Source organism: Cotesia glomerata, linkage group LG7 (assembly GCF_020080835.1).
Source record: "Cotesia glomerata isolate CgM1 linkage group LG7, MPM_Cglom_v2.3, whole genome shotgun sequence".
Taxonomy (NCBI): Eukaryota; Metazoa; Arthropoda; class Insecta; order Hymenoptera; family Braconidae; genus Cotesia; species Cotesia glomerata.
This window is the reverse complement of record NC_058164.1, coordinates 16,535,734-16,607,243: the sequence shown is the minus strand read 5'-3', so window position 1 is coordinate 16,607,243 and position 71,510 is coordinate 16,535,734. Positions and strand designations below refer to the sequence as shown.

At 33.8% G+C, this 71,510-nt stretch overlaps 9 protein-coding genes and 1 long non-coding RNA gene across 10 annotated transcripts; 4 read left to right on the top strand and 6 right to left on the bottom strand.

The window, feature by feature from the left end:
* Positions 1–1,885: 1,885 nt before the first annotated feature.
* On the bottom strand, positions 1,886–4,013 carry LOC123269586. The gene is made up of 6 exons (XR_006510457.1): positions 3,880–4,013; positions 3,032–3,249; positions 2,668–2,945; positions 2,424–2,517; positions 2,264–2,358; positions 1,886–2,129 (listed from the first exon to the last, which is right to left on the bottom strand). It is a non-coding gene; the product is annotated as an uncharacterized LOC123269586 (long non-coding RNA).
* Positions 4,014–4,446: 433 nt separating this feature from the next.
* LOC123269584 lies at positions 4,447–6,826 on the top strand. Its single transcript, XM_044735421.1, has 4 exons — positions 4,447–4,604; positions 4,689–4,749; positions 5,469–5,603; positions 5,678–6,826. The coding sequence occupies exons 1-4, from the start codon at positions 4,477–4,479 to the stop codon at positions 6,779–6,781; spliced, it is 1,428 nt and encodes a 475-aa protein (XP_044591356.1). The 5' UTR covers positions 4,447–4,476; the 3' UTR covers positions 6,782–6,826.
* Positions 6,827–16,503: 9,677 nt separating this feature from the next.
* Positions 16,504–20,125, bottom strand: LOC123269691. The gene is made up of 5 exons (XM_044735526.1): positions 19,885–20,125; positions 18,720–18,864; positions 18,575–18,635; positions 17,722–17,856; positions 16,504–17,652 (listed from the first exon to the last, which is right to left on the bottom strand). The coding sequence occupies exons 1-5, from the start codon at positions 20,123–20,125 to the stop codon at positions 16,549–16,551; spliced, it is 1,686 nt and encodes a 561-aa protein (XP_044591461.1). The 3' UTR covers positions 16,504–16,548.
* A 2,016-nt stretch (positions 20,126–22,141) lies between these two features.
* Positions 22,142–23,065, bottom strand: LOC123269690 (putative GPI-anchored protein pfl2). Its single transcript, XM_044735525.1, has one exon. The coding sequence runs from the start codon at positions 23,063–23,065 to the stop codon at positions 22,142–22,144; it is 924 nt and encodes a 307-aa protein (XP_044591460.1).
* Positions 23,066–26,583: 3,518 nt separating this feature from the next.
* Positions 26,584–28,846, bottom strand: LOC123269689 (circumsporozoite protein-like). Its single transcript, XM_044735524.1, has 4 exons — positions 28,814–28,846; positions 27,698–27,890; positions 27,422–27,625; positions 26,584–26,786 (listed from the first exon to the last, which is right to left on the bottom strand). The coding sequence occupies exons 1-4, from the start codon at positions 28,844–28,846 to the stop codon at positions 26,584–26,586; spliced, it is 633 nt and encodes a 210-aa protein (XP_044591459.1).
* A 7,646-nt stretch (positions 28,847–36,492) lies between these two features.
* Positions 36,493–38,067, bottom strand: LOC123269687. The gene has a single exon (XM_044735523.1). It carries the CDS (start codon positions 38,065–38,067, stop codon positions 36,493–36,495), a length of 1,575 nt encoding a protein of 524 aa, XP_044591458.1.
* A 15-nt stretch (positions 38,068–38,082) lies between these two features.
* On the bottom strand, positions 38,083–39,114 carry LOC123269686. The gene is made up of 2 exons (XM_044735522.1): positions 38,973–39,114; positions 38,083–38,924 (listed from the first exon to the last, which is right to left on the bottom strand). The coding sequence occupies exons 1-2, from the start codon at positions 39,112–39,114 to the stop codon at positions 38,083–38,085; spliced, it is 984 nt and encodes a 327-aa protein (XP_044591457.1).
* Positions 39,115–60,115: 21,001 nt separating this feature from the next.
* LOC123269685 lies at positions 60,116–63,245 on the top strand. Its single transcript, XM_044735521.1, has 2 exons — positions 60,116–60,210; positions 60,267–63,245. The coding sequence occupies exon 2, from the start codon at positions 60,420–60,422 to the stop codon at positions 63,243–63,245; it is 2,826 nt and encodes a 941-aa protein (XP_044591456.1). The 5' UTR covers positions 60,116–60,210; positions 60,267–60,419.
* An 824-nt stretch (positions 63,246–64,069) lies between these two features.
* On the top strand, positions 64,070–65,351 carry LOC123269322. The gene is made up of 2 exons (XM_044734931.1): positions 64,070–65,027; positions 65,103–65,351. Exons 1-2 carry the CDS (start codon positions 64,815–64,817, stop codon positions 65,298–65,300), a joined length of 411 nt encoding a protein of 136 aa, XP_044590866.1. The 5' UTR covers positions 64,070–64,814; the 3' UTR covers positions 65,301–65,351.
* A 140-nt stretch (positions 65,352–65,491) lies between these two features.
* LOC123269684 lies at positions 65,492–68,243 on the top strand. The gene is made up of 3 exons (XM_044735520.1): positions 65,492–66,209; positions 66,692–67,252; positions 67,576–68,243. Exons 1-3 carry the CDS (start codon positions 65,492–65,494, stop codon positions 68,241–68,243), a joined length of 1,947 nt encoding a protein of 648 aa, XP_044591455.1.
* The last annotated feature ends 3,267 nt before the right edge of the window (positions 68,244–71,510 follow it).

Here is a 71,510-nt window from a genome sequence, read left to right as displayed (position 1 = left end):
ACGATGACTCTTCGGAGTGCCCATCCTACCCAGGAGCTGCTGAAGACGCGGAGCACGTCTTCTTTGTATGTCCTCGTTTCGATCCACAGCGTGAAGAACTGGAGAGGATCCTGAACCAGAGAATGCAACCGGATTCACTAGTGGAAGCAATGTTGTCATCAGAAGCTGCCTGGAGCGCTACCAACACGTTTGCAACAGAAGTCCTTAAAGACTTGCGTTCCACCGAAAGAAGAAGAGCAAATAGCAGAAGATAGAAGGAAGGTAGTTAACACCTTAGCCACCAGAAGGAAGAGCAGTAGCTAGATCCTCCCTCCACGAAGTAATGCCTGACGGCGGTTTCCATGAGGGATTAAAGGAAAGAAGGAAAAGGGGTTCAGGGTTTAGTGTGTAGGGGCGTTAGTGTCGAGTTTTAGTATGACGCTGCGTCGAGTCGCCACATATCCAGGCCAAACAACTATGCCTAGAATCCGTTAAAAGGATTCCCCCCCCTAAAAAAAAAAAAAAAAAAACACACACACACACACACACGCACACACACGCCCCCCACGGAAAAAATATATATCCTAGCATATATTCTGGAAATATATGCGATTATATATGCTAGAATATATGCCGGATATACTCAAATTTGCCCAAAGATATATCCGAAGATATATGCACAACTCATATATCCTTACATATATTCTAGAATACATACTTCAGTATATATCTTAGGATATATCCTAGGATATATCCGCGAATTTCTCAGTGATATGCTCAGGATATATTTAGGAATATATTCGAGATATATCCGGTAATGTTTTTTCGGGATTTATTTATGATATATCTAGGAATATATGTGACATATATCCGATGGTATATATTTCTTTATATATCCGGGAATATGATCAGGATTAATACAGGGATATATTCAGAGATATATCCGGGGATGTATATTCATGATATATTCAGAATATCATGAAAACATACACAGGTATATGTTTGAAATACACCTCTAAGTACGTTTAAAATATATTTAGGATATATGTTAGAATATGTGTATTGAAAGTTACTTTAAATGTATTTTTTTGCATGTATTACTATATTTTTGATATTTTTTAAGGTCTATTTTTTAAGATAATTTTTTAAGATGATAATCCAAAAAAATGTAAAATAGAAAGATTGTACATAATGATGCATCAGAATATTTCTAAATAATGCTTTAGAAGTAGTTTTAAAATTAAATAATAATTATAAAATTATATATGTTTAACTGTAATTTTGAACTTTTTAAAATTAGTTGAAGTTATATAAGTAAGAATAATAAAATTTTTTTAATGTTAAAAAAAATAATATTACGAATAAAGTTAATCTTCTTTTTTATTATTATCGTTCGGATTGTTATTTTTCTGAAACAAACAAATATATGATTATTATTTTTAAATAAAAATGACATATATTACAATCAATATGTATTTTTTTATCGTTAGCTTTTTTTTCACCCCTTAACTTTCCGCATTTATTATTAATTGCGCTGCCAAAAGCGCCTTATTTGAAGTCAGCATGGTGTTGCTTGACAGTTTCTATAATGTTTATATTATTATCACATTAATAGATTAAAAAAATAATTAATACATTTAATCGTATATAACAGGTAATTAATTCAAAAGATTTTAATAATTAAAGTCAAAGTAAATGTTTTCGTGCAAAATAATTTGAAAAATTTTACTCTGTACAGATATAAACAACTAACAAATATGTAGCCTCAATTAGAAGAATTTTTTATTTTTGACTGAATAAAAATTATTAATAGATTATTAATATAAATTATTAATTATTTTTATTACAGAAATTATTAATAATTTTTTATCAGATTATTGTTAGTAATATACAAATGTCGGTTTAGATTTAAAAATTATATCATACCTTTAATTGCATTCACAATTTTTGGATGGAGTGCTTGATATTTTTGAGCCTTTTCATCCGTATTTTTTGATTTTCCTCCTTTGTAGTTACTAATTAATAATACTTTAGGAGAAAACGTTGAAACAAGTAATGAGGTTGCCATTGATGTAAATGAATTTTTTTTTTTTTGCATCTCTCCACTGATCATCAGTAATGAAAACATTCGATCCTTCGTACCCGAGTTCCTGTCATTTTAATATTAATATAAAAATAATTTTATTGATTTAAATAATTATAGTAGTACAACTTGTTATTTGATAAGATTAAAATTCATTTTTAATTATGTTCTTATTATTAAGACTAAATTATACATACATACCACTTTTTTTTCTTTTGTTTTAAATTTTTTAGTTTTGGATGAAGAAACACCTGCTTCTTGAGGAACTCGATAACATTGTTTCATTTTTGCCAGTGCTACAAATAAAGTAAAATTGTATTTATGATTTTTTCTTAATATTTTTTAATTTTCATAGTTATACCTTTCTCTAAATCTTCTTTGGTTATAAATTGCGGAATCTCACTGGATGTTGATGGATTTTGAAAACCTCTAAGTTGCTGACTTACGGAACTCTTCTAGGTGACAATATAAAATTCATCATTTAATCATTTTTTTTTTTTTATAACGTAAAGTAAATTATTAAAGTAAAAAAATATTTCCCTTAGTAACTTTATAACTACTCACAGCTTACACATGCAATATTTATTTTATCCTAAAATACTTACAGCACTTGTCAAATTTAATGTACTTGTTGTATCATCTTCTTTTTTATCTGCGTCAGAGTCTAATGAAAATCTTAATTTTTTCCTAGCATTTTCATCATTTTCACGGTTTTCAGGCTCAAGAGTATCATTATTAACGATCTCAACTTCTTCTTCATGTAAGACCTGAATGTTTTCTTCATCAGAAATTTAAATTAATAATGATTCAGGTTTAGGAGAAGGCCCGGGTGACTTGATGCCCTCAAGAGCTTTAAGTTTTTTCTCTAAAGCTGGTATTGAATCTAAAATAATTAAATATTATTGAATGATTATGTCCTTATACTGAAATACATAGTTTTATTTTTTAAATAATACAAAAAATTCTTACGAGAACTGTCAACAATTATGGCATTGTAACACTTCCAACCACCTAAAGGCTCTTTTACCGTATCTCTCCACTCAATTACATATACAGTTTTTGGATCGTGGTTTTCATCCAAAAAATTATTAACATCGAAATCTTTTATATGACGTATATCTATGCCAGATGTCATTTTCTTATCATCTTCTCCTCCTATCCACTTCACCAAGGCCCACCATCTATCACTAAGAAATCAAATTTTTTAAATGATTAATTTTATCCATAAATTTACGGATTGAAAAACAATCAAATTAAATTTCTATAAGAGAAAAATATAATTCTCTATAATTTAAGATATAATTTCAATAGTAAAATTAACAAACATCTGACAGTGAGTATAATTTTTCTTAGAAAACAAATTATTTATAAAAAAGTTTTTAAAAATTTTTAAAAACTTTTTATTTTTTTACACACATTTTTTTAAATATTTTGTAACCATATTTATTTATTAGATAAAATTAAAAAATTATCAGAATTTTAATAGCCCAGCGGTATATATAGTTATTTAATAGAATATAAAATAAATAATAATAATTGTTATAATTATAAAAAATATTTCAAGCAACGTTTTAAGGTTATCATATGAAATTTTAACTGATATTTATTGTTTTTAGCTAATTTATCATTACTAAAAGACATTTATACTGTCATTACATAGTAAATATTTTTATTTATTCATATTTGTCCTATAAAATCTTATAAATTTATTAAAAATAGCTGGCGTAGTCTTGTATAGTTATGAATCATAACTTATGATATACGATCATCACTGTTAAATATCACGATACATAAAAATTCAAAATAATTAATTTTACCTTCTCTTAGTAGTCATTGTTTGCAAAATTAATATTTTCGAGAGAAATCAGAACTTATCAATTTTTTTATGCAGCTTAATCTTAGAATCATGTAGCAATGTAGACTGAAGACGCTAAATGAAACGTCTGTTAGATGCCGGAACCCGCCATGCTGACTTTCAATTTGGCAGTAAGTTAACGCAATGTACATATAAAATTGTAATTTAATAATTTTATAAAATTTTTTTTTTTTCTACAAATAGAAAAATAAATCTGCCGTTTTTTTTCAATCTATTTTTGTTAATTAATAATTATCAAAAGTTACTTTTAATAACTAAGTGTAATATTTTACTGTAGTGAGGTTGCAGTTGGTACTCAATCACTCTCTGTTTAACTTACCGAACTTCATTTCTACCAATCTACAATGTTGATTTCTCATTCATTTTAATTGTGAGGTTCGACCATCGAGAAAATTCATGTTTCATTTATTTATCTTAAGAGGTTATATACCCGCTTGTTAGTAGAACACTGTTGATATTTTCTGTCTATTATTATTATCTTTAGTCCACGTTTATTAATAAATTTATTTATAAATTAAGTCAACGTTTTATTTTCATTATGGAACGAAAAAAACGTGGCCCCTATAAGCGGTATCTTTTACCTGGCGCTTCATGTTCAGTTCCAAAACGGACTAAAAATTATTGGAGTGCAAAAGAAAGAGAATCATCTACAACTGTGTGTCATTCGTAAGAGTTTTTTGAAATATTTTCGATACGATTAATGAGTTATATTTATTATAATAATTAATTTCATTCCTTTATGATAAACAGAGAACAAATTGAACAAGTTAGTGATGATTCTGAGGAAGAATTTTCAAACGCAGACTGTGAAGTATGTCAAATCATTTACGTCACAATTCTTTGAATTCTCTGTTGATTAGTTTTAACAATTAATTTTTACAAAGCCAGTCCCATGGCTAAGCGGTATAATGCTTGTCATGCTTGCTTGGGACTGGTGAGGCGTGGGTTCGAATCCCGGTGTGAGCTGAAATTTAATTTTCAGTGAACATCGGTGCTCGTAACTCATGCCGGGCTGTACAGGTTTGGGTTTTTCGATGGTTTCCCCAAGCCCTGTGCTACCGGTGGGGCACAGGCAAATGCGTGCAGTTTCCCCAAAGTCGGCCCATCGCCGCATTACTCTCCAGGCTGAAAAAGTATGTAATACCGCCAAACTTATTCTGCCAAACTTAATGTACCGATCAGCCTGGAGTCCCCTTCCGGTCTCGGCCGGACCCCCATCGAGACAGAAGTCTGAAAAGCGGGGTTAAAATTAAAAAAAAAAAAAAAATTAATTTTTACAATGGAAGTTATTACTTTTTTTTTCTTTTATTTGTTTAAAATTATTTGTTTAATTAACTAGTTATTACTTGTTTAATATATTTTTTGAAAGGTTAATTTTTTAATCCGAGATAAAATTTGATCTAGAATTAAATGATTATTGCCAATATGTTTATATATAAAAATTATGTTGATATTTTTTAATATTTGTAAAGAATTTTATTCCGAATTAGAAAACTGGCCAGTAATTTTATTCATCTGGAATTTTTCTAGTCTTATCCTAGTGGTTCACATAAAGCATCAAGTTTCATTGAGAATCCAAGATTAACATCTCCTTCAGCCATCCTTGATTCTGATCCAGAAAGCGTTTGCGATACTAGCAATTTTTCCGTGCCTCAAGGAATTTTCGTAATAATTTTTTTTTTTTCAAATACTTATCAAGCTTATTAAGGTATGATTAAGATTTACTTTTTCTTTCATAGGTATACGATTCAAGTGAAGAGTACTGTGAATCTGACACCCTCGAGGACAGTGATACAGAACTATCAGATGACTTCGCGGATAGTGATAATGACTCGAATAATTATGTTGAAGGAGAAATGAACGTAAATTTAGAAACAACTCTCAATGATAATCAGAATACATGCATTGATGAAGCTCGGCAACTTTTCAATACCATCAGGTATCCGAAAGCTGTTTTGATAAGGACATTACTTATCCTTTCCATAAAGGTTAAAAAAAGTTTAGATAATGAGACAGTCCAACTTATAGCCGGATTGGTAGATTCTTTATCTGATGAACTCTCTAATTGTACAACGTCGTATCACTTTAAAAAAATTATTGACAGTTACTCATTTCCTTTCGAAATCCATCATTTATGCCCGACTTGTGGGTTATATATTGGAGTACAATGTAAAACTGAGGATGAATGTACATTGAGGTGTGAGAAATGTAATATTGACATTCCGATAAAAAAAAATAAACGTTCAGAAAACTGTTTCTTATACTCTCCTATAACTCAGCAGCTAAAAGAATTTTGCTCTCATAATCATGAAAGTTTGTTGTACCCAATACAGCGTAAAAAACAATGTTATTTTGCGATTGAAGACATAATGGACGGGAAATTATACAATCTGGATTCCTCGAGCGAAGACTCATTATCTTTAAATTTTAGTGTCGACGGGACTCCTTTATTCAAAAGTTCACAAACTTCCATTACTCCAGTGCTATGTACAATTAATGAGCTCCATCCTCAAGAACGCAAAAAACATGTAATGCTTGTTAGTATTTTCCTGGGAAAACATAAAACTGATATGAATCAATATTTAACACCTTTTGTCGAAGAAAGTAAAAAATTAGCTACTGAAGGGATATCATACACATTTAATGGTAGAGTCTACAAAAAAACAGTTAAAATTTTAATCGGAGTATGTGATTCAGTCGAGCGGCCTAATTTAAGATGTTCCAAATCATTTCGAGGAGAGTACGGCTGTGGTCTTTGTAAACATCCAGGAGAAGAAATGCAAAAAGGTGCTGGACATGTTCGTGTCTATCCGATAGATGCAGAAAGAAATCATTGTCACTGAAAATAATGAAGTTATTATTTTCAGATATTACATATTACGCAACTATGTTTGGATATAATTAGTATATAAGTTTTAAAGATCTATGTACTTGGTTTTTAATATTTTTAGTATAAAAATTTGATTTTATATTATTATTTTATTTTTTTTTTTTTTATTACTATGACTTGTATTTATGTAACCCCCATGAAAAAAAAAATCTAAAAAATATGTGTTTCGAAATATATAAAAAATATATTTTAAATATATTAAAAATCTATTAAAAATATATAAATATATAAAAAATATGTATAATAAATATATTTTTAATAACTAATTTTTGGCCGATTTTCATATATATTTTATATATTTCAAATACATAAAATATATATTCAAAATATATTTTTTTTATATTTTTAGCTATGTATTTTTTATGTATTTTAAAATATATCTTGAATATATCTAAAATATATAAAATATATATGAAAATCGGCCAAAAGTTAGTTATTAAAAATATATCTGTTTGACGGAGGTATGGATCAAAAGTAAAAAAAACACAGATAGTTAGAGTATAAGGTTGTAGTTTATTCAAGACACTCGTATATCGTAGTACACACTAAGTGATCTCGCAAGAGAGTGAGTACGTACCCAAAAACACTTAGGGGTACAGTACTAGTTCTAGAAGGGAGGGGGATGCGGCCCAAAGGCGCATGTAAGACGATAAGTGTAGGCGCAATGTATTTCCAACACTCCCTCCCGTCTACATCTTATAAGTCTTAAGTTCTATTACAAAATAAGCTTTAAAATTATTAATACAGTATGTTTTAATCAAATCAATTGCACTTGTATTTTAATGCCGCCGTTGATTCTCTGGTTTTAGATCGCCGTTCAATCCTCTGATTTGGCTTCTGTAATAATAGTATGTCCAATTAATTAGATATCATTTCGTTCCATTCATAATTCTTTCAGTCAGTCGTTGGTGCAAATTAAATGGAAGTGGTTTAGTAAATATGTCAGCGATTTGATCTTTGGAGGCTACCCAACTAATTTTTACAAAATTAAGATTAACCTACTCTTTAACATAATGTTCTCTGACTTCTGTCATGTGTCGTAATTTATTTCCTCCATTCGTTTGTACACTTGCTTGAACTGCCTTATTATCGCACCAGAGCACTACTGGATAAAACACTTGGTTCAGAATCAATTTCAGCGAATTGTTCATTCCGGTCAATTCCTGACACGCTTCACTCATAGCTACATACTCTGCCTGACAAGTTGACAGAGCTACATAACTCTGCTTGTGTGTTTTCCAAATTATTGTGTCACCATATAACTGAATAACATAACTACACGTCGTTATTGAGCCTTTACAATCAGCCATGCTGGCATCTGAGTTACCTGATGCCTACTCAAAACATTCACCGCATACGAAATATCAGGGCGAGTAGCACCTGCCAAATACAACAAGCTACCTACAGCTTCACGATATGGTATATTAGCGCTCGTTTCAGTCATGTGTAGCGTCTCGTCGTCATAGTTGTCTGCTCTCAGCTTACGATTTCTGTTTGCAACCTGATTTGTAATCATTGGGGTTCTTTGAGGATAAATTTTGCTTAACCCAAATTTTTCTAACATTTTATCTACATATCGTTCTTGACTCAGTACAATTGTTTGCGATTCGCGGTCTCTCTGAATAGATATACCCAAAAATTCTTTCGGTTCACCTAAATCAGTCATTTCAAATTCGTTTTTCAATTTAAACTTCACTTCGTTTAGTTTGGCTTCGTCATTACTTGCGATCAGTATGTCGTCTACATACAGTAATAAGATTAAGAATTTATCTTTATGCCGCCACGTAAACAGACAAGGTTCATTACTACTGTTGCTCAGACCTACGCTCCGAGCTACCTCAGTGAATCGTTCGTTCCATCGTTTAGGACTAATTTTCAATCTAATTTGCAATCTATTTGCAATCTAATTTGCAATCTAATTTGCAATCAATTTTCAATATACTTATTGATTATAGAAATTACGCTTTGTACAAGGGATAATCTAGAGACCGGTGCATATGTTTCCTTTAATTCATAAATATTTCTATCTTTAAACCCTCTAATTACTAGTCTAGCTTTGAATTTGGTTTTACCGTCTTTTTCAATCTTTTTGTCTATTTGTCTATCGACAATTTCCCACACTTCGTTTTTAATCATTGAGTTTAACTCACTATCTATCGCTTCTTTCCAGCGAGCCGCATCGTTTGTTTTCATAGCTTGCTTATATGAAGTTGGGTCTTTGTTAATACCGGCCAGTAATGCATAGTATGTTTCGTCTTCAACATTTTCTATTTTATTGTCATGGTCATCGTTTAGTCTAGTCGCAAATAAAAGTTTACTCTCGTTCTCATCGTTATTTGACATTTCAATTCCCTTTAATATGTCTAACTCCTTGTCTATAATACAGTCACTCGTTTCATTAGTATTTTCGTTTGTTACATTTTTCCGCGGTCGACCCCGTCGTCTCTTAGACTCTCCCTCCGTTTTTAATGATTCCTGACTACTATTTTCATCCGTAAATTCAATAAGCCAGTTATCTTTATTTATTTTTATATTTTCAGATGGCCAATCTTTTATACTGTCTCGATCATATTTATCCCCATAAACCAACTTTTCATTAAATTTCACGTCTCTACTCTCATAGAATTTACCTTCCTCGGGTTTTAGGAGTTGATATCCAGTAGGTGTATAACCAACTAGAATTACGCGTCGTCCCTCGAATCGGAATTTAGGTCCCGTTTTCCGTTGAACTTTAATGTATGCTAAACAGCCAAATCGTTTTAGTTGACTAAGATCATAATGGTGATGAGGCGCAAACTTACTCATAGGTGTTATCATATCGTTAGATTTGTGGGGACTTCTATTATAAGCATAGACGGCTGCGTTTACAGCCAAATCCCACATGTTTTCAGGAAATTTCGCGTCGTACATATATGCTCTTACCTTTTTCTGAATTGTTTGATTAAATCGTTCAGCCACACCATTATGTTCCGGAGTGTCAGGGCTAGAGAACTGTTGTTCTGCACCAAGTTTGTTTAGAACCGTAATCGTGTAACCCCCCGTGTATTCTGTACCTTGGTCTGAACGCAGATAACAGATCTTGGCATCACGTCCTAATAAGTTTCGCGCGCTTCGTACAAAAACTTCAAAACAGTACCCTGTATCACTTTTGTTTTTCATGGGATAGGCCATGGCAAGTCGTGAAAAATCATCGATAAATACCGAGATAAATCTATACCCTTTCGGATGGGTGGGAGGATTTATAGGCCCCATTGTATCTGAGTGAATTATCTGCAAAGGTTCAGTTGCTCGTCTACGCGTCGTTTTAAATGGTAACTTATTAATCTTTGATATCATACAGACTTCGCAGTCTAGAATGGCATCATCAAAAATTGCTCGTTGTAACTCTTTATTTTCTGGAAACTTCTTCTGTAAATTTTTCAGATAACTCAACGATGCATGCCCTAACCTAACGTGCCAAAGCATTGCTTTATTGTTTTTATTAAATTTACTATACTTTTCATTGAAAGGTGATTCATTATCTGTAATTTCTATTATAGGTAGTTCATCAACATCATTTATTTTTCTATCCCAAATCGTTGTGTCAAAATTTGAAAGTTCATAAATAAATTTTCTATCGTTCTTAGGATTTTGAGTTTCCTCGTGAATCCTTTCGTTATTGTTGCTTGCTATTTCATTTTCTGTTTGTTTTACTAAACCGGAGCATTCTAAATTTTCGTTATCGCTTACTGAATTATTATTGTCTGTAACTGCAAGAGTTGAGACATCATTGCTTGAAAAATTTTCACGCATCGTTACACTTCGTGTTTTATATCTTGTTTGGTTAGCTACTGCATTAATGATTTCAGTCGGACAGGCTACTATTCGTTTATTATAAATTTTACGTTCGTCAACTTCGTTTAAATTATTTTTATTAATCTCAAGTTCAATAATCCAGTAAGGTCTTTTATAAACGCCTGTTATAAATGATTCGTTTGAGATTGGGTCAAAAATATCTATCTTCGTATTATCTAGATAAATACCTAAGCCCATCTCTGCAAATCTCCTCAATGATAATAAATTATCTGAGAGAGCTTCTGCGCATATCACGTTGCTTACCATAAGAGTTTGACCGTTATCGAGAGTTATTTCTATCTCACCCTCTCCCTCCGTTTTCAAATCCGCTGATGAATTTTTATTAGCACATTTGATAATTCCGCAGTTTCCCTCATTAAACGTTTTAAAAATTATTTTTGAGTTGGTAATGTGTTCAGTAGCACCAGAGTCTGCTAAAAACTTCGCGACCAGCTTACCGTGATCAAATTCGCTTTCATATTTATTCAGTCCGTCGTTCATATTGTTAATTACATTGCATGCATAATTGTAATTTGGTATTGTATTAGTAAAGAGTACATTACCTTTGTTCGTTTTAGGTTCACCAGCCTTTGCCCTTTTGGTTTGTTTAGGTTGGTTCTTGAACTGTCCGCGACCTCGTTTATCATTAAATTTCCTCTTTTTTGCGCCAGTTCCTTCGGAATTATCGTTGTTCTTCCTCTTAAAAGACTGTCTTCTATCGTTCCGATTGAATCTCCCGTAAAAGTTTCCTCTCATCGAGCCTCGGCCTCGGCCACGGCTTAATGATGAGTTACGTCGTGCGAGTCGTTGTGGGCAATCCTTGGCTTTGTGTGTTGTGAATTGATTGCACTCATAACACTTTTTCAAACCAGTTCCTTTCAAAGGACAACTGCTGCTGTGATGTCCGTAGTCATCACATTCAAAGCACCGATCACTTGGATCTCGTTTCGTCTGTAATGCAGCCCGTATGTTATCACCAGCTTGTTTCTTGTTGGCTTCGTTCCGAATCAGATACATTTTCAGCTCCTCATAAGTAAGACCTTCATTAGAGCCTCGTGCAGCAAGAAACTCTGTTGATTGTACTTCAGGAACAGTCGTCATAATTGCTGAGTAGAATGCGTCTCGTTTTTCTCCCTCTGGAAAAGTCTGGGACTCAGGAAGATTTTCGTATCTTCGAACCAGTCCCTCGAATTTTTCACAAAATTCTGAAGCATTGTCTATTCCCGGAATGTATTTCATCTCATACAACTGTTTTCTTATCATAACAGATGACTCCGGGTTTTCACATCGTTTCAATTGTTGCAATTTCTTGAGAATATCTCGCGGCTCTTTAATATCAATGATGCTAGAGTGATAATACTGGTCAATGCGATTAATAATAATGTCTCTTACTTTGATTTTATGTTTCGCAATCGTATTTTCGTCAAGAGTCTTTGTTTATGACCACAATTTTCTCAGTAGCATCTTCAATACTGGAGCCTCCGTTATAATTTTTCTTTAATTTTCTTACCTCCTGTTGTATTAGCTCAGAAATTGCATTTTTGAGACTATCGTTCAACATTTCGTTGTTATTATTCGACACATCGTTAGAAGAGTTATTAGTCAAATTTTCAAACCGTTTGGTCTGATCATTTAACTTTTCCTGAGTCCATTTCAATTCTTCAGCGTAGTTTTTCTGTGAATTTTCTATAAGTTTAATAGAGTTCACAATCCCATCCAAAATTTGATTTTGGTATTTCGTGTTGCTATTCGCTGCAGTACAGAATTTCATTAAGACGTCGTTTAGTTTGTCATCACCCCCAACTTGCACAGGATTTTGCAAATTGGAAGAGGAAGAACTTTCTGTAATTAAATAATTAAGATTAATAAATTTCAACGTAAGATTTACCTTACCAGTTTCAGTAATAAAGGGTAATTTTCTTTTACCAGATGATTCACCATTCTTTGCGTTTTTTCGTTGCGGATCGTTTTCTCGTTCCGTCGTTTTCAGTCGTACTTCTTCGCCTGTCGTTGTCGTTTTCAGAAAGTCACTGTCATTGTTTAGCCTTTTATCAATTTCATCTAGTAAGTCAATGGTTTCATGTCGGTTTCCAGTTTTTGGCATGAGCATCTTTCTTCCTTTCTTCTCCACTTCGTTCGTTCGCTCGTTCAACAGCTTCCACTCTTCATCTGAGAGTGTTATTTTGTCTATGAAATTCCAGAATTTTATTATGTGCCAAAAGCTGTGTCCCAGTCTCGGTTGACCGAACATCAAGTATGGCCGAGCTGTGACTGGTTGTCATACATGCATTTGAACATCAAAATTACATATATAAGAACCATAGTCCTTTCAACGATAGTTTAATGCACAGCATTAATTATTATTGAAATGACCCAACATCTTATTCTAAACTAAACTATTCTGTAATAGTTATTAGAATATAATTATAGTATACTATTTTATTTATAGGTTCAAAAAACACCTGCTTTGTATTCAGTTCCGGATTGTGTTGTGAGAACCACATTGTTTTCTGAGATCGTTATCGTTACTTCTTCATTCGTGTGATTTTGATTGAATTTGAAAAAGTTTTCAAATTTATCCATCAAATTTTTAAAAATTTGTTCTGTTGTTCCTCGTTCCACTTCTATGAAATTAAATAACATGTTAATATAAGTTTTATTATGACTGATCAGTACAATGCATTATTATTATAAGTACTCAAGGTACTTAAGCATATGCTGTTATAAAAGAATACATTAGTACAGCAGAGTCACTGTTCGAGAGTCTCAAGAGCTCGTATTCATCGTTTCGTTTGGTCGACCAATAAATTTTAAACCCATAAAAATTTGAGACAAAGTTTGTCTCTTTTGTACGTACTTTTTTTTTATGTGTTTGTGAAAACTCTCGTATTTATTTAAAAGAATGTTACGCTCTTTTATCAACTCGACCAAAAACACGTGCTGCACTTCATGTTTTCTTTTGTGTTCCTGCTTGCTAGTCGTTTTTCTTAGCATAAGGCCCTCGTTCTTATAATTTTCGTTAGGGTATAATCAAGTTGTAAAACTAAGAGGCATCGTAAATTTACTATTTTGAGTAAATGCTTTCATAAATATATATATATATATATATATATATATATATATATATATATATATATATATATATATATATATTTTTTATTTTTTTTTTTTAATCTTGTAGTCTATGACTCAAAGAAAGTATTTTCTCGTAAAATTTTCCCTTTTTTTTTTATAAATAATAATTTTCTACTCATATCACTCGTATCGTTTCTATTTAATTATATAATTATATATATAAATATATATACATATATACACATGTATATTTTATTATTTAAGTTATTAGTAAAATAAATCATGAGCCGAATGATTTTACATTTTTAATAATAAATTTAAACTATGCACCTCGTTAATATCATTTTTAATTTTTTTTTTTTTTTTTTTATTTTTTTTAAATTTTCATATCGTGTTTATAATTTAAATTTGAGTAGTAAAATTACTTTAAATCTTTAATTATTGATAGTAGTTTTGAATTATACATCTCGTTAATGAAATTATTCTCAATTTAAAGTTTTTCATGTCGTGCTTAATAAGCATTGCTTATAATTTGAATAAAATCTTCTAATTTTATTAAATTATATTGAATCAAAATTTATTTTTGTTCAAATCATTCGTTTATTTTTGTTTTAATTTAATTTTAAATTTTTATTTAAAATGATAATTTTCGTTCATTCTCAAATGATTATCAAATTTATTGTGTGCTTCTAGTAATTTATCACACGTGAATAATTTTATATTTAATTTAAATAGGTTTTTTACTTACATGTAGATGGATTATCAGTCGTTTTGGACGTATTATCGTTAGAACCCATCTTCACTTATTCAATTTGATTTTCACTTCGTTAATAAACACTTCGTTAATTCTTGAAATAGATTCAAATTGTATAAATTCGCGCAGTGGAGGCGTGCTGGTCCTATAACCTGACGGTGGTATGGATCAAAAGTAAAAAAAACACAGATAGTTAGAGTATAAGGTTGTAGTTTATTCAAGACACTCGTATATCGTAGTACACACTAAGGGATCTCGCAAAAGAGTGAGTACGTACCCAAAAACACTTAGGGGTACAGTACTAGTTCTAGAAGGGAGGGGGATGCGGCCCAAAGGCGTATGTAAGACGATAAGTGAAGGCGCAATGTATTTCCAACACTATTATATATATTTTTTATATATTTATATATTTTTTATAGATTTTTAATATATTTAGAATATGTTTCGAAGTATATATTATTTATATTTTTTTTTCATGGGGAAAGTATTCTGTTAAAATTTCACGATACAATTAATTTCATATATTTATTATATTCTAAGAGAATACATGATAATTATGAGTACTAGTTATTTGCAGCTTTTAGTTTTCCTTCCAATTACCCCGTTGGCTACATTAAGTTAATAATTCATATTTGTTCGGATGAATACAGGCAACATGAACGTCATCAGCTGAGTCATGAACAATTGTAACTTTTTGCTGAATCAATTTTGCGTCAATCGCAGCTAGCCATATTAAAGCAAATTTTTAAGGGAGTTGGGAAAGAACGGATAGGGGAAAGGTGGGATCTACTCAGTGGGAATTTTTCCGTAATTGAAAAAATAATCAGACAGCCCAGACTGGGAATCGAACCCAGATCTCTCGGTTACGCGCCAAGGGCTCTACCAGTTAAGCTATCCGAGACAAGTACTGACTACTTTATTCAGTCACGTATATAAGACCCACCAAGCAAACAACGCCACCGTCCATCTTACGGTAAAGAGCCATATTAAAGCAAATTTTAAGGGAGTTGGGAAAGAACGGATAGGGGAAAGGGGGGACCTACTCAGTGGGAATTTTTCCGTAATTGAAAAAATAATCAGACAGCCCAGACTGGGAATCGAACCCTAAAATAACAGATGTTTTGCTTTAGGAAGATACTTAAATAAATGTAGAAATAATTTTTTCCCCAATGTACAGTTGAAACATTTAATATTCACAAAAATTCCGGATCTTCAAGAACCTCTAGCTGCGATTGACGCAAAATTAATTCAGCAAAAAGTGACAATTGTTCATGAATCAGCTGATGACGTTCATGTTGCCTGTATTCATCCGAACAAATATGAATTATTAACTTAATGTAGCCAACGGGGTAATTGGAAAGAAAACTAAAAGCTGCAAATAACTAGTACTCATAATTATCATGTATTCTCTTAGAATATAATAAATATATGAAATTAATTGTATCGTGAAATTTTAACAGAATACTTTCCCCCATGAAAAAAAAATATAAATAATATATATTTCGAAATATATTTTAAATATATTAAAAATCTATAAGAAATATATAAATATATAAAAAATATATATAATAGATATATTTTTAATAACTAACTTTTGGCCGATTTTCATATATATTTTATATATTTTAGATATATTCAAGATATATTTTAAAATACATAAAAAATACATAGCTAAAAATATAAAAAATATATTTTGAATATATATTTTATGTATTTGAAATATATAAAATATATATGAAAATCGGCCAAAATTAGTTATTAAAAATATATTTATTATACATATTTTTATATATTTATATATTTTTAATAGATTTTAATATATTTAAAATATATTTTTATATATTTCGAAACACATATTTTTAGATTTTTTTCATGGGGATTACATAAATACAAGTCATAGTAATAAAAAAAAAAAAAATAAAATAATAATATAAAATCAAATTTTTATACTAAAAATATTAAAAACCAAGTACATAGATCTTTAAAACTTATATACTAATTATATCCAAACATAGTTGCGTAATATGTAATATCTGAAAATAATAACTTCATTATTTTCAGTGACAATGATTTCTTTCTGCATCTATCGGATAGACACGAACATGTCCAGCACCTTTTTGCATTTCTTCTCCTGGATGTTTACAAAGACCACAGCCGTACTCTCCTCGAAATGATTTGGAACATCTTAAATTAGGCCGCTCGACTGAATCACATACTCCGATTAAAATTTTAACTGTTTTTTTGTAGACTCTACCATTAAATGTGTATGATATCCCTTCAGTAGCTAATTTTTTACTTTCTTCGACAAAAGGTGTTAAATATTGATTCATATCAGTTTTATGTTTTCCCAGGAAAATACTAACAAGCATTACATGTTTTTTGCGTTCTTGAGGATGGAGCTCATTAATTGTACATAGCACTGGAGTAATGGAAGTTTGTGAACTTTTGAATAAAGGAGTCCCGTCGACACTAAAATTTAAAGATAATGAGTCTTCGCTCGAGGAATCCAGATTGTATAATTTCCCGTCCATTATGTCTTCAATCGCAAAATAACATTGTTTTTTACGCTGTATTGGGTACAACAAACTTTCATGATTATGAGAGCAAAATTCTTTTAGCTGCTGAGTTATAGGAGAGTATAAGAAACAGTTTTCTGAACGTTTATTTTTTTTTATCGGAATGTCAATATTACATTTCTCACACCTCAATGTACATTCATCCTCAGTTTTACATTGTACTCCAATATATAACCCACAAGTCGGGCATAAATGATGGATTTCGAAAGGAAATGAGTAACTGTCAATAATTTTTTTAAAGTGATACGACGTTGTACAATTAGAGAGTTCATCAGATAAAGAATCTACCAATCCGGCTATAAGTTGGACTGTCTCATTATCTAAACTTTTTTTAACCTTTATGGAAAGGATAAGTAATGTCCTTATCAAAACAGCTTTCGGATACCTGATGGTATTGAAAAGTTGCCGAGCTTCATCAATGCATGTATTCTGATTATCATTGAGAGTTGTTTCTAAATTTACGTTCATTTCTCCTTCAACATAATTATTCGAGTCATTATCACTATCCGCGAAGTCATCTGATAGTTCTGTATCACTGTCCTCGAGGGTGTCAGATTCACAGTACTCTTCACTTGAATCGTATACCTATGAAAGAAAAAGTAAATCTTAATCATACCTTAATAAGCTTGATAAGTATTTGAAAAAAATTATTACGAAAATTCCTTGAGGCACGGAAAAATTGCTAGTATCGCAAACGCTTTCTGGATCAGAATCAAGGATGGCTGAAGGAGATGTTAATCTTGGATTCTCAATGAAACTTGATGCTTTATGTGAACCACTAGGATAAGACTAGAAAAATTCCAGATGAATAAAATTACTGGCCAGTTTTCTAATTCGGAATAAAATTCTTTACAAATATTAAAAATATCAACATAATTTTTATATATAAACATATTGGCAATAATCATTTAATTCTAGATCAAATTTTATCTCGGATTAAAAAATTAACCTTTCAAAAAATATATTAAACAAGTAATAACTAGTTAATTAAACAAATAATTTTAAACAAATAAAAGAAAAAAAAAGTAATAACTTCCATTGTAAAAATTAATTTTTTTTTTTTTTTTAATTTTAACCCCGCTTTTCAGACTTCTGTCTCGATGGGGGTCCGGCCGAGACCGGAAGGGGACTCCAGGCTGATCGGTACATTAAGTTTGGCAGAATAAGTTTGGCGGTATTACATACTTTTTTCAGCCTGGAGAGTAATGCGGCGATGGGCCGACTTTGGGGAAACTGCACGCATTTGCCTGTGCCCCACCGGTAGCACAGGGCTTGGGGAAACCATCGAAAAACCCAAACCTGTACAGCCCGGCATGAGTTACGAGCACCGATGTTCACTGAAAATTAAATTTCAGCTCACACCGGGATTCGAACCCACGCCTCACCAGTCCCAAGCAAGCATGACAAGCATTATACCGCTTAGCCATGGGACTGGCTTTGTAAAATTAATTGTTAAAACTAATCAACAGAGAATTCAAAGAATTGTGACGTAAATGATTTGACATACTTCACAGTCTGCGTTTGAAAATTCTTCCTCAGAATCATCACTAACTTGTTCAATTTGTTCTCTGTTTATCATAAAGGAATGAAATTAATTATTATAATAAATATAACTCATTAATCGTATCGAAAATATTTCAAAAAACTCTTACGAATGACACACAGTTGTAGATGATTCTCTTTCTTTTGCACTCCAATAATTTTTAGTCCGTTTTGGAACTGAACATGAAGCGCCAGGTAAAAGATACCGCTTATAGGGGCCACGTTTTTCGTTCCATAATGAAAATAAAACGTTGACTTAATTTATAAATAAATTTATTAATAAACGTGGACTAAAGATAATAATAATAGACAGAAAATATCAACAGTGTTCTACTAACAAGCGGGTATATAACCTCTTAAGATAAATAAATGAAACATGAATTTTCTCGATGGTCGAACCTCACAATTAAAATGAATGAGAAATCAACATTGTAGATTGGTAGAAATGAAGTTCGGTAAGTTAAACAGAGAGTGATTGAGTACCAACTGCAACCTCACTACAGTAAAATATTACACTTAGTTATTAAAAGTAACTTTTGATAATTATTAATTAACAAAAATAGATTGAAAAAAAACGGCAGATTTATTTTTCTATTTGTAGAAAAAAAAAAAATTTTATAAAATTATTAAATTACAATTTTATATGTACATTGCGTTAACTTACTGCCAAATTGAAAGTCAGCATGGCGGGTTCCGGCATCTAACAGACGTTTCATTTAGCGTCTTCAGTCTACATTGCTACATGATTCTAAGATTAAGCTGCATAAAAAAATTGATAAGTTCTGATTTCTCTCGAAAATATTAATTTTGCAAACAATGACTACTAAGAGAAGGTAAAATTAATTATTTTGAATTTTTATGTATCGTGATACTTAACAGTGATGATCGTATATCATAACTAGGGCCGAGAATTTAGTTTTTTTAAAAGAGAGAGACAGAAGATAGGCGTAGCCAAGCGTTCTGATTGGTCGTAATAAATAAATTGTTTTTTGTTTATCGATATTAAGTGAAGACAGCAGCTTGAATAAAAAATAAAATTTAAATTGCTAATCCAACATGAAAATATAAAAAATATGTCAAAAAAAAAAAACAGGTTAGTTTGCAGATGTGAAGGTGCTTGTAAACAAATACAAGTCTGTGCTGCTCAAATAAATAAAGAAGAGAATTTGAAACACCGTGTTGTAACTAAAATGTTTAATGAAATGAATAAAAGTGAACAGTGACAAGCTGGCGATTTCGCTGGAAATCGCGTAAAGGAATTGCTCCCGGTCTCACTGGTAATTTTGCTGGAGATCGCACTGACGGTCTTTTTAAAGGTCTCGCTGGAGGTCACGCTAGAAATCTTGCTGACGGTCTCGCTGGAGATCACGCTGATAGTTTTTCTAGAGGTCTCGCTGTTGGTATCACTGGAGGTCGTTTTGCTGGGAGGTGTGCTAATGGTATGGCTGCCGGTCTCGCTGGTAATTTTGCTAGCGATCACGGTGATGGTATCGCTGGAGATTACGCTGACAGTCATTCTGAGAGTCCCGCTGGAGATCACGCTGACGATCTTTCTGGAGGTCTCGCTGGTGATTACGCTGACGGTTTTTCTGGGAGTCTTGCTGGAGATCACGCTGACGATCTCGCTGGAGATCATGCTGACGATCTTTCTGGAGGTCTCGCTGGCGATCACGCTGACTGTATTTCTGAAGGTCTCGCTGGAGATCACGCTGACGGTCTCTCTAGAGGTTTCACAGGAGATCACGCTGACGATCTCGCTGGAGATCACGCTGACGATCTTTCTGGAGGTCTCGCTGGTGATTACGCTGACGGTTTTTCTGGGAGTCACGCTGGAGAACGAGCTGACGATCTCGCTGGAGATCACGCTGACGATCTTTCTGAAGGTCTCGCTGGCCATCACGCTGACGATCTTTCTGGAGGTCTCGCTGGAGATCACGCTGACGATCTTTTTGGAGGTCTCACTGGAGATCACGCTGACGATCTGTTTGGAGGTCTCGCTGGTAATTACGCTGACGGTTTTTCTGGGAGTCTTACTGGAGATCACGTTGATGATCTCGCTGGAGATCACGCTGACGATCTTTCTGGAGGTCTCGCTGGTGATCACGCTGACGATCTTTCTGAAGGTCTCGCTGGTAATCACGCTGATGGTATTTCTGGAAGTCTCGCTGGCCATCACGCTGACGATCTTTCTGGAGGTCTCGCTGGTGATTACGCTGACGGTTTTTCTGGGAGTCTCGCTGGATATCACGCTGACGATCTTTCTGGAGGTCTCGCTGGTAATCACGCTGATGGTATTTCTGGAAGTCTCGCTGGCCATCATGCTGAGGATCTTTCTACAGGTCTCGCTGGTGATCACGCTGACGGTCTCGCTGGAGATAACGCTGACGATCTTTCTGGAGGTTTCGCTGGTCATTACGTTGGCGATCTTTCTGGAGGTCTCGCTGGTGATCACGCTGACGGTATTGCTGGTGATTTTTATGATTACTGTAATATGGTAAGCAAACTAACCCGCATGATGTTTAGCGAGATGAACATCAAAAGTGTCAGTAAATAACCATTCGCAGTTAGTAGTTAAATAAGTATTTAGGTTAGTAGTTAAATAAGTATTCAAGTTAGTAATTAAATAAGTATTTAAGTTAGTAGTTAAGTTAGTATACAAAAATACTAATAATAATAATAATTTATAATAATAATGGATTCACATCCATTAACTTTTACAAAATCACAAATATTTTAACAAGAGTTACATTAATTTATGATTTTTTGAATGCTTTAAATTATATAAAAATGAGGTCACACATTTATTAAATTGATCCGTCGTTAATTGATATTCTATATCTGAGTTCTGCAGGGTAAATTCTGAAACAAAATGGGGAATCCGATTATTTAATTATTTTTTGCACACCTATATTAACACTAAATCAATAGTTTTCTGAAAAAAATCAAAATTTACTTTCAACAGCACTAAGAATTCCAAATAAGAGTGGATTTAATTTAATCTCTGTGAGTGTCAGACGTTTCAGTTGTTCTCTACCGATTATACTGAGTAACAGCCGTCAAGTCATCTCTTTTGGTTTATTTATGAACCGTAAGACATCTTTTTGTGATACTCAATAAGGACGTTACTCCCTTCCATCAATGCAACCCTGGCCCGATTTCCAGTAGATGTTGAAGTTGAAGGATCAACAAAATCACCATTAACAGGAGCAGCTGCAGCAACACTCAAAGTTGTCAATGTGCTTGACTTAGTTGTCAGGTCCATAGCAGAAACCACACCAATATCCGGAGTTGTAGACGTGCTTGGAGTAGTTGTCAAGTCAAGAGCAGAAACCCCAGCAACATCCAAAGTGGTAAAAGGAGTTGGAGTACCTGTGAGGTTAACAGCAGCAGCCGCAGCAATATCTAAAGTTTTATTCGCGCTTGGAATGATTGTCTGGCCCATAGCAGAAACTCCAGCAATATGGGAAGTAGACGATGCGCTTGAAGTAGTTGTTAGATCAAGAGCAGATACTGCTGCAATATCCAGAATAGGTCAACAAATTGGAGTAGCTGTGAGGTCAACAGCAGCAGCCGCAGCAATATGCAGAGTGGTAGATGCACTTGGAGTAGTTGTCAGATCCAGAGCAGATACTGCTGCGATGTCCAGAGTCGGTAAAGGAGTTAGGGTAGCTGTGAGGTCAACAGTAGCAGCTACAGCAATATGCGGAGTGGTAGACGCGCTTGGAGTAGTTGACAGATCCAGAGCAAAAACTGCTGCAATATCCGGAGTGATAAACGCGCTTGGAGGAGTTATTGGATCCATGGAAAGAATCACTGCGGCAACCTCAGTAGTAAAGGAAGATGAAGTAACTGTTAGATTTTCAGCAGCATCCGCATCAACATCCAGAGCAGTAACCGCGCTTAAAGTAGTTGTTGGATCCATAGAAAAAACACCTACAACATCCAGAGCAGTAAAAGAAGTTGGAGCAGCTGGTAGGTTGACAGCAGCATCCGAAGCAGAATCCAGAGTAGTTGGCGCATTTGGAGTCGTTATTGGGTCCATAGTAGGAATCACTACGACATCCGAAGTAGAAGCTGCTGGAATAGCTGTCAGGTCGACAGCAGGAGCCGCAGCAATATCTACAGTCATGCACGTGTTTGGAGTGATTGTCTGGTTAAAAGCAGAAAATGCAGCAATATCCGGAGTGGTAGATGCGGTTGGAGTTATTTGGTCCATGGCAGAAACCACTACAGCAGCCTCAGTAGCAAAAGAAGATGGAGTAGCTTTTGGGTTGTCAGCAGCATCCGCATCAACATCCAGAGCAGTAAGCGTGTTTAAAGTAGTTATTAGATCGATAGAAGTAACAGCTATAACATCCAAAGTAGTAAAAGAAGTTGGAGTAGTTGTTAGGTTTACAGCAGCATCTGAATCCGAATCCAGAGTAGTTGGCGCATTTGGAATCGTTATTGGGTCCATAGTAGGAATAACTACAACATCCAGAGTTGTAGAAGCAGCTGCAATAGCTGTTCGCTCAACAATTTCAGCTGTAGCGACGGAATCAAATTGAAAATGATTGGAACTGTGACCTAAAGAATTGTCCACAGCACCGTTTCCATCTTGAGAACTAGTAGAGCATTGAATGCAGGCATCAGTCATCAAACGATCATTTACGTAACCCGTAATGACCCCACACGTATTGACTATAAGACGTTGCAGCCAAACAATATCTTCTGTAAATCAACAAAACGAAATTCATATGAATAATCTATGATTATCAAATGATGACAATTATCGTTTAAAACTTACCGCTTTCTGCAATTAGAAAAGCCGTCACGTTTTGTCGGCCCCATCTAACGGTCACTCGATTAAATTCGAAACGCTTATTAATCAAAGTCGTTTGAATAACACTTGTTGCATTTTCCTTTGGCCAGAAAATTAAGGCATACATTATGAGGAATTGGAAAATTACGAGAACTATTTAATATCTTTCAAATACTCAGAGCAATTACTAGCGTATTTACTTAAAGAAACAAAAGACAATAACTCGTGACAGACTGCTAAATAAAACGAACTTTGCCGTTGATAAATTATTATAAAAATTTTTTTTTCTCAAAAATCATCTTTTTTTAGTTAGAGATTAATTTTTTACGAAATTTGAAGAAAAAAGTTCAAAAAAATAATTTTAGAAACAAAAAATTTTCTAAAAAAAAAAGTTCTTTTTTTTATTTAAATTTCTTAAAAAATCAATCTCTCTGATTTGAAAAATGAAAGTTTTTTCATTGAAAAAATGAATAAGGATCAAAAAATTGCTCATAATGGTGATTTTTGCGAAAACAAAGAATTTAAAGCTTTGGGACACTATGAAAACAAAAATCACAGCACTTTGAATTTTTCAAAGATCTTTGGGGACACTAAGGTTGGAAAACTACTGACGATATCCTCCGTTCATCCATTTACCCAAAGTTATACCAAGTTATCCAAATATCCTTAATTATGCGAATTTTTTTCTTTTTTTCAGTTAAAGTTTTCAACTCAAATAAATTTTTTTGACAAAAGCCATCCACGATATCTTATAGGTAATATCGTGAAGTTTTCAAAACCCTTCATTGATTTTCTATGCGATCATTATTCCCAGAGTTATTGATTGTCAAAGTTAAAAAGTACTTTTTTGCTTTGATTGACGATAACTCCGCGGCAAATTATTGTACAGGCTTTTTTATCACGTCAAATTAAAGAGCATTAAATTTTCTAAAAAAGCTGTTAAAAGAAACAATGAAAAAAAATTTTTTTAAGCCCGTAGATCTTTTTTTAGACGAGAAAAAATTTTGAAAAATTGGTAGTTTCCTAAGGATTTTTCCAGACCCAGTAATGATAAAAAATTTTTATGTTCATATCTGAAAACTAAACACTTGGAGCTACAATTTGTCCTTTTTTGCTGTATGATCATATTCCTCGGAGTTACAGCTCGTTAAAAATACATAATTAAATTTTAAAGTTTTAATTTCTATTTTTCAATTATTCTACTCATACAAAAAATGTATAAGTTAGCTTCATTTTATTGAATGTCAAACTGTCAGATAGCTGTCAATGAAAATCAATGTCTGGTATTATTTTGATTTAATATTTGCCAAAATAAACGGAGCCGTTAATTCTATTGTGTTTCTGTAAATTTATTTCTATTATTGTATTTGCGAATCAGTTTGTGTCTGTTAGTTACTATTTCTTTGAAGTTATCGCGTTGTTTTTGTGTTAGTGTTTTTTTGAGTTCTCGAGTTTTTATATGATTTTTGTGCCTTACCGTGCGGTTTTTTCACCAATGCCGAGACGAGCGCGAACTATTGAAGAACGTTGGGCAGACATTCGACAAGTTTTGATAATACCAAATGGTATTTATAATCTTGTTATTGATGATGATGGCAATTATCTTTATTGCAAGTATTGCACCGTTAATTTACATCACATCACAGAAGAAAATGTAGAGCGCCATCATTTTTCTCAGACACACCCACGAAACACAGAATTACAAACCGCTGATCCTGACGCTACAGAAGATGCTAAAGCTGAATGTCCGTCAAGAAAACATGCATTTTATTACGACCTAGCGGAAGCATTAATGGCTGCTGATATTCCTTTTGATAAGTTGAACTGTGTCAAATTTGTGGACTTTATGGAAACTCACATGAAGAGAAAAATGCCCGACCCATCGACATTGCGAAAAACTTACACTGACTTAGTGCATGAAAAAAAATTGCAATAAGTTCGGGACGAAGTAGGTGACCATCCAATTTATGTATCTGTTGACGAGACAACAGATTCATTAGGCAGATTGATCACCACAGCCATTGTTGCGCCACTTATTGATGATACACCAGGCATACCAAGAATCATTCATTGCACTGAAATCTCTCGAGCAAATGCTCAGAAAATTGCTGAATTTACAGAGTCTGCTTTGACGAAACTTTGGCCTCGTGGGATCAGGAGAGAAAAAGTGCTCTTGTTTGTTTCAGACGCAGCACCATACATGAAGGCTGCAGGGCGGTTGCTTAAAGGAACATATAATTATGTGAAGCTTGTTCATGTCACGTGCTTGGCTCATGGATTACATCGTGTTGCTGAAGAGATCCGTGGGACCTATGGGCTTGTTAATGATGTCATTGCTGAAACGAAAGCTGTTTTTACAAAGTCGCCAAGCAGAAAACGCTTATTTCAGCAGTTTGCTCCAGATATCCCTTTACCTCCCAAGCCTATTGTTACTAGGTGGGGAGAGTGGCTGAAAGCAGCGTCATACTACAGCGAACACTTCGAAGAAGTCCACGTTGTAATAGAGCAACTTGATCCTGATACAGCTGCTGTCACTAATGCTAAACGATTGTGGGCAACTCCTAACCTTCAACGTGAATTTAATTTTATTCATGAACATTACCGTCTCATTTCCACAGCAATTACACGATTGGAAGGACGAGGAATGTCGCTCCGTGAATCTGCACGTATCTTCACTGATGTCGCTTCAACTATCCATCGAAATCCAGCAATTCCAGCAAACATCAAACTGAAAATTCAAAACGTTTTCTTGAACAACACTGGATTTTCGATAGATTTATTAAGTATTTGTCGACGATTACATGGAGAACTCAATCAAAATATCCCACAAGGGTGGACTAATGCTGACGTCCAATGTATGAGATACGCTCCAACGACATCCTGCGAGGTCGAACGATCATTTTCTGGTTTGAAAGCTATCCTGCGTGCAAACCGTCAATCCTTCACGGTTGAAAATTTAGAGAAGTATGTGGTAGTCTACTTCAACCACGTGGAACTCTTGGATTAACCAACGTAACATCCTTCATAATGTTTTCTCCTGAAAGAACGGTATAAAATCTAGTTTGATAAAATTATCGCAATATCACATGAAAATTTATAACAAAATTGGTAGAATAACTTATTCATTTTCAGATAAAATTCACTGCATAATGAAATTTGCATGAAATTCGCACTCAAAATTTTCCTCCAACGTGACTTCCAGCAAAACCACCAGTATGATTACCTGCAAGACCATCAGCAATAGTATCAGCAAGCTGACTAGCGAGACTGTCAGCCTGATCTTCGGCGAGACCATCAGCGCGATCACCAGCAAAATCGCCAGTGGGACCGGCAGCAATACCATCAGCACAATCTCCAGCGAGACTATCAGCGAGACCTCCAAAAAGAACGTCGTGTGATCACCAGCGAGGCCTCCAGAAAGATCATCAGCGTGATCTCCAGCGAAACCTCCAGAAAGATCGTCAGCGTGATGGCCAGTGAGACCTCCAGAAAGATCGTCAGCGTGATCTCCAGCGAGACTCCCAGGAAGATCGTCAGCGTAATCACCAGCGAGACCTCCAGAAAGATCGTCAGTGTGATCTACAGCGAGATCGTCAGCGTGATCTCCTACAAAACCTCTAGAAAGACCGTCAGCGTGATCTCCAGCGAGACCTTCGGAAATACAGTCAGCGTGATCACCAGCGAGACCTCCAGAAAGATCGTCAGCATGATCACCAGCGAGATCTCCAAAAAGATCGTCAGCGTGATCTCCAGCGAGACTCCGAGAAAAACCGTCAGCGTAATCACCAGCGAGATCTCCAGAAAGATCGTCAGCGTGATTTCCAGCGAGACTTCCAAAAATATCGTCAACGTGGTGGCCAGCGAGACTTCCAGAAAGACCGTCAGCGTGATTACCAGTGAGATCTCCAGAAACATCGTCAGCGTGATCACCAGCGAGATTTCCGGAAAGATCGTCAGCGTGATCTCCAGCGAAACCTCCAGAGAGACCGTCAGCGTGATTTCCCGCGAGACCTCCAGAAAGATCGTCAGCATGATTTCCAGCGAGATCGTCCGCGTGATCTCCAGCGAGACTCCCAGAAAAACCGTCAGCGTAATCACCAGCGAGATCTCCAAAAAGATCGTCAGCATGATTTCCAGCGAGACTTCCAAAAAGATCGTCAGTGTGTTGGCCAGCGAGACTTCCAGAAAGACCATCAGCGTGATTACCAGCGAGACCTCCAGAAAGATCGTCAGCGTGATCACCAGTGAGATCGTCAGCGTGATCTCCAGCGAAACCTCTAGAGAGACCGTCAGCGTGATCTCCAGCGGGACTCTCAGAATGACCGTCAGCGTGATCTCGAGTGAAACCGTCACTGTGATCGCTAGCAAAATTACCAGCGAGACCGGCAGCCATACCATTAGCACAACTCCCAGCAAAACGACCTCCAGTGATCTCCAGCGAGCCCGTCAGCAAGATTTCTAGCGTGACCTCCAGTGAGACCTTTAAAAAGACCGTCAGTGCGATCTCCAGCAAAATTACCAGTGAGACCAGGAGCAATTCCTTTACGCGATCTCCAGCGAAATCGCCAGCTTGTCACTGTTCACTTTTAATTCATTTCATTAAACATTTTAGTTAGAACACTGTATTTCAAATTTTCTTCTTTATTTATCTGAGCAGCACAGACTTGTATTTGTTTACAATCACCTTCACATCTGCAAACTAACCTGTTTTTTTTTTGACATATTTTTTATATTTTCATGTTGGATTAGCAATCTCAATTTTATTTTTTATTTAAGCTGCTGTCTTCATTTAAGAGCGATAAACAAAAAACAATTTATTTATTACGACCAATCAGAACGCTTGGCTACGCCTATCTTTTGTCTTTCTCTTTTAAAAAAAACTAAATTCTCGGCCCTAATTATATTATTCGACTTTTTAAGTTTATTGCTACCCTTGTTTGTTGGATAAAATTTACAATAGTAGATCGTAAAAATTACTAAATGAGAAGTATAGTCCACCGTTATTATTTAATTTAATAAAAATTACGATAGTAAAATAGTAAAAATTCCTTCAATTTTCTTTCCGTATAGATGACTCCTGACGGTTTTTTTGAAAAAAAAAAATTTTTTTGTCATTTAGAAATTTAACTATTTAATTAGGCAGTTAAATGGAAATTTTATGAATAAAAAATAAGAATCATTAAAATGAACCATCTTAATGTAGTTAGCGCTTTACATCTAGTGTAGTGAGCACTTTACTCAAAAGTCGGGAGATGTCGCCACAATTGTGATGGTCCGTCATTTATAAAACGGTCAGCAGACAGTCTTGTGACCGTGACGTGACGGTCAAAAAAGGACCTGACGGTCAGGCTCACATCACTAACCACCATGCATTATCATGATTTATTCATGCATGACTCATACCTGATTCATGCTTGGTCGAGCCCGTTTATACATGCTGATTATATCCCGGGTACTTTTTTTTGGATGTATTAATTCCTTGCGTTTCAAATAAGTTATATTATATATTTTCGTTAGTTTACTATAATAAAAATTGATGCTTAAATTTGATAATTTACAGGCCTAAAAAGGTAATTTGGCATGGCTCCCATAAATTTGGCGATCGAGCTATGGACACCTACTGTGATGCTTGGAACTCTAATAGTCCTGATCGATATGGATTAAGCTCTTCAATTACAAGAAGCAGACTTTTGGAACAAACTCATTACTCATGTGATAATAAATTTGCATTATTATGTATAGAAGTAACAAGTGAGATAGCTAGAAGACGAAGAAATTCTGAAAATAGCTTAAATAATGGTAACGATGAAATATCGGAAGAAAAGTATCGAGAAGATCTTGATCATATTATAAAAAATTAATTTGTATTTGAAATTATAAACTTGATAATTGTAATAAGCCATCATGGACTTAATGAAAATTTTTTATTGTTGTTTTTTCAACAGATTAATATCTCAATCCTTTTTTGTTGAAATTTAATGATTATTTGATGCAGGTTCTTCCATAACTTTTTTATATTTCTAATTAGATCAATTTCAATAAAATAATGCTAATATAATTACGTAGTTTTAATCGGATATGTTAACAGCAAAAATTTATACTTATGATAAATATACGTCAATTATTAACTTTAGGCACATACTATAATAGACATCCAGACAAGAAACTGTTGGAGAAATTCCGAGTAATCCCAAGTAAGTCAGTTTTTACAAAAATCGGTGCAAAATGGTATCAGCAATGGTGAAAAACAATTCCAGATCACTAGAAATTATTCCTGCACTGAATCAATATAAAAAATATAGCAGATGCATAGAAAAAATTGAAAAATTTACTTAAAATTTTGAACTGTAGCTAAAAGAACACCAAAAAATTATTTTATAAAAAAAAACACAAAAATTACAATTTGTTCTGTAACGTGGCAGAATTTTTAAGAATTTTAGTCTGAAACTGTAATTTTCTCAAGTTCTTCACACGGAGCTACGTCACAGTATGAAATGTAATTTTTGTATTGTTCTCTTTGCGTGTTTTTCTCTGATGAATAAATCTTATTTAAAATTATTCAATTTATACCGAGTATATCTATGGGGTATAACATGCCAAATCGACCACTTTTGAACCCGACCCCTTTAGATTTAGCTGAAACTTTACTATTCTTTTCTACCCTTTGAAAGACATTTTTGAGAATTTTGTCAAATTTTCTTATCCTACCCAAAAAAAAGTTATGGATTTGTCAAAAAAATGGCTTTTTTATTTTCAAATAGCCATAACTTTTTTATAAATTGACTTTTGGGTACCTTTTTTTTTTAAATTTTTGTTTTTGAATGAACTTTTCGAAAAAATACACGAAAAAAATTTAACATGATCAATTATATGAAATAATCGGTTTTTTTTAATTAAAATCGTCATTTTTTCGAAGTCCGCCATTTTTTTTTCTTTTTTCAAAAAAAACTTCAATTAATTTGACAACTATCCCCGCTAATCCTGAGCAGGGCCGATTTTTTTTTATATTTTTTTATTTATTTAAAAAAAATTGTCAAATTTTCATAAATGGAAAAAATTTTTTTTCCGTAAACTTTATTTTTATCATAAAAAAAATAGAATTTAACGATTTTATGATATAATATTCTCAATTTATAGACTTAATTTACGAATATAATGACTAAGTTTAATGATTAATATAGTTAATATCCAATGATTTCACAAAAACAATACAAAAAATTATTTACTAATTTTCTCTCTGGCGTTTTAATATTTTACAAATTCTGTGTTCATTAGAGTTTGAAAATTTTTCAACATACAAACAACCATTTTTGTCCGGAATTATACAATGTAGTTGTTGAGTTCCTACAATTGGTTTCGTTTTTAGAAATCTGTCATTTAAATCAGTTAATGCTGTATTATAATCTTCTTCTGGAGAAAACTTAACTATGATATTTGGTAAGTTATTCGGATTAGAAGCCCATTCAAAAAATTCTATCGGTGTTGTTATTTGTTTATCAACTGCAAGTTGGAGACTTGCTCTTGCTGCGTGTCGTTTGATGATGCCACCAATTCCATCACATGGACCTTTGCCATGGGCATTCGCAGAAAAATGCCATTCAGCAGGAATATCAAAATCATCATGATAATATAAATTTACAAAATTTTTAAAGTTTTTGAACTGTTGAGGAGCCCCATCAGAAAAATAATAAATCTTGTTACAGCGTTCAGGAAGACTTTTTACATAATCACTTATTAATTTGATGAAAAAATGAACAGCAACGGCATCGTGATTATTACAGTCTGAAATAATAACTAAACTTTTGTGTTCAAGTTCATCATTTACTTTGTAATAAATAACCACCGGAAAAACTGTTTCCTGGTTATTATTCCAGTGAAAACCAGATGCTGCATTTACTACGAACGCATAATTCTCTGCAAAATCACAAATAATGACAAATTAATTTGGTTTCAGTGTTTCTTTCAATGTTTTCAAAAATTTGGCTTGTTCTTTAGCAATAAATGAGTGAGGCAAAAGAACTTTTAGTTTACTACAAAAGTTTAATTTCAACAAATTCTTCTGTAGGCTTGATAAAAGTTTCCAAACTACTTCTCGGTTTTGATATCCAGTACTTATACGTAATATTCTCGATCTCCTGATTCTCAAAACATGTTAGTAAAGAATGAAGATTTGCACCTAAAAGAAAAGTTATGAAATGAACAGAAAATTCATACACTTATAATTATTAATTAATTTGATAATTACCAAGCATCATCAACTTAAAGTTTTGATGGATCGTACATACACAGATGGTGTGTGTTATTAAAATTCATAGTACTCTGTTAGTATTTGATCGTACGTTGACACGTAAGCATCTAAGATGGATAGGAAAGGAAAAAAACGTGGTATGAAAAGTCCTGGAGATCCAGGCATTAAGCGAAAATTTCACGGTAATAGATACACTGCTGAAAAAGATGTAACATTTGTGAGCAAGTCTGCTGAAAAATTAAAAAATGAAGAAGATATTGAAGTAGCTATTGATGAGAGCTCAACGTACGCTCTTTTAAGTTTTACTTTAGTATTCAGTGCTTTAGAAAGTGTTCTGATTTGTAAAGCTTGCAAGAGTGATATAAAATTTCTTAAAAAATCTCAAGTTGGATTGAGATTTAACTTGTGTATAAAGTGTAAGTGCGATGAATTTGCTACCATTAATTCTTGCCCAAAAGTGAGGAATGCGTTTGAGGTCAACAGACGTCTTACTTTTGTTATGCGACTACTCGGTGTTGGTTTATCGGGTATAAACATTTTTTGTGCCATGATGGATTTGGGACCAGGGTTAAGTAAGAGCGGATACTACAGTATCCTTGATACAATACATATTGCTGTTAAAAGTGTTGATAAAGTTTTATTTCGTAAAGCAGCACAAGAAGAAAAAAAAGAAAATGAACAAGAAGGAAATATTGCAGATGAAATAACAGTTTTGGGTGATGGTTCATGGGCAAAACGTGGCTTTACGTCACTACTAGGTATCGTTTCTTTAATGGGAAAGTACTCTAATAAAGTAATAGACGTTATTGTTAAATCTAAAGTTTGCAAAGCTTGTGAAAAGTGGGTGGGTAAAGAAAATACAGATGAATATTTAGAATGGTACGAGGATCACCAGACTGAGTGTACGGTGAATCACGAAGGAAGTTCTGGTAAGATGGAGGTTGATGGAGTTATTGAAATGTTTTGACGATCCGTTGAAGAGCTCGGTGTAAAATATAAAACATATATTGGTGATGGGGACTCCAAAACTTATAAAAATTTACTAGAAGCAAATATTTACAATAATGATCCTAAAGTTGAAAAAAATGAGTGCGTTTTACATGTGAAAAAGCGTATGTACAGACGAGTCAAAGAAGCTAAAAAAACTTTAACGCAGCTCCAAAAAGCTAAAAAAAAATAGAAGCTGCTGAAGAAAAATCTAAAAAAACGAAGAAAAATTATAAAGAAGAAAAAGAAGTTACAGCGAAGAAAAGAGTAACTCCGAAGAAAGGGACGACACCAAAAAAAACAAGAACACCAAAGAACCATACCATTGATACCGAGAGCACCAAAGCTACCAAAAGTCTGACACTAACTAATAAATTAATGATCAAACTTAGTACTTATTATGGCTTAGCTATTATGAGAAATGAAGACTCTGTTGAAAATATGAGAAAAGCTATATGGGCAACTTATTATCATTTGATATCAACTAATGAAGAGCCCCAGCATTCTTATTGCCCAGAGGGTCCCGATTCCTGGTGCAAGTATAAAAAATTGAAATCTGAAGGTCATGAAGATACGTTTGTTCATCCACCTGCTTTCGATAAAGACACTGCAAATCTTTTGGAACCAATTTACGAAGATCTGTCATCAGATGATCTTTTGGAAAGATGTTTAGAAAGAAACACACAGAATAATAACGAGGCTTTTAATCATTGTGTTTGGAGTTTTGCACCAAAACATATTTTTGTAGGCCAAAAAACGTTAGAAATTGCTGCATTCACTGCAGCATGTATATTTAACGAAGGATTTTTCCCAGTACTAAAAATATTGGAAGTCATGGACGTTACGCTCGGCCCGTGCGCTGTCGCGTTTGCAAAATCTTACAATAAATCTCGGATTGCAAAAGCGGAAAATGCCACAGCAATGTCATCGAAAGAAGCCCGAAAGAGTCGAAGAGCGGACAAAGTTGCGGAGAATGATGCCTATGAAGAGGATGAAGGCATATTATACACTCCAGGCATAGACGATTGACGTAAGTATAAGTTTACTTATGAAAATTTGTTGTTGAACTTTAAACGCGTTTTTCTCAAAACATTGTTTTTCTGGTCGGCCCAGGTCCTAACTTTTTTTCTACTGAACCGATTGCTTTCAAATTTTAACAGGCTATTCTACACACTTATAGTTCTCGTCGGTACTAACGAGAATTTTTTTCACCCCTAACTTTTTACTTTACAACCCTTTTTTTGCTAAAATAAAAGGAATTTTTTTTTCAAAGTCCGCCATTTTGTTATTTACCCTTGAAATTTAACTTCAGTAGTTCCGACCAGAATGACATGTCTATAGATTAAGAATAATCAAGAATATTTGATTTCAGATAACATCAAGAGCCAAAATCACCCGGGCCACCCACGTGCATTTTTTTTGAGGTTCCAACTTCGAGTGACAATAATAATAGTAATAAACTATTAAATTTTTTCAAATAAATTTTTTTTTATATTTTCAATATGTAAATAAAAACACTCTAAATATTCAAGATAATTCATTTTTATTTTCCTATAAAAAACCACCCTCCAAAGAAGTCATGAAAATAGGCATAAATTACCAGACTACTACCTTAAAAGATACGGTTCTCTGTTACCCAACAGTGTACGTGCAGTGTTTTGTGGTCCATCAAACTGTGGAAAGACTAATGGTTTGTTATCCATCATTATACATTCGAATGGATTGAGATTTGATAATATTTACCTCTACTCAAAATCCCTTGAACAGCCATAATATAAGTTTTTAGAGTCACTTTTGAAACCTATAGAAGACATTGGATTTTTTCCTTTCGATGAGCATGGAGATGTAATAAAACCTGAAGATGCTAAACCCAACTCATTAATGATATTTGATGATGTGGCATGTGAAAAACAGGATCATATAAAAGCCTATTTTTGTATGGGTAGACATAAAAATGTCGATAGTTTTTATCTCTGTCAAACATATATGCGCATTCCCAAACATCTGATTCGTGACAATATTAATTTTTTAGTTATATTTCGACAAGATGAAATGAATTTAAAAAACATTTATGATGATCATGTAAATACTGACATGCAATACAATACTTTCAAGGACTTATGCTCAGCGTGTTGGAATGATAATAAGTATGGCTTTGTAGTAATTGACAAAGACAGTGAATTGAATGATGGAAGGTATCGTAAGGGTTTTGACTGTTTCATTAGTATAAATTAACTTGTATCAGGTAATAATAATCATACATGTTAAGTAGTTTGTTAAATCAACATGAAGTCGGAGGATATTTTAAAACAAAAGGATGTTTTACATCAAATCTCTCAGGCAAGTGATGCAATCCGACGCAAACATAAACTCTTGAAGTTAGGAAAAGATACAGCTGAAAAAGCCATGGATGAAATGTTCAAACCGATAGTCACACCATTGAAAACTCTTATTGAATCATCAGAGTGAAAAATGAAACAAGAAGATATAAAAAAAGAGATAAAAGAAGAAGAAACGAAAAATGAAAACTCAGACCAACAACCAGATGACTTTGGTAGTCTGATCTCAGATAATGAAAGTTTCATTAATAGCAGCAGACAGCATCGATCCAGAGAACCACTAGCTTCAAGTAGTCCTATCAAAACTGATTGTTTATTAAAAACTTACATACAAAAATTAAATCGAAATCACAAAGAGAATGATTTCAGGTATGGTGTTCGCAAAAAAAAAATAAAGCAATGTACATTGGAAATTCAAATATTTATTTCAACAATGATGAAATTAATGTTCAAGACAAAGTTTATCCTATGACTCATGTTTTATTGGAATTATTATTCAAAAAAGATCCTCAAGATTCTGTAGTAACACAGAATGATAAGAAACACTACTTAGATATTGTTGAAAGAACGAATATGTATTAGAAAAATTACAAGCCAAATACAAGTATTTTTAATGATCCGTCACCCAAGTTTCAAAATTATGTTGTTGAATTTCTAGCAAAAAGATATCCAAACTTTTCGAAAGGTGTGGGCTTACCTAGCTACATGATAATAAAAAAGAAAAATAAAAATATGGATTATGTATACTGGGATGATCCTAATGAACTGGTTGAAAGATTACGCCTATTAATAGCCTCTCAATCAGCTGGTAATACCAGTCATACTAATGAAATTATTTCGATTATTGAAGAATTATGAGAGGCTGAAATTATATATTAGAAGTAATATTTCAGAAATTTTACCATTAGTTTGTGAACTGTTGAAGTGAACTGAGCAATAAAAAAACATGAGTATTGATATATTTGGACGTTCTTTGAAAGCTGTAGCAGTTGTTAGTGGACCTCCAGGAGCTCCGGGAAGAGGATTTAAAATAAATTCCGATGGGCAATTTGATTTAGAAAACAAAAGATTATGTGAAGTTGGAGAACCAGTAAAATATAATGACGCGATAACATTAAAATTTATGTGTGATTTTATAAATAAAGAATTGTCGTTATTAGAGAAGACTATAAGAGAAGATCAATTAGAAATAATTTCCCATTTACATTCAAAAGTTGTATCATTGAGGACTTCTCTTGATTTGTTGAAAAAAGAAAATCAAGAATTAAAAAGAAAGAAACCGAAACATGAAGAATTAGGAAAAAAAAATAGAAGATAAAAAATCGGTAATAGCATATGAACTTCACAGACCAGCTCGTAAAAATTATCAACGTACGCTTGGGCTGTGCCTATAAAAAATAAAAGTACTAATTAATTAATAATAAATAATAATTAAAACACGGAATGGTGATGCAGTTATTTTTCGGCAGACCATCACCATCTTGAAGCGTGTAAATCTCTCTAGCGAATTATTGTCCTTGAGTGAACTTAATCAAAGTCAATTGAGCGCGCTCCAGGTCTGATGGAGTAAGCGGGTAGGCCAGCGAAGATTGTGGAACTCTTTTGAAGCGGTCGATGACACGATGCCAGATGCTGAGCTTCCGTAGCAGTGGAAACAGCTGCGTGTAATGCGATAGTAATTGTTGGAGCAGGCAGTTTTCTGCTTTCCAAGTTACTAGTGTCAGACCTTGGCGTTCTTCTCGATGCGTTGCGTTGTCATCCGGAAGCTCCAGAGTGGGCCAAGAGGATTCTGGTTCATGAAGCCAAGTTGGTCCATGCCACCAGAGAGCGTGTTGTTTTAGCTTTAGCGTTGGTATACCTCTTGAAGCGCAGTCAGCGGGGTTTTGCTTTCCTGGAATAAATTTCCAGGAGACATCTCGAAGCATTTCTTGGATTTTTCCCACTCTATTGCGGACAAATGTCTTCCAGCGGTTTGCTAGACTTTTAATCCATGCGAGAGTCACGGCAGAGTCAGTCCAGAGATTGCTCCTGACATTTTCTAGCGACTGAACTTCCTTGACATGAAGTATCAGTCGTGTAAGCAACCATGCAGCAGATAATTCTAAGCGTGGAATTGTCATGGTCGTCAGCGGTGCTACTTGCGTTTTTGAACACAAAAGGGAGACCTTTGTGTTCCCATCAGCGTCAGTGACTCTCAAATAAACAGCGGCAGCCATAGCGTTTTGCGAAGCGTCTGAGAACCCGTGCAATTCTATTGTTGCTCCAGGTCCAATATTATTCCAATAGACAATTGGTGCGAGAAATCCTAGCGGGTCATACAGCTTAGCGATTTCAGACAAAATAGCTCTTTTTGTCTTAGGTGTCTCTGGCGGTAGCGTGTACTTGAACTGGAGAGCGTCAGTGTTTGAATTCCAGTACATGCCCAGGACCTTTACTGGTGCATCACTGATTTCTTTAAGCGGTATTTCTAGCTGCTTTTCTGGAGCGACTTCAGCGAGTAGTCTTGGACTATTGCTAGCCCATTTGGTAAGCGGGAAACAGCCTGCTGCGCACAGTGCTTTTTTTTGCACTGCAACTCTGATAGCGTCTTCTTCGTTGTCTGCTCCACCGTAGATGTCATCTACGTAGCGTGTTTCCAACATTGGAGCAACAGCTAGCGGAAAGCGGTGTCCTTCATCCTTGACTAGTTGGATGAGCATACGTACAGCGTCAAAAGGTGCACTAGCGGTCCCGTAGGTGACTGTCTTGAGACAGTAAGCGTCTACTAGGTCATTCTCATCTATCCAGAAAATGCACTGAAGCGGCCAATCAAGCGAATCAACCTCAATCCGTCTGAACATCTTGGTGATGTCAGTAGTGAATAGAATTCTGTTGCAGCGGATTCTCAACATCACGTCGAAGATGTCAATTTGCGTTTTGGGTCCTGCGTGTAGAATATCATTCAATGAAATTCCTGTAGATGTTGCACAGGAACCGTTGAACACTGGGCGGAGTTTCGTAGTGGTGCTATCAAGCTTCAATACCCCATGGTGAGGCAAGAAGTAAGCGTTTGCGGGCAAGTCGTTGATTGGAACTCGTACCATGTGCCCTAGTTGTATTTATTTTGCCATGAACGCACGGTACATGTCAGAATATTCTTTTTCTCGCGACAAGCGGGTTATTAATCTGCGGAGTGACCCCATGGCTGCGTTGATAGAGTCGCCAAGTTTACTATCGGGGGCTTTAAGCGGTAATCTCACTACATAGCGTCCATCAGGCTGTCGATAATGCGTTTGACGAAAGTGAACTTCACATTCGTCTTCCTCAGCGGTGTTGAGCGGTGAATTACCTGATGGAACCTCTTCCTGTTCCCAAAACTTAGCGATAGCGTCTTGTAATGATGTGTCTAATGACGCATGTAATGCTGCGTGTGACGTGGAAGCGTGTTTAGCGGTGACAGCTCCATAGACAATCCAACCAAGCGTGGTGGATTGTGCAATCGGAGAATTGCGAAGTCCACGTTTAATCTCAGCGTTCATGATCTGTGCGGCTGGTGATGCACCTAGAATAATGTCTACAGGACGCGGCTGTAGATAGTGCGGGTCAGCGAGCTTGAGATTATCAAGATGCGGCCATTTCGGATCAGCGATCACGAACGATGGAAGATCTACCGTCAGTGTTGGTAGAATATGCATGCTGACATGCATTGATGCGGCCGTACACAGCGAATGAAGTTCAATTGTGCTCACACCTAGTGAACTTCCTGCGGAGACATTGCGAATGCCCTTGAGCATGACCATGTCGCGTTGTAGCGGTTGTCCAAGCTTCTTGAAGAGCGTCTGTCTCATAAATGAGAGCTCTGAGCCTTGATCGATCAAAACTCTTGCGGTGATGGGATTACCATGATGCGGACGGACCTGGACTAAAGCGGTAGCTAGCAAGACTTGAGCGGACAGTGAATCTGAAATAATCAACGGTTAATGTCAAGCTGTAAACGGTCTAAAGGAACGATTAGTTGCCTGTGCGGAAGATGTAGGCTGCGGCGAAGCTGATTTCGTTGGTGCATCCAAACTGGATGAACGCGTGGTGACGTTGACCACATTTTCGGCAATCTTGAGCGGTCTTGCAGCCTGCGGCGTGGTGCGGAACATGACAGTTGAAGCACAAGTTGCATTTTTCAACTATCTTGCGTAGTTCTCCATATAGAAGTTATTTTAGGCCCGAAGTCGAGTTTTCAGTCTTAATAAAGCGGAAAGTTCCGCGTACCAGTGTACGAATGACTACCAGGAGCAGCACCCGATGTGCTCCGCGATGCTACTAACACTCGACCCTTCCTAGCGGTAATAAACTTCACTCTCACAACACAATTATTAGCGGTATAATTAATTTAAATTAATTGAGATAGAGCCAGCTTGATCCGGCTCAAGGGACCAAATGTAAAATGCGGGAAAGCGGAGGATCAGGTTTTGGTCTAAATATCTCAATTAAAACGCGGAAATATTTATTAAAATGAACACTATAAATTTATTTACACAAATTACACTTAATATTTATTTAATATGTTAGCGGATTGTTTAAATAAAAGCGGATTAATAAAGCACTGCGTGATTAATAAAGCAAAGTCGGTTGACACGTGGTTGAGCACACTGCCGACACTGGAAAAGCGGAGAATTATTTTTACAAATAACACAATTTATCTGTTAAAAACTAAAGTGGGTTAGTAACAATTAATTTAAGCAAATTAACTTATTAAATAAGCGGAATGCGGTTTATTAAAAAAAAGCGAAAGTAAAGAAATACTAATGGCGACTTGATGCAGCGAAAGCGTGGAAGCGAAATAAATAATAATAATGCGTCTTCTTCCTCGTCGACTTGGGGAAGCAAACTTATTGCGCATGTCTGCTGAGCAATCAGCCAATCACGCTACGACGTGATCATTCAAGCTAAGCTTTGTGCAGGCGGTTAGTTTAAGCGGGAACTAGCGGTAGACAGGTACGGCTCGTGAAATTGGGAGTCCCCCAGGGGCGACTTTATCGCGGCTGGGCGTGTTCACTGAATACTTAGACAACGGTTCACAATAATCTAAGAAATTAAATTCAGAACTTATCTTTATTAATGAGCCCTCTATGAGTATTTTTTTTACTTGGCATATTTTGTGATAAATAATAAATTAAAAAAAATAGCTAACCAACGGTTATTTTTTTATCTACAGTATTATTGTTAAATGAATTTTTTCTCGCATCAAAATTTCATTAGCATTCTGAGAACTGCATATCTCGGTTTAATTAAATGAATTATTTTATCAATCGTATAAATTCTTATATTTCGGCATCTGTTTATTTTAAAATGTTCATGCGATACCAACGGTCATTATCACTCGATACCTGGAGCATAAGAAAAATTTTCAGCATTGTAAATCTGTCATCACACGTACTGCAACGTTCTTTATTAATCATAGGTGGTATTACTATTATTTTGACTCATATATATACATGTATGAATATATATGTATATCATGGAAACATAATTTTTTATATAATTTCAAAAAATTAAATTCAGAATTTATCTTTATCAATTAATCCTTTGTAAATATTTTTTACTTGGTATATTTTACGATACATAATAATAAATTTAAAAAATAGCTAAGCAACGGTTATTTTTTAATCTACAGTGTTATTGTTAAATAATTTTTTCTTACCACAAAATTTTATTAGCATTCACAGAACTACATATCTCGGTTTGATTAAATAAATTATTTAATCAATTATTTAAATCCTTATTTATATTTCGACATCTGTTTATGCGATACCAACGGTCATATTAGATCATTAACACTCAATACTCGGAGCATAAGAAAAATTTCCGACATTGTAAATCTGTCATCACGTGTACTGTAACGTTTCTTATTAATCATAGGTGGTGAATACAACCTAGTAATTATAATTTGACTCACATATACATGTATGAATATACATGTATATCATGGACGCATAATTTTTTTTATATAAATATTCTGAGATTTCTTCCTTGACTTACAGAAGGAGTTTGAATCTCACACTTTGCGTATCTCAGTCAAAATAAGTTGAATCTTACATCTAGCGTATATCATATGATATAAAAAGTTTGATTTAACAACTGTTAGTGATTTATACGAGCATTAAGTTGTTTTTACGAATTTTTTGCAAATTTTTTTTTTGCAAATATGTCTCGACAAATAATAGAAGCTATCCACCTGGTGGATACAGTGTCTGAGTCTTATAACGATTTAAAATCTAACCAAGTGAGTGTTGAACAATGTGAACGGTGTTTTAATGTTTGCCAAGATACTATTAACTATTTTGATACTATCTTATCAGATCCGCAGACCAGTGTGTATGTGAAACGCAGTGTTAAAACACAGTTTACACTCCTGTATTGGTATAGTGAACAGTTTTTACTATTGAGTGGTCAAGTTGCAGGTGGTGATTTAAATCAACAGAATAATTCTATTAAATGGCAAGATCTTGGGAATGCCTTTTCAAATAACATTAATACTGGCTCAGTTATTAACCGTACTCATAAAAATATCGAGGAATTTTTTACTTTTTCTGAGAATCTTGTTTGTGCAAAAGTTCAAGAAATGTTAAATAAAGTGAACAGTTTAAAAATTAATGTTGAATTTTTTGGCAAATTTGAGATTCCTACCACCAACCGAGAGGAAATGAAATCTTTCGTAACACAAAATCGTGAAATATTAGCATCTACAGATATTGCTGACTGGTATAGAGATCACGTAACCAATGCCTTGATAAGAAAAATTGAAGAATTCTGTCAAAAAAAATCCGGGTGGCGTATATCAGAAACCTCAAATTTAGTAATAACGATGTCAAAATATCAACCCCTTCATGCTGGAATCTCAACTTATGTGAGGATGCCCCAGAAGATAATCAACCGACATGCAGTTTTGAACATTGAAAGCTTTGATGAATACTGCTTCCTGTGGTGTGTTGTAGCTGCTATTTACCCTCCAAGGACGGGTCACAGAAAAAGGACTACTTCTTATCCACATTTTAGTGAGATACTTGAATACGACGGTATTAATTTTCCTATTCACATTAAAGATATTGCGAAATTTGAAAAAATGAACAATTTATCTATTAATGTATACGGTTTAGAATCTGATTTTTCTGGTGAAAAATCCGATAAAAAATCTGATGAATGTGTAATAATTCCGGTGTATTTAAGTAAGTCTATAAATTCTGATATAAAAACTATTCATCTTTTAATAATACAAACTAATATAAATTTAAATATGAAGAGCGATGATTATGACGATTATAAACCGATTTATAATTTTGCATTAATTAATAATTTATCAGCTTTATTAAGAAGTAGTGTAACAAAATCAGAAAAGAAACATTTCTTCTGTGATCGGTGCTTAAATCATTTTCAAATAAGAGAATCTTTTGAACGTCATAGTAAAAATTGTTTTAAAATTAATAAAGTTCATATGGTATTTCCAAAAGAGGAAAATAAAATATTAAAATTTAAAAATGTTCAAAATCAGGATGCTGTTCCATTTGTTATTTACGCAGATCTAGAATGTACACTGACACCCATCGATGATGATACAGATACTCATATTCCTCATAGCATTGCATTTTACCGCTTTTGTAATTATAATAATAAATTATCTAAATTTGAAATTAATCGTTCAGAAAATTGCATTGATTGGTTTGTGGGTAAACTCAAAAATTTTGTAGTTGAAGTAGATTCATACTTAAAAATTCCAAAACCTATGAAACCTTTAACGAAACAGCAATTAGAAGATCATAAACGCGCGAATATTTGCTATATTTGTCAAAAGTCAATTATAAATTCTCGGGATAAATGTTATGATCATAATCATTTTACTGGATATTACCCTGAACAAAAAAAAGTATTGAGACAAAGAAAAAAGTATTGAAAAGTATTGGATTGACAAGAAAACCGATACTTTTCAATACTTTTCTCTTTGTCTCAATACTTTTTTTTAATCAGGGTACAGAGGGCCTGCTCATTTATCATGTAATTTAAATTATAAAAAATCACATACTATACGAGTAGTTTTCCATAATATGTCTGGTTATGACTCTCATTTTATAATAAAGTCTTTAGCTGCAAATTTCAAAGGTAAAATTGAATTATTACCAATCAACAAAGATTGTTATATTGCTTTTACTAAGCATGTTGAAAAAACATGCGTTAATCTAAGATTCATAGACTCATTTAAATTTATGGCCTCAAGTTTAAATAAATTAGCATCAAACCTAAAAGATGATGATAAAAAGATAACTAAACTTCATTATGATGATCCAGAAAAATTTAGATTAGTCACTAGAAAAGGGGTTTTTCCATATGAGTACATAAACAGTAATGATAAATTAAATGATAAACAGTTACCTGAAATTCAATATTTTTATTCTAAATTATCAAACGAAATTATATCAAATGAAGAATATGCTTTTGCTCAATCAGTATGCAAAGAATTTAATTTAAAAACATTCGGAGAATATTCTGATTTGTATCTTAAAACTGATGTACTTCTATTAGTTGATGTATTTGAAAATTTTAGAAGTAATTGCTTGAATACATATAGTTTAAATCCTTTGCACTATTATACAGTCCCACGACTAGCTTTTGATACGATGTTAAAGTATACTGGTGTAGAATTAGAATTACTAGATGATCCGGAAATTATGTTATTTATTGAAAAAGGTATCAGAGGTGGTGTCTCTCAGTGTACAAATAGGTATGCATTAGCGAATAATAGATATATGGGTGATAAATTTGATTCAAATAAACCGGAATCGTATTTAATGTATTTCGATGTTAATAATTTGTATGGTGCATCTATGAGTATGCCTTTACCAACAGACTCATTTGAATGGGTTGAGTTAAATTTTGATATTAATCAAGAAATTGATAAATTTTTAAATAATACCGATGGTTTTGGGTACATACTCGAGGTTGATCTGAAATATCCGGAAAAATTATATGATTTACATAAAGATTTGCCATTATGTCCAAAACACTTTTTACCTCCAGAAAAAAAGCAAACAAAATTAGCAAATACTTTTCATGATAAAAAAAATCATGTAATACATTATAGAAATTTAAAACAATGTTTAAAATTAGGATTAAGATTAACGAAAATACATAGAGTTTTAAGATTTAAAGAGTCACCATGGCTAAAACCGTATATAGATAAAAATACTGATTGTAGAAAGGCAGCAAAAAATGAATTTGAAAAAGATTTTTATAAATTAATGAACAATGCAGTTTTTGGTAAGACTATGGAAAATGTTAGAAAATATAAAGATGTCAGAATAGTCACACTATGGTCTGGCAGATATGGTGCATTTGATATGATTTGCAAACCAAATTTTCATAGTCTTACAATTTTTGATAAAAGTATGATAATTATTCAAATAAATGTTGTAAAAATGAAAATCCATAAACCAATCTATGTAGGTTTTTGTATTTTAGATACGTCAAAAACTTATATATACGATTTTCACTATAATTATGTAAAGAAAAATTTTAAAAATGAGGATTCTAAATTAATGTATACAGATACAGACAGTCTAATTTATCACTTTACAGTACCTAATGTATATGAAATTATCAAACGTGATATTACAAAGTTTGATACCTCCGACTATCCACCTATTAATAATATCTACAATATACCGTTAGTCAATAAAAAAGTATTAGGTTTAATGAAAGATGAAAATAATGGAAAAATTATGTCAGAATTTGTGGGGCTTAGAGCAAAACTTTATTGTTTTAAAATATATAATGCTGAGGACGATGATAATTTTAAGATGCGTGCAAAAAGTGTCAAAAGTTCAACTTTGCGAACTATCACGTTTGCTGATTATAAAAAATGTCTTATGGATCATACAAATGTAAATAAAGATCAATTTATTATAAGAAGTGAGATGCATGAAGTTAAAACGATGCTTCAAAAAGAAAAATTAGCTTTAAGTTGGGGAGACGATAAACGTCAATTACTCGAAAATAGCACAGATACTTTACCATGGGGTTATAAATCTTCAATCTTCTATATATATAAAAAAATAAATTGCTGTGCGTTAGTCTCGCTAAAACTCAAAAACGGCTGGACCGATTTTCAAAATTTTTTTTTCGTTTTGTTCGCTATAGTTCAGAGATGATTCAGAAGAAAAATTTTTTTGGAAAACCCAACAGTTTAGCTAAAAAAAATCATTATCATCAATCATCATCGAATAATAAAAAAATATAAAAATAAATTGCTGTGCGTTAGTCTCGGCAAAACTCAAAAACGGGTGGACCAATTGAAAAATTTTTTTTTGTTTTGTTCGCTATAGTTAAGGGATGATTTAAAAAAAAAAATTAGGAAAACGGTTGACCCTGAAGGCCATCCGTGCAACTTCCCGCTAATTCCATACCTACCCAGTCAGCATCCAAGTCAGAAAGATTTCAGTATGAAGTCTTTTAAAAAACTTCTTATAGAAGTCCTAATGTGACGTCTTAAGGAGCTCTTTTTTACGAGGTCAGAACTAAGAGCTCTTAATGAACTCATAAGTTTGGAGTCAATTTTCTGACATCTAACTGAGTCCCTTTTTTGGACTTCTTTTTGAGTTGCGTATAATGAGCTTATAGACATTATAAATAAAAACACAAATTTCTTTTTAATATAAAACTGTCAAAATCTTATTCATTTTTCATTTATTACTTTCCTGATTGAGAAATTAAATTGAAAATGATTAAAAATAATTCGAATTAAATGATTTAAAACAATTTGAATAGATTAATATATAGATATACACTTGGCATAGGTTAACTCATTTCTCTTAATCCAGGTTAATTAAATTTTTCAAAAATTTTAAATTATATTATGAAGTAATAGGCAATAATGTTAAAATCTGGTTCGTAATCAAACTAATTTAGATAAAATAATAAAATTGGATTCTAATCTGAAAAAATTATGTGAACATTCTACATTTAAGGAGTACTTTGCATGTATCAATTTTAAACATTTTATTCGAATTTAACGATATCTTATAACTATATACTTATTAATTATTGTTGAATTTTTAATATTCATTTATTTATCTATTAGATTTTATATTGTGAAAAGTAAACAAAATTTATATAGACTATTTAAAAAAATATTACAGGTAGACTTTTGAATATTTTTTAGTATATAAATATTCGTAAAAGTTACTTTTTCTCTATCGATACACAGTATCAAATAGAATAAATAATATAGACAATGATCGCAACATTTCATCACTATATAAACTTAGCTTATAAGAATCATTATTCTTACATCTCATTAGATGTGTAACGACGTATCGTTTGAACAGCGTAGGGGGTTAGGTATCGATCTAGCACGCGCGCGACTCGGGTTCGAATCTTGGTTACGGCAATTGCGATTTTCACTTTCTCTCGTTAAACCGACAATATTAGGTGTGACTAAAATAATAAACATTCGAAACCAGCATCGGTGCTTCATGAAACTCTGAATTATTTTTCATAATTTACTTTTATTATTATTATTATTAATATTATTTTTGTTGTGTTCTTATTATTGTTATCATTATAATAGCGTATAGAGATAAAAAATCATTCATTTGTGCGAGTTCAGAAAAAAGAGCTCTTTAAGAGCTCGTTTTGATGAGTTTTTAAAGTCTACAATAAGCGGCGCATTCGACCTCTTCAGAAGGTCTTAAAGACGTCTTTTAGACGTAGACTCTGACGTCCAAATCATAAATCTGAGCTCATTCGGAATAACTTAATACGTCATTTTGCTATCTGGGTAGGTGCTTAAAATTGCACTTATGACGTTTTTGAGCTCTTCGAGCTCAGAAATACAATTTATATGTTATTTTGAGCTCTCCGAGCTCAAGGAGGCAGCTTTCCTATGCTTTTGAATTCTTTGAACTCAAAAATCTTATCAAAGTTCGATGAAACACGATTTTTAAATTTTCAAACTGCTATAACTTTTGAATGAATTAATCGATTTTCACGCATTTGGCAGCAATAGATGTAGTTTTTTAAGCTCTATAAATAATTCAGAACATAAAAATTGATCTAATGAAACATTTCGGAGTTATTACAAAAAAACACTTTTTTCGATTTTTTTCGACAACGATATCTCACGAACGCATCAACCGATTCTGACGCTTTTCGTGGTGATCGATGCAGGTTTTCAAGGTTAAGAGCTGATGAGTTTTTGAGGTCGATCGGTTCAGCCAATTCGGAGATATTTAAAAAAAAACGAAAAAAAAAAAAAATTTTTTTTTCACTTTTTTTGCGATTTCTCGAAATCTACTGGTCCGAATCGGTTCCGACTTTCAGGAAATCTAAGTTTGGCGAAGACCTTTCGAATGACATTAACTGCGATCAAATCGGTCAAGCCGTTCAGAAGTTATAAGAGGTTTATACACACACACACACACACACACACACACACACACACACACACACACACACACACACACAGACGTGCGGACATCATCGTAAAAATAGTCAGGAAAGCTTCTTAGGGCTTTAAAACGTCGAGGTCTGTTGTAACCTCGATTTTTTCAAAACGGGGTAAAAACAATAACTTCCCGATTTTTTGAAAATTTTCGATTTTCTTAGCGGGAAGTTAAAAATTTTTGAAAAACGCGAAAGTTCAGCTAAAAAAATCAAAAATTATTAATTTTGTGTTGGAATCGCTATTGTTACGCTTGAGCCTCAAGGTTGCAAGAGAGTACCAAAATTGTTCGATATATAGGAAGATACGTACAAGTATACTGCAGAGTTGTACTATTTACCTATTCAGTTTGTCGGACATAACCACAAATCTCAAGAAAAAACGCAAGAAGAATGTTTGTCATTACTTTTGTTTTGTTCGTGTATATTTTTGTAATGTTTATATCTATCTATCAATGGGGTATTCCATACCAAATCGACCACTTTTGAACCCGACCCCTTTAGATTTAGCTGAAACTTTACGATTCGTTTCTACCCTTCAAAAGACATTTTTGAGAATTTTTTCAAATTTTTTTATCCAACCCAAAAAAAGTTATGAATTTTTCAAAAAAATGGCTTTTTTATTTTCAAATAGCCATAACTTTTTTAGGCATTGGCCTTTGGGTACCTTTTTCTTTTAATCAATTTTTGTTTTTGAATGAACTTTTGGAAAAAAAACGCAAAAAAAATTAAATATGATCAATTCTATAAAAAATAATCGGTTTTTTTTTAACACAATCGTTATTTTTTCGAAGTTGGTGACTTTTTGTTTTTAATTTTTTTTCTCAAAAAAAACTTCAATCAATTTGACAACTATTTCCGCTCATCCCGGGCAGGGCCGATTTTTTTTATATTTTTTTTTAATTGAAAAAAAAAAAAAAATTATTTTAGAAAATTTGACAATTTTTTTTTCAATTAAATAAAAAAAAAATTAGGAAAACGGTTGACCCTGAAGGCCATCCCTGCAACTTCCCGCTAATTCCATATCTGGACGCTTAAAATCGCAATTATGCCGTTTTTGAGCTCTCTAAGCTCAAAAATACAATTTATGTGTTGTTTTGAGCTCACCGAGCTCAAAGAGATAGGTTTTATATGATTTTGAGCTCTTCTAGCTCAAAAAAGCCATTTTTTTGAAAAATTCATAACCTTTTTTGGGTTGAAAAAATAAATTTTAAAAAATTCTCAAAAATGTTTTTCAAAAGGTAGAAAAGAATGATAAAGTTTCAACTAAATCTAAAAAGGTCGAGTTCAAATGTGGTCGCTTTGGCATGGAATACCCCATGTATAAAAATGAATAGCTGTGCGTTAGTCTAGCTAAAACTCAAAAACGATTCGACCGATTTTGATAATTTTTTTTTTATTTTGTACGTCATCAGGTATAGTTAGAGGATGGTTTAGAAAAAAAAAATAAAAAGTTGAAAAAAAAATCCTAAATATTAAGAAATCAAAAATATCAAGTAACATCAATTGTTTCCTGCTTCACAGCAGTATTTCATTTGTCACCTATATAAGTCTATCTATATATATAGATAAAAATGAATAGCTGTGCGTTAATCTCGCTATAGTTCAGGGATGTTTTCGAAAGAAAAAAATTTTTGAAAAACCCGAAAGTTTAGCTAAGGAAATCAACAGATCTAAAATTGTTAAACGTCTATCTTTTGTATGTATGGACAAAAAAAAATTTCATAAATTCAGTGTTCATTTTTTAGGATCTTGATTTTCAGGCGATAATGAGAAACGAGTTTCATTTAATAACTTGACAAAATTCTAACCGCGCTTCATGCAGCCAGTATTTATTCTTTATCGAAGTAGATTAGAGTTTAGATTGATAATCGCTGTTCGGAAGGTGTTTTAAAATATATTGTAGGTGATACGAAGTTCACCGGGTCAGCTAGTATGTAATAAAAAAAGTTAAAAGACCAAGATTATTATAATCTAAGATTTAGATGATAAGAAAAAAATAACTTCATGTTTTTGTAATAAGATGTGAACGTTGTAAATAAAAACAATATTTTTTCTGTAAATTTTTCATGTATATTTTTTTAAAGTATAATTTTTAAAAACACATGAGTACATATTTTTTAACATAAATTTATTTGAATTAATTTGTATTTTATTTTTAATTATGAAGGTTTAATAATAAATTCAAACTTGTGATAAACTGTTCCAAAATATTTCAAGTAAAGTTCTCCGGTTGAAGCCAATTTGATCAGCGAAGTTAACTGGTCTTCATCATCAATAAGCTGTCAGTTTGTTCGATTCGGGAAGTAGATTGAGAACTCGTTTTCTAATGTTCCCAAATTTTTGGTCCAAACTTTGTTTTCACTTTATTGATTTCAGTGATTTGATAAATCTTGTCCGGTTGCAGTTCTTCAAACTTTTTAGTTGGTAAAAAGTTTGGTAAGTTGTTGATTTTATTGATAGCACTCAAATCCATTTTTGAATTATCAGGCTAAGAAATTGATAGAAAATAGTTAATAATAATAATAGAAATTAGTTATAAAATAGAATAATAAAATAAATGACTTACTTGATTTTCTGTAGGATACACAATTTCAAATATTTTTAACAACAGACACAAGTTTTTCTTTAAACTGAAGGACTGATTCAAGTAACTGCAAGCAGAGGACTAATATTTGGAGGCAGGTAAGTATAATTCCCTATCAACGATCCTCTCCCAACGACGCCAAAAACAGGTTTAAACTTGTCGGATGACGTAAAAACATCATGTAATCGAGAGAGGAGGTTAAAAAACGTTAAAATTCAAAAAACTCTTACCCCACATCGATAAAACAGAGCATCATTCGGTGACAAACGACTGCCATACCCGGCAGTCGATAACATAGATCACTAGTTGATCTCTAACTGCCGATAAAACTTACCTCAAATCGATAAATAACGAAAACTTCAATACCTACACCTCCATTTCATCCACCAGAGCGGCGTAAGTATCAAAATTTCTCGCATATACTTATACTACAAGTCATTTGAATATATATAAAATGGATCATCACATCAAATAAGTGCATATCACATCAACACCAAAGCTGATTCACCGTAAAAGCATCAGCTCTGCTGTTGGGGAGGTAGCATTTCGACCTCGAACGATGGTAACAATCGATCAACAAATCGATGAAACCACACCCGTACTACAGCAGTATGTAAAACAGAACCCACGATAATCAATTACAAACGATGATAATCCTCAACAGTCAGTAAAAATCGATCACCAAGTCGATGACAATAACATCAGTCGGTACAACAGTGGGTAAAACAGAGAAAAATCAATCGCTATATCGATGACAATCAACCAACAACAATCGGTAATGCAGAAATCCAAATGGAAGTACTATAGGAATCTGTTTTATCGGGGCATCAAACCGACCTTGCTTAGCTATTGACGTCAAAACTACTGAAGCTATCGGGATGGGACTACTACCATACGACGCAGAATTTTTCGTAGATGGTTGTAGGCGGTCGACCGACAATTGATCCCAGGACAACACATCCCGCGATGTTGTATCAGCGTCATAATGTCCTGACAAATTTGGGAATTGGGTGAATAAAGGACAAAGGGGGGGGGAGAAGGGGGGACCTTTTTTACTCAGTAGGAATTTTTGGGTAACTGAAAAAATATAATTCGGCCAGCCCGGACCGGGACTCGAACCCGGATCGGTCGGTTACGCGCCAAAGGCTCTACCAGTTAAGCTATCCGAGACACTGTCCGTAACTACTATTCAGTCACCTATTAAAACCTGACTTGAGTAAACACCACCGTCCATCTTACGGTAAATAACAAATATTAAATTGTAGTTAAATTTATCGTATAGACAAGTCAGTGACACAATCGGGGGTGAAATGTCGTGGGACCAATTGTCGGTGGACCGTTGTAGGCTACTTCGTTTTTAGATTTTATCAACCATTTCTCATTTTTTCACGATTTACTTTTACATACATTTTTCCCGCTAAGAAAAACAAAAGACTCTCATTTTTTATATTCATTTCTTTTTTATACGATTTTCTTCTGTTTTCATAACATAACCTTGATATTTGATTGATCTAACGTCATTTAAAAAAAAGTTTAAAAAAGAAGCTAATTATGTCTGGTGAACTAAGTGTCGAAAATTTATACTTATATGCTGATCGTATGTTTGGACAGATTTTAACTTTACTTATGAGACTTGCAATGACTTTAACTAAAACTTTCAGTACTCATTTGGAATCTGTGCAAATCAAAACAATACTCTAATTAAATTTCAAGTCTAGATCTAAAAATGTAATTCTACTAAGCGCCCAGCGAAGCGAGCGGGTTACAGCTAGTATTACTTACATATATAAATTTTTTAATTAATGGTATTTTTGGAATTTACTTGACTACCTGGAAAAAAATAATCAGACCTGGCCATGCCTGTTCATGTATGATCAGGCCTGAACTTAGATCTGATCATGCCTATTCATGTATGATCAGGCCTAAACTTAGATCTGATCATGCCTGTTCATGTATGATCAGGCCTGAAATTAGACCTGATCATGCCTGTCCATGCCTAATCATGTCTGACGCGTCAAATACGCTCAGGTCTGAACAGGCCTGTTCATGTCTGATCAGACTTGTTCATGCCTGTTCATGTCTGAAGGGTTAAATACGTTCAGGTCTGATCAGGCCTGACCATACTTGTTTATGCCTGAAGGGTTAAATACGCTCATGTCTGTTCATGTCTGATCAGGCCTGTCCATGCCTGTTCATGTCTGAAGCGGGAAATACGCTCAGGCCTGTTCATGTTTGAAGCATTAAATATGCTCAGGCCTGTTCATGCCTGTCCATGCCTAGAAAAGTTAATTAAATTTACCCTACGGTAGGTTTGTAATGATAACACCGGCACCCAAAAAAAAAAATTGTCTGTACGCCACCTATCTGCGGGCATGTTTTTCGACCCGCTGAATACGAATTTCAACTCAGTTTAGGCCGTCCAGCCTTCAATTTCGAGTAAATTGCAAAAAACCCCAAAAAAATAGCGGAAATTCGATGTTTTGGCAAGAAAAAAAATTTTGAGATCTAAGGTAAGCATAATTTTCATGTATTTTAGTCTGTTAAATACTAATTTCGATTGTACTTTAATCATAAACTGTTTTAAATCTAAAAAAAATTATAAATCATCAAAAATTGCAAAAATCGAAGAAAATTGGGATTATCTTGGTATAAAAAATTTTGTGGACCCGGAGTGACGAAGATTTCCATGTAATTTAATCTGTTTGATCTGATTTTGCAATAAATTCGGCCTATAGTCCCCTCAAAGATTTATAAAATTGCAAAAAATCGATAAAATAGCAGAAAATTGCTGCTGAAAAAATGGAAAAAAATTTTTTTAACACAATTAAATAAATATCTTGTATTTTTTATTTCTAAAATACAAGATTAAAATCTGAAAATGCAAAAAAATTGTAAAATCTATGAAAATGACGTATAAGCAGAATTAGAAGGATGATTTTCATAACTTTTAAACTGTTTTCCGGTGGTATCGAACTCTTTTTTTTTCAAATGATCTACGGAGTGGATTTCTCTTTCGTTTGTTGTTTTCTTTTGGTATACCTCTTTTGAGTGTCCAGCAATAGTCTGCCATCATTTTGATATTCCAATTTCGTTGATACTTAGTCTCCATTTCACTTCTGTCTCGATGAAAACGTTCTCCCTGTTCTTCAGTGTACTCCCCAAGATTCTCAGGATAGTGGTCGATGTGAGAATCTAGGAAGTGTAATTTTAGATTCATTAAGCATCCTAAATTTTTGTAATTTGTCACTAATTCTTCGACTATTGTCCCGTAATTTTCACTTTTATTATTTTCTAAAAAGTTATGACACACATTTTTGAAACTTATCCAAGCTGCTCTCTCCGTATCATTCATTTTACCTATAAAATTAGCATCCTGAATTAGAGTTCTAATTTGGGGTCCATTAAAAATTCCCTCTTTTAATTTGGCATCACTTATCGCCGGAAAATTTTCTCTCAAGTACTGAAAACAATCACCATCCTTGTCCAGAGCTTTGACATATTGTTTTATAAGACCTAATTTGATGTGAAGTGGAGATAGCAGATAGTTTGAAGGCTGAATTAATGGTGTTTGTATTGCATGATGAGTACCGACATTTAATTGCACTCTCGTAGGCCATTCATTTTTCACATAGTGATTCTTTCTGTCTCTGCTATCCCACAAACATAGATAGCAAGGATATTTTGTGAATCCTGATTGCTGGCCTAAAAAAAGTGTTGCGATTTTGAGATCCCCGCAAATTTGCCATTGGTGTTCTAAATACATTATCTTATCCAATACAATTCCCAAATTTTCATAGGTCTCTTTAAATTAAGCTTCGTTGAATGGATTATTGTAATTGGCGCTAATATGTTTCCAATGTGAAGCAAGACAGCTTTGAGACTTCTAGTTGATGAATCTATAAAGAGTCTCTACTCATCGTCTTTATAGATATTAGGTTTTAGTTCATCAACCAAGCCTTTAACATTGGAAAAGTACACCACCGAGTTCTCATCGTCCTTTGTGAAAAACTTCCGAAACTCCTATTCTCTATTCCGATAAAAGTAAGCCGTTACCTTTTTAGCTAACAAATTTTTATTTTTTAGTTTTGATGCCAGTAATTCAGCTCCATCCTTAGGTAAATTTAAATCTCGTATGAGATCATTTACTTCTTCTCCACTAAATGTTTCAGGGTCTTTCGTTTTCCCATCTGGCATAAAATCTTCATCGTCGGGATTTTCATCTTCAGAAATTTCTTCTTCCTCTTTTTTCTCCATTGGCACTTCTTCTTTTTCTACTTTCATCTCTTCAAGAGCTTCAGTTTCATCAACAATAACTGTTTTCTGAGGCTTAACAGCTGATGAAACATTGGCGTACTGTATTTTACTTTATTCAACGAAGTAAAACCGGCAATTTCAGTCATATAGAAGTAACAGTTATGCGAACTAGTTGGTGAAGTCCAGATCATGGGAATTGTAAATTTCAAGTTTTCTCTGTTTTTGGTTTTTTTCCATCGTGTCAAGATAATATTACATCGACCACAAACAAAGTGTGGGACCCAGGCTGAATCCAAATTTATAATTTGAATACAAAAGCATTCTTTGAAAATTTTCAAAAATCGGGAAGTTATTGTTATCACCCCGTTTTTCGAAAATCGAGTTTTCATCAGATCTTGACGTTTTGAGGTCCTAAGAAGCTTTCCTGACTATTTTCGCGGTGATGTCACCGTGTCTGTATGTATGGATGTGTGTGTGTGTATGTGTATGTGTGTATGTATGTAAATCTCTCATAACTTTTGAATGGATCATCCGATTTGATCGAAATAAGCGGCGTTCTGAAGAGTTCCTTTGCTCCTAGAATTCTGATACTAATTTATAGAATTTGAGTCGATAAATTTTGAGAAATTTCAAAAATAAAATTTCCAAAAATTCGTTTTTTTGGAATATCTTTTAAAGGGCTGAACCGATCAATTCTAAAAACGAATCAACTCTTAACATTAAAAAACCACGTCGATTGCCACCAGCCCGATCGGAATCGGTTGATTTGTTCGTGAGATATCGTTGTCGAAAAAAATTGAAAAAAATATTTTTTTCAGAATTTCTATGAAATTTTTAGTCTGACCAGTTTACGCTTAGAGATTTTTCAAAGAACTCAAAAAACTGCGTTGAATGCCGTAAACTGCGAGAAAATCGATTAATTCATTCAAAAGTTATTGCGGTTTGAAAATTCAAAAAATAGTGTTCTATAAAACTGACATTAGTCTTTTGAGCTTGAAAAGCTCAAAAGCTCAGAACAGCGATTTATTTGAGCGAAGAGCTCAAAATAACACAAAAATTATATTTTTGAGCTCGAAGAGCTGGAAGGTAACGGGAAGTTGCAGGGATGGCCTTTAGGGTCAACCGTTTTCCTAATTTTTTTTTGTCATTTTATTGTCTTAGTCAAATAATGATTTAAAAACAAAAATTTTTTTCTCAAAAAATGTTTCTTTATTGTTTATAATTTTTTTTTCATAAATCTACCATTTAAATTATTTATTAAGAAATCATTTTTTTTTTAAATCATCATTTACAATTTTTAATATAATTGTGAAAGAATTTTTTTTTTATTTGAATTTCCATTGTCTAATAAAACATTAGTTACAAACAAATTTTCACTTTCATTTTATTTTAAATTGTAAAGGACCCCATTAGTATCGGGGATTCCATTTCTGACACTTTCTTTGATTCGAGCACAAAAAAAATTTATTCTATAAATCAATAAATTATCTAAAAGATCGTCTTGAATGTCAGAGACCATATCATCAATAGTTTAGAAGTTATAACAATTATTAAGTTGATAAAATAATTGACCGCTTCAACCTTGATGGGGTAAAGTATTTTAATATTCAATAAGAAATAGAGGACAATTTTTATTGCAGCTCTGATGCACATGGCTGTAAGATAAAAAACCCCATTAGTGGCACTGGCAATGGCACTGGCAATGGAAATTCAAATAAAAAAAAAATTCTTTCACAATTATATTAAGAATTGTAAATGATGATTTAAAAAAAAAAATTAGAAAAACGGTTGACCCTGAAGGCCATCCCTGCAACTTCCCGCTAATTCTATACCTAGGCACTTAAAATTCCACTTATGACGTTTTTGAGCTCTTCGGAAAAAAATGATCAGACCTGACCATGCCTGTTCATGTATGATCAGGCCTGAAATTAGACCTGATCATGCCTGCTCATGTCTAAAGCGTCAAATACGCTCAGGCCTGAACAGGCCTGTTTATGTCTGATCAGACTTGTTCATGTCTGGCGGGTTAAATACGCTCAGGTCTGATCAGGCCTGTTCATGCATGTTCATGTCTGATCAGACCTGTTCATCTCTGAAGCGTTAAATACGCTCAGGTATGACCATGCCTGTCCATACCTGTCCATGCCTGTTAATGTCTGAAGAGGTAAATTCGCTCAGGTCTGCTCAGGCCTGTTCATGCCTGATCAGACCTGTTATTGTCTGAAGTGTTCAATTCGCTCAGGTCTGATCATGTCTGTTCATGTCTGAAGGGTTAAATACGCTCAGGTCTAATCAGGCCTGTCCATGTCTGTTCGAGTCTGAAGCGGGAAATACGCTCAGGCCTGTTCATGTTTGAAGCATTAAATATGCTCAGACCTGTTCATGCCTGTCCATGCCTAGAAAAGTTAATTAAATTTACCCTACGGTAAGATTTTAATGATAATCAAAATACTTTTATTTATTGAATAATAAAATGTACCGTTTATTGATAATTTACAAATTTATTAATCGAAATTAATGTACATACACTTAACATATTCAAAAATTTTTTCTTAGCATATTTGGTCCTTAGCATGAATAGGCATGGATAGGTATGATCGGGCCTGAGCGTATTTAACGCTTGAGATATGAACAGACATGGACAGGCATGAACAGGTATGATCAGGTCTGAGCGTATTTAACGCTTCAGACATGAACAGGGATGAACAGACATGGACAGGCATGAACAGGCATGGACAGGTATAATCAGGCCTGAGCGTATTTAAGACTTCAGACATGAACAGGCATGGACAGGCATGACCATGTTTAATTTCAGGCCTGATTATACATGAACAGACATGAGCAGGTCTAATTTCAGGCTTAATCATACATGAACAGGCATGGTCAGGTCTGATCATTTTTTTTCGGGTAGATCTGATCAGACTTGCATAATCAGAGATGGGATAAAAATTTTTTCTTTGACCAAAAAAATTTTTTTAGTCATCACAAAAAGTGCAAAATTATTTTTATGATTACGTTTAAATAATTTTGAAATAAAAAATTTCTTACATTTTCTATGGGATGTTTTGGTCTGCTCTGCTTCTGACTAATATTAAAATCATTACTTATTTTATTATTTTAATAAATGTGATGTAATAATGAGATTAAGTTAAATAAATAAATTAGGACTATCAAAATATATTATAAAATCAATTTTTATATTATATTTATGATAAACTTATTCGATACGTTATGTACTTCATAGAATTGTTGTCACATAAGATAGCAGCACAGCAGGCGGGAACTTCAAGGCGCACGGATATCACCAAAGTTAAACAGAGCAGTATGGTGCAACTTTGGCGGCCCCCACCACCCAGTGGTGGTAGCTCGCGGCGCACGGTGGGGACAGTTCGCGACGCCCTGGTGGGGACAAGCGGTTGTACATTTGATTGCATATATATATATATATATATATATATATATATATATGCATATATATATATATATATATATATATATATATATATATATATATATATACCAGTGTTACAGAGACCTGTAAACACGTACCATTTCATATATAGTTTACGTGAATTAAAAGCTTACTTACCGTCTGTTGTCTTATTCATAATTGAATATCTTATTTTACTCACCAGTATCGTTTTGATTAAAAACTGTTTTCTGCAAGATGAAAAAAAAAAAACAAAATAGGTATTATACTTACCGTGAAATGTTGTATTTCTTGAAGATCATGCTTAGGTTTACAGTAATATTAGTAATATTATAGTAATATTAGTACACTGCAAAAAATTTCCAATGAATTTTACTATGTGTGAATAGTAATACCGGACTATAAGAAAACTGATACAAAATTTACAAGTTCCCGTAGTAAACGGTATGCGTAGACAACACGATTGTGTAATCTGCGCATACGTTTACTATGGGAACTTGTAAATTTTGTATCAGTTTTCTTATAGTCCGGTATTACTATCCACACATAGTAAAATTCATTGGAAATTTTTTGCAGTGTAGCATAATGTATAAAATGGATGTGGTGTAGACGATTTGGATTATTAAAATACAAAAAATACATCTTTGAAATACGTAATGATATTAATATTTTATAAGAACACAAAAGCGTTTTGTAAAGTACATAAACAATACTTATAATATTTTATAAAAACACAAAAATTATTTGTGAAGTATATAAATGATATTTATAATGTTTTATAAGAATACACATATTTAGAGAGTTATATATTGGTTATACAATATTTTATGATTTTACACAAATTATTTGTAAAGTACATAAATGATATTTATAATATTTTATAAAAACACAAAAATTATTTGTGAAGTGTAAAAATGATATTTATAATATTTCATAAACACACATATTTTATATGGTTATATATCGGTTACACAATATTTTATGATTTTACAGAATTACACAAATTACACCAATTTCACTTGGGCCATTATATCTTTATCGAAAAACAATATTAACTCGTATATGACTAAGTCAACATAGGCGTCGTTGAACCATGTAAACTCTCCTTCTTTTTCTTTCAGCTGTTTCCTAATTTTTTCTATTACGTTGTTATTTTTCAAACCAGCCACTACAAATTTGTGCATCATTTCCTCAGATAACTCAATAGATCCAAAATTTGTTTGTATTTTTGGGAGTATTTCTGTAACAGGGGCTAATAACTGCTTAATACACACGTCACAAGGCTCGCAAAACTTTTTGAGGTATTGTAGACGTGCGTTGACCAATTCTTCGAACTCGTAAATGTTTTGCACCGTATTTTGCTTCATGGTTACTTTTCTTACGTATCTTGAAGGCCATGATGTGCTGTCTATGATGGTGAAGAGTTTCGCTTTGCCATACATAGCACCCAGAGTTGAAAATTGAAATATGTAACCATTTAAAGATGTTGAATCGTCAGGTTGTTTCTTGTAATTACCCTCAGACAAATAAAATTTTTTATGCGCACGGTTCAAATTTAAAGTTGTCACTGTTTAATTTGAGACCGACAACTATAGATTTGGATCGCGAATCGTTTAGTTTGTAATAAGTGGCAAGCAAGAAATCGAATTTCTCCCACGATTGTAATATACGAGGCTCTCGTTTATTGGGCCCCGATGTTTCACCTTCTTCATAAGAGCGTTTTCTTGACATAGCCATCACGATGCGATAGTAGAGTTAAAGAGCGTAAGATGTAGTATTAATGGTTGTTTCAAGGGAACTGACAATTGTATGTTTTTTAACTGCTAACTTGAGAGCTGCTTCTCCCACTAAAAATGCATAAGAGATGTAGCCAAAACAACGCGTGACTTGCAAACGGTGTGGTCAGCACCCTCCAGTTTATACGTATAAATTCATTATTCTATGGCTGACTTTTAATCAAATAATTACAAACATACCAGTGTCGTATATTTCAAGAATTATGAAAACCAATAATTATCGATACCAGCAACCATTTATTTCAGCTGTTCTACGGCTAGCGCAATATATACGGCGTAATTCGCCACGGTTATGGGCTGTTTATACCGAAAAACGTCTCCAAAATTGGTGGAGTTTACCGCGTAAACATGTGATAAAGTTATTACGACGTGTTGTGGTAGTCACATCTTGCCTAGTATTGAACAGGGCTTACAAGAAAGGATTATTAACGGCAAATACACTACTTATGCGTGCAGTGGCTACGACTATTCTTCAAACAAATAAAGCAGGCGCTAACTGCTTGCAAACATTCTTAACAGGCTACGGTAAGTTAACAATTCTTGATATTACTTTTATATTTTACAATTAATAATTTACTGAAATAGTGAATAATCATTTATAGAGAATTATTGCCGTGACGAATTGGTAGCTACCGATGAAAGCAGTGATAGCGATGAAAATGAAGACACTGTTAATAATCCGAAAAACGTCAAGGTATGATTGATTCTTTTAATTAGTAAAATCATTTTATTTATAATTGTAAATTTCAGAGTGGGAGAAAGACATCTACATCGCGACACATTAACAAAGCAGAAATAATAAAATTGAAGAGATTTAAAGGGCTCAAACGTGATAGATTGTCATCTTCAAGTTCTAACGATTCATATGTTTCACATCCTACAGATACCGATGAAGAAACTTTCATGTTAACAAATCTTGACTCAGAAGAGGAAAAATTAAATCAACCACACCGTAGTTATGCCGTTTATAAAGATAATACTGCAGTATTTATTGAAAGAGGCGAAATACGCACGGGTGTTTTACATAGAAAATGGAAAAGTATAACAGACAGTAGATCACGTTTACAAAAAAACGAAGCACTTAAATTATTACACACAACAGGTATCCAAATACCTCGCCAAGGTAGTGGTATCACCGAAATATTAGCTTTTCAACGATATTTTGAACAGAAGGGTATAGCGTTGGTAGTGTATGAATTTTTAACATTCGGGAAAGGAGGGCTGCCTATTTTTGACGGGCGCGTGACAGTCCAGGAAGCATTTGGAGAAATCTTACATTCAATATATCTATTATATTATCCTGACAGTAAGCATTACCAACCTATAACAAATTTAGCAGGGGCTTTAGGCAGCCGTTCTTTTTGCGAATTATGCAATAAGGGTTATGAATCGAATCGTGATCATAGATGTTCGAAAAAATGCCCTAGATGTAACACTGCACCGGTGTGTGAATATTTGAATAAAATCAACTGCGCTTTATGTAATAGGTGGTTTTCAAGCGACCGTTGCTATACAAATCATTTGAAATTAGGTTCAGGTAATTTACGCGGTAAGAATAAAAATATGAGTGTATGTAATGTGTTGAAATTATGCTCTGTATGTTGCCGTTATAAACATTATGATCTACCACATAATTGCGATTTAAGTTATTGCCAGATATGTTGCTGTGAAAGAGCGATTAATCATTATTGTTATATGGCGCCTCTTAAACGAAAAGACTTGCCGAAAGTTTTATTTTTGTTCTATGACTTTGAAACACAACAAAACGAACGCGTTAAAGGGTCACCTTCTACAAAAATACATGTACCTAATTTGTGTGTGGTTCAAAAAACCTGTGAGGAATGTGGTGAAAGGGAGTTTATTTTTTATGATAATCCCGTAGAAAACTTAATCGATTTGGCCTTACAAAATTATCCAAAATTTTCAAAAATAATTTGTATTGCGCATAACGCTAGCAGTTTTGATGCCCAATTTGTTTTGAAATGTATGATTGAGAAAAAAAAAATGCGTTTACCAGATTTAATTTTAAACGGGACAAAAATAATCGTAATGAGGGTAGCCAAAACCGTTTTTTTAGACAGTCTCAATTACCTACATATGCCTTTACGTGAATTACCGAAAGCTTTTGGTTTTGAAGACGAAGCCTCAAAAGGATACTTTCCTTATTTATTTAACACGCCTAAGAATAAAAATTATGTTGGTCGCATGCCCCCTGCAAAATATTTTTCGCCCGAAACTATGTTTTCAAAAACTTACGAAAAATTTACATTATGGTATAATGCAAAAGTTTGTGAAAAATATGTTTTTAATCTTAAAAATGAAATGGAACATTATTGTAAGAGCGATGTCACTATTCTTAGAAGAGCTTGTATGTTATTTCGAGAAATGTTTATACAATGCGGAAATGTTTGTCCCTTTTCTAAATGCACCACAATAGCTGCTGCGTGTTCAAAAATTTCTCGACGTAAGTTTTTGAAACCTACCACAATAGGTATTTTACCAATCAACGGAACCTACAGGTGGTCTGCTAACCAGTCACATAAAGCAATTAAATGGTTAATTTTAAAAGAGCGCGAATACGGGTGGAAAATTATACACGCAGGATATGGTAAAGAATTCCGTTTACCATCAGGTATACCTGTTGACGGTTACTTTAAAAATCTTAGAACGGGTCAAGAAAACGTGTTACAATTCCATGGTTGTTATTGGCATGGGTGTCCAAAATGTTACAGAATAAATCGTGATAAAAAACTTAATGCCAGCGATAACTTTGAGAGTATGGATACGAGGTACGATAGTACAATAGCAACATCAGAAAAAATCCGAGGCTTAGGTTATAATTTGATAGAAGAATGGGAGTGTGACTTTGACGTTTTTTTAGCGAGTGTACCTGAGACTGCTATGGAACTGAGAGAGCATCCACTTCTTAGTATAGAGCCTTTGAAACCACGCGATGCTTTTTTTGGTGGCCGTACAGAAAGTTTTGTGAATTTGTACGACGTTAAAGATAATGAAAAAATTAAATATGTCGACGTTTCCTCGCTCTACCCATATATTTGCAAAACAGGCAAGTTTCCGGTTGGCCATCCCGAAATTTATATTGGTGAAGACTGTTATAAAATAGTAGGTGAACATAATAATTTGGCTGGTATAGAGGGGCTTATAAAATGTACCGTTTTACCACCGCGAAAACTTTATCACCCCGTACTGCCTTGCAAAATCCATAATAGGCTTCTTTTTGCGCTGTGTCGAACTTGCGCTCAAGAATTGAGACAAACCGGTTGTAATCATAAAACGAAGGATAGAAAATTTACAGGTACGTGGGTTGTAGACGAGGTCAAAAAAGCTGTTTCAAAAGGTTATATTGTTCTTAAGATTTATGAAATATGGCAGTATGATATAATGCAGTATAATAAAGACAAAGAGTGTGATGGGTTATTTACAGAAGATATCAATACTTTTTTAAAAATTAAAACAGAGGCTAGCGGTTTTCCGAAAGATTGTGTAACTGAGGAGGATAAAAATAAATATATTGAAGATTACGAGCGCGCTGAAGGAATATGTTTAGATAAAGATAAAATTAAATGTAATTCGGGACTACGTTCTGTAGCGAAGCTCAGTTTAAACTCTTTATGGGGAAAATTCGGGCAGCGTGAAAATTTAATGCAAACTGAAATTGTTACAACTAGAAACCGCTTAATGGAGTTATTAACAGATACTCAGATATAAATCTGTGGGTTTTTGCCTGTGAATGATAAAACTTTGTATATTAATTTTATAAACGCTCGAGAGGCTACAAAACCATCCCGGACAACAAATGTTGTTACAGCAGCGTACACGACAGCGCAAGCCCGTCTTAAATTATATTCTTACTTAGAAAATTTAGGCAAAAGGGCGTTATATTGCGATACAGACTCCTGTATTTGTTTCGGCAGACGGTCAATATGAACCACCGACTGGTAAATTCTTAGGGGATTTAACAGATGAATTAGAAAAGGAAGGGGTAGGTAGCTATATTACATCTTTTGTAACAGGAGGGCCTAAATTTTATGCTTTTATAATACGTAGACCTGACGGTTCGACTGTGGAGGTTTGTAAAGTAAAAGGTATAACCTTAAATTTTTCTAACAGTCTTAAAATTAATTATAAAAATGTTAGGGACCTTGTGACTGGTAAAAGAAGAACACCTATAGAAGTACGTTTCAACGCTATACGTAGAACATGTTTTCATACCGTAGTTACGAAAAAAGAAAAGAAAAGAACATACCCGCAATTTAAAAAACGGCGTTTTAGAAATAAGTATACAACTCTGCCTTTTGGGTATAAATTTTAACTATAAATTAATATTGTTATATTTTAGAATACAAATTATATACATATATATTTTATTGTGTTTTTTAAAAAAAATAAACTATTATTTGTATTTAAATAAAAAAAAAAAAAAGAAATTATATACACATATGTGATTGTATTAAAATTTAATTAAAATAAAAACTCTTACTGTTTTATTCACGCATTCATATTTGTTTATTGTAAAATTAAAACACGTGTAATTATCTTGATAACATTAATTTATCTACTTATAAGTATATTCAACAACGGCGTCGTCAGTACCGCTACGGAAACCGTCTTTTGCAGAGGTATCACGATTACCTATCATAAATGGAATTAATTATAGATATACAAGGTCTAACTAACGATCAAGGTACTTTTGTGCCCAAAGAAATCGCTATAATCAGTGTCGATAATTCAATACAAAAGCATTGGTTGCTTAAACCATCTTTTTCCGATAGTCAATTATTATCAAAAACACGGCAAACTAATTATTGGCTTACAAAAAATAAACACGGTATAAGATGGTCTGACGGTGGTGTTACCTTATCCAATATTTTTGATATTTTTAAATTTTATTGTGAAAAGGCTCATACAATTTACGTGCGCGGTAGTATTAAATTGAAATATCTTGAAACATTATTACGTAGGAAAATTATTAATTTAGAAGAAGAAGAGCCTGACGAATGTCCAAGCTTTAAAAACTTAGAATCAGGAGACGTTAATTGCGGGTTTCACGGAACAGGTAATAATTTAGCATGCGCGTTAAATAATGTGTTGGCTTTGCAAAAAGCAATTTTGAAAAGTCGTAGGGAACCGTTTATAATATAAAATAAGTGAAAATGCAAAAGGTCAGCAAATAAGCAGCTGGTTATCTCAATAGTGCCGGATCATCACCGTACGAGACGCTAACAAAACAGTTAATATACGAACTGTAGTTTAGTATCATCTAAAGTGCCCTGTAAAATGTGTTACTCTAAATGTAAAGAGACTGTTCTTCAAGAAGAATCAGGAATATTACCTGTAATAGAGGTGACCGTAGAAGATCTTGAAGCGTTTCGCCCATTATGGCCTCAAGACCCTCTTTTTCGGATATTACCTTCCTGGTTAAATGAAGAAACTATCGTATGGTTATCTCTGTGTACACGATTGGTTAGACAGGGTCAGACTTATCTAGAGGTATGTCAAACATGGTGTTTGTTAAAATATGTAACACACAAATTAACTTTGTTATTGAATTTGTCAATGTTGCAGTTTTTCATGAGTTTGTCGAGGTCTGTATTCGATGCAGCTATGAGGTCAGCTCCTGACGCTGTGCGAGAAGCTCTTGTACCTCTCTGGCACATCCGTTATGATGACGGAGACAACAACTCTGACGTCCGCCGGGACGACTGTAACGATGACGGAGACAGCAGTACGGGTAAAGGCGCACATACACAAATCAGTTGCTAATCTTCATGACTTTAATATTTTAAAATACTTTATTTGAAGACATTTATTATTCTGCACAATATTTTATTCTTGTAACTACAAGTATGACGGTAGTTTTTAAATAAAACATAGAAACATACTTATTTGTTAACTTATTTGTTAACTTATTTATATATGTCGTAAACCCATGTAAAATTAATTTAGTATACATCATGGATCCTCGATGGAAACACCCGTGGACTTCGATCGTTTGCGGTCCTACAGGCTGTGGTAAAACAGTGTTTGTAAAAAGATTTATTAAACATCTTCCTCAAATGAGCGATACAAATTTTGCAAAAATAATATTTCATTACGGTGAATGGCAGTCAAGCTATGACGAATATATAAATTGCAAAAATATTGAGTTTCGTGAAGGTTTACCCGGTAGTGAAGATTACAGTGGTGATAAGACGGCTAAATTAGTCATTATCGACGATTTAATGCGAGAAGCTTCAAACAACGCTGTGATAAATCTTTTTACAAAGGGCAGCCATCACAAGAATTTAAGCGTGATTTTTCTGACGCAGAACATTTTTCATCAGGGGAGGAGTCAGAGGGATATATCGTTAAATGCCAATTATATTGTGATTTTTAAAAACCCTCGCGATAGATCGCAAATACAACATCTAGCTAGACAAGTTAATCCTGAAAATACACGGTTTCTGCAAGAAATATATTATGACGCTACATCTTCACCGCACGGTTACTTACTACTAGATTTAAAACAGTCAACACCCGAAAACTGCCGTTTTCGTAGTTGTATTTTTCCCGATGCGAACACACCTATCCAGAAAAAGCAGCTACGTGTATTACAAGCGTTGTGTTACCTTAGTAACACACAGCGCCAGGCTGTATTGCGTAAAGCAGATCCTGCTTTGATACGTTGTATTTGTGAGTGCATATTAAACATACTACAGGGTACGGTCCCCTTGTCACCCGAATATAAAACAAAATTAAAACGCCACGTTAAGCTTTTAAGAAAATTATCATCAAAAGGTAGTAGTTTCCAAAACAAAAAGAAAATAATTATACAAAAAGGCGGTTTTCTGCCCTTGTTTTTAGCTCCTGTTTTAGGAGCTCTAATTTCAAATTTTATTACTAAATAAATTTGAAAAAATATGGAACTCGCCCGTAAAATGGTATTAGTACCTGAGGCTAAACTTAATGAAAAGATAAGCTCAGAAAAAAACGAAGAGTGTGCAAAAAATAGAACGTGCTTGACAACCGGTACAGTGTTAACGCGTCTCGACAATGAAATGTATGATATTTTAAATTCTTTCGGTAAATATAATACAGATCGTGAAAAATGTCAAACTTACAAGTGCTTGAGCGTTATCTTAGGTTTCTCGAATATGAAAGAAAACCTGTTATAGGTAGTAATATAGAAGAAAACGTAGTTCAGCAGGAAGCGTCTTTCGAAAACTCCTCTCAAATGTTAGACACATCAGCAGCGTCCGACGAAAGTTTAATTCCTCACCATTCTTCATACGAAGTGATCATAGATAATTCAATTATAGAAAGCGTACCTAAAAAACTCAGAAGTAACTGTGCGCGTGTATTGAAACGTTTAAGAAAGGCGCCGACAGCGTTAATATCTTGGGACGATAGAGGTTGTGTTACAATCAAAGGTCGGAAAATCCCCCATTCTAATATTACGGATCTCGTAAACGATATAATACGTCCTAGAAGGCAGGCAAAAGCTATAGGCCGTCAACAGTTTGCTAAAGTACTGCAAACATTAAACATACCACGCGAGTTCATTGGCAACCGTGCTTATTTCAACAACGTCTCCGAAGAAGAAGAAAAAGAGCTATCAACCTCTACACCGACAAGACGACGATCCGGTAATATTACTATACCTGAAATAATAACAGAAAACGTGGCCGTCGATGAATCAATGTTAAACCAGAGTGGTAATGGTACTCTGAATAAAAGTAAAAAAATATCATGGATAAGGTTGAAATAGATAAAAAATTAAATAAAGTGTATTACAATCCCTCACGGTCAGAAAGTTTTTTGGGAGCTAGAAATATTTTGAAATATGTTCAAAAAAACGAATCTAAACTGTCAGAAAAAGATGTTAACGAATGGTTAAATAAACAAGAAGTTTTTACGAAACACCGTATGAACAGAAAACACTTTATTAGGAGGACTTATAATGTTGAAACAGTCGACGATGTGTGGGAAGCCGACTTAGCTGATTTAAGAAATATCTCAACTTATAACAAAGGTTATAAATATATATTAATGGTTATAGACGTGTTGAGCAAACATGCGTGGGCTGAGCCATTAATAAACAAAACCAGTGTAACCGTCGCTCAAGCTTTCAGCAAAATATTAAGTAGAAACGGCAAACGAAAACCGCGATTACTGCAAACAGATAGCGGGAAGGAATTCTTAGGCGCCCCTTTCCAAGAATTATTACGTAAAAAAGAAATACAGTTTAGAACAACACGCAATCCTGATATTAAAGCTTCTATCGTGGAGCGTATAAATAGAACTATAAAAGAAAGAATATGGCGGTATTTTACACATACACGTACGAAAAGATATTTAGATGTGTTACAAAAAATCATGCATGCCTACAATCATACGGTACATAGCGGTATCAAAATGGCTCCTGTTGATGTTAACGAAAACACAGCTCAAACAGCTTATAATAATCTTAAAAAGCGGTATGAAAATAATAAACGGGTAGCTGTCTTAGCGAAGCGTAAGCTTAAATACTCTGTCGGTGACTTGGTGCGTATCAGTAAGGTGAAAGCAGCGTTTACGAAAGGTTACGAGAGCGGTTGGAGTAGTGAGATTTTTAAAATTTTAAGAATTTCCAATTATCGACAGCCTGCGGTTTACATACTGATCGATTTGCAAAACGAGCCTATAAATGGTATATTTTATGAGGAAGAGTTATCTAAGGTGGAATAAATGGCTTTAACACGTGATAATTTTTACATAGTATTACCTAGTAATAGCAGCATGCAATATTTCCCTGATAATTCAATTACACATTTTATCACTAGACTGCCTCAATCGCTAGATCTTAACCGATGTTGGGCGGTTGCTTTAGTAAAAATCCAGACACCTATGACAATATTACATGTACCGAAAGAATTTGCAAAAGCTATGTTAACCGTCGAATACTTAGATTTGGAAGAGTCTAATGCGATAATCGACACTTTCTCTTTTACTGACAATATACCTCATGGTCAATATCAAAGTCTAGAAAATCTAGTGGATGCTCTCAACAAACTTAAACCAATTTCGGATCATTTAAGTTTTACTTATAATGTTGGAGGCTTTATAAAAATTTATACTGTATGCAGTTGTGAAAATGCAAGACATACGCTGGTGTTAAGTGAAAGACTCTGGAGTATATTAGGTTTTGAAGAAAATATATTATCAAAAGTTATATCATCTGAACCGTATAATTGTTGGGGTTCTAAACCAGCTTCTTTATCACAAGCTATACCTGGGAAAATATTTATCTATACAGATATATGCGAGGGGTATATAACAGGCGATGTCCAGACACCTTTACTACGAGTGGTCCCGCTTGATCACGACCAGTATAATTACGGTGCAACCAAAATTAAAAGTTTTTCACCAGGACAATACATACCTCTGTTACGTAAAAGTATGACCACTATCGAAATCGATATAAGAGATGAGTATGGCAAACCTATACCATTCGAATACGGGACGTTGACGGTGACGCTACATTTTAAAAGGTGTTTTTAAAATAAACATAATGGCTGTCTATGAAATACAACAATATGGCGACGGTTCTCGTAATTATTCCGGCATCAGCCATGTTTATGTTGGGTCGCCGTATCAAAAAGGTCACGGTATAGGTAGTTTCTTAGGAGGATTATTTAGAAGAGTATTACCTTTCTTAAAGACGGGTCTTAAAGCTGTAGGAAAAGAAGCTTTAAGGTCTGGTGTGAATATAGCTACAGACGTATTGGATCATAAGATACCTGCTGAAGAGGCTTTTAAAATGTGCGTGCGTGAATCAGGTAAAAATTTAAAACGGAAAGCCCAGCAAAAAATTGATAGTCTTATGAGTGGTTCTGGTCATATATCCGGTCAGTTAGATTCTGCAGACGGTATGAGCCGTACGTTGGCACGCTCAAGAAAAATTTCTGTCAAAAAAAGACGTGTTGTAAAACCTAAGGCTAGATCTAAAGTGAAAAAAAATAAAACTAAACGTAGAATTAATAAAAAGAGAAATATTAAAAAAAAGAACAATAAACAGCGTACAGTTGCGGACATTTTTTCATAAGGTTTTTAAAATGTCGTTCTTACATGTACACTCGTGCGAGTGCGCTAAAACGGAATTAGAATTATTTTCCCTACCGCCAACTCAGACAACAATTGAGAGTTGTCAATAGATTTATTATAAACCAATTTCGTCGTTGGCTGATAATTCACCCATAGAGTTTGTTGTTCAAGGGCAGGGTAATGAATACATCGACCTAGCACATACGATGTTGAAACTAAGTGTACGTATTATTCGGAAACAGTCAGTTACTGCAGCGGCTGCGGTTCCTAAAGTAGCGCCTGTTAACAACTTTATGCATTCAATGTTCAGCCAGGTTGATGTATTATTTAATCAAAAACCTGTTTCAACACCTAATAATTTATACGCTTACCGTTCATACATTGAAACTTTATTAAATTACGGTGTTGATGCTAAAACATCACATTTAACAACAGTAGGATGGTGGTGTGATACGCCTGGAAAAATGGACAGTTTAGACGATGAAAATGTAGGATTGAAAAAACGCCGTGAGTTATTGACATGCGATAAAACTGCGGATTTTATCGGACATTTACATTGCGATGTTTTTAATCAAGAAAGATTTCTTATAAACGGTGTTGAAATGCGTTTGCGTTTAACATGTTCTCGCGACGCGTTTTGTTTAATGGACGCTTCCACCAATGGGTGCGTTTTTAACATTGTCGACGCTAATCTGTTAGTAAGACGTGCAAAAATTTCACCAGGGACGCTTTTATCACACGCTCGTATGCTAGGTAAGACAACAGCTAAATACCCTCTGACACGTGTTGAGGTTAAAGCTATTTCAATGCCTGCTGGTGTACATGGTGAAACTATGGACAACATAATTCATGGTCAAATACCGAGACGTTTAATCATAGGTTTTGATGATAATAAAGCTTTCAATGGCGACGCTACGATGAACCCGTTTAATTTTCAAAATTTTGGAATTAACTACTTATCATTATACGTTGACGGTCGGCAAATACCGTCAAAACCTCTTTAACCCGATTATGGGGCACGTATGAATTACATAGACGCTTACCACACACTGTTTTCGGGTACAGGTATCCATTTTTTGAACGAAGGAAACACAATAGACAGGTTTGAGTACCCTAACGGGTATTGCTAATACGTTTTTGATTTAACGCCCGATTTATCAGCTAATAGTAATACACATTGGAATTTGATCAAGCATGGGATGGTGCGTATAGAAGTTAGATTCGACAAAGCTTTAACAACAACCACAAACTGTATAATATATGCAGAGTATGAGAGTGTTTTGGAAATAGACGCTTCTAAACAAGTAACTATAGATTTGGCAGGGTAAACACCTAATACCTGCAAATAATTTCAGTAAGTGATAGGAAGTTGTCATGTAAAGATCGTTATGTCGTCTGTAGTTATATACATTCAAGGTTTCGTTAATAACGATCGTGAGTTTTTACCTAAAGAGATAGGTGTGACGTGTCTCATTAACGGTAATACAGCTCACTGGGTCTTGGCTCCCGAATTTTCGTTTAATCATCTGTCAGAAGAAAGAAAGCTTGATAATAACGCATTAACCCGAAAACACGGTCTTGAGTGGTATGATGGTGAATCGTTGACAAAGTACGTGCATACACAGTTACGACTTTTTTGTCAGACTGCTATGAAAATTTACACATACGGTAAAGCGCAAAAAACGTACTTAGAAGCGCTACTTTGTAAACCTATTATAAATATCGAGGAATTGCAAGACCATCCATCAGTAGCGACGATACATCAGGCGCGTTGGACTTGTGCCTTACACAGCGTATTAGAAGCTAGAAGAAATAAAAGTTTAGCGTATAATCAATGCGCATTATCTTGTGCAGATTTACTAAAACAGTGGTTAAATAAAAAAACAAATATCAATACAACGTCTGCGCTTT

Bases quoted from the DNA above. Each gene is read 5' to 3' on its own strand.
- LOC123269690 (XM_044735525.1), bottom strand. From the start codon at position 23,065: ATGGACCCAATAACGATTCCAAATGCGCCAACTACTCTGGATTCGGAT.
- LOC123269687 (XM_044735523.1), bottom strand. From the start codon at position 38,067: ATGGTACGAGTTCCAATCAACGACTTGCCCGCAAACGCTTACTTCTTG.
- LOC123269685 (XM_044735521.1), top strand. From the start codon at position 60,420: ATGTTAACAAATCTTGACTCAGAAGAGGAAAAATTAAATCAACCACAC.
- LOC123269322 (XM_044734931.1), top strand. From the start codon at position 64,815: ATGTGTTACTCTAAATGTAAAGAGACTGTTCTTCAAGAAGAATCAGGA. The intron at 65,028-65,102 runs GTATGTCAAACA...TCAATGTTGCAG, and splicing joins AGGGTCAGACTTATCTAGAG to TTTTTCATGAGTTTGTCGAG.
- LOC123269689 (XM_044735524.1), bottom strand. From the start codon at position 28,846: ATGTATAAACGGGCTCGACCAAGCATGAATCAG. The intron at 27,626-27,697 runs GTCTCTCTAGAG...ATCTTTCTGGAG, and splicing joins CGCTGGAGATCACGCTGACG to GTCTCGCTGGTAATCACGCT. The intron at 26,787-27,421 runs GTCTCGCGGGAA...TTCTTTTTGGAG, and splicing joins TGCTGACGATCTTTCTGGAG to GTCTCGCTGATAGTCTCGCT.
- LOC123269584 (XM_044735421.1), top strand. From the start codon at position 4,477: ATGGAACGAAAAAAACGTGGCCCCTATAAGCGGTATCTTTTACCTGGC. The intron at 4,605-4,688 runs GTAAGAGTTTTT...TATGATAAACAG, and splicing joins TCTACAACTGTGTGTCATTC to AGAACAAATTGAACAAGTTA. The intron at 5,604-5,677 runs GTAATAATTTTT...TTTCTTTCATAG, and splicing joins CCGTGCCTCAAGGAATTTTC to GTATACGATTCAAGTGAAGA.
- LOC123269684 (XM_044735520.1), top strand. From the start codon at position 65,492: ATGGATCCTCGATGGAAACACCCGTGGACTTCGATCGTTTGCGGTCCT. The intron at 66,210-66,691 runs GTGAGTGCATAT...AACCTGTTATAG, and splicing joins TGCTTTGATACGTTGTATTT to GTAGTAATATAGAAGAAAAC. The intron at 67,253-67,575 runs GTAAAAAAATAT...TAATGGTTATAG, and splicing joins TAATGGTACTCTGAATAAAA to ACGTGTTGAGCAAACATGCG.
- LOC123269686 (XM_044735522.1), bottom strand. From the start codon at position 39,114: ATGTTCCGCACCACGCCGCAGGCTGCAAGACCGCTCAAGATTGCCGAA. The intron at 38,925-38,972 runs GTTCCTTTAGAC...TGATTATTTCAG, and splicing joins TTCCGCACAGGCAACTAATC to ATTCACTGTCCGCTCAAGTC.
- LOC123269691 (XM_044735526.1), bottom strand. From the start codon at position 20,125: ATGACTGTCAGCGTAATCTCCAGCGATACCATCACCGTGATCGCTAGC. The intron at 18,865-19,884 runs GTGAGACCGGGA...TTATAAATTAAG, and splicing joins GATCTCCAGCAAAATTACCA to TCAACGTTTTATTTTCATTA. The intron at 17,857-18,574 runs GTATGTCAAATC...GAATTTTTCTAG, and splicing joins TTTCAAACGCAGACTGTGAA to TCTTATCCTAGTGGTTCACA.